The sequence below is a fragment of the Theropithecus gelada genome, chromosome 5 (genome assembly GCF_003255815.1).
Source record: "Theropithecus gelada isolate Dixy chromosome 5, Tgel_1.0, whole genome shotgun sequence".
Classification (NCBI taxonomy): domain Eukaryota; kingdom Metazoa; phylum Chordata; class Mammalia; order Primates; family Cercopithecidae; genus Theropithecus; species Theropithecus gelada.
The window spans coordinates 450423-504385 of NC_037672.1; the positions used below are offsets into that span (position 1 = coordinate 450423).

At 49.9% G+C, this 53963-nt stretch overlaps 1 protein-coding gene across 17 annotated transcripts; it reads left to right on the forward strand.

Moving 5' to 3' along the window:
• Window positions 1–6374: 6374 nt before the first annotated feature.
• On the forward strand, window positions 6375–51450 carry PIGG (phosphatidylinositol glycan anchor biosynthesis class G). 17 transcript variants are annotated; one of them, XR_003119444.1, is made up of 14 exons: window positions 6379–6903; window positions 7570–7775; window positions 15375–15584; window positions 17070–17258; window positions 18449–18590; window positions 26048–26260; window positions 31557–31774; window positions 32163–32444; window positions 33946–34400; window positions 37528–37719; window positions 41177–41486; window positions 44926–45089; window positions 47583–48214; window positions 51069–51448. XR_003119444.1 is itself a non-coding variant. In XM_025385442.1 (13 exons), the coding sequence occupies exons 1-13, from the start codon at window positions 6511–6513 to the stop codon at window positions 51283–51285; spliced, it is 2952 nt and encodes a 983-aa protein (XP_025241227.1). In that variant the 5' UTR covers window positions 6375–6510; the 3' UTR covers window positions 51286–51450. The 17 variants fall into 17 exon arrangements, 11 of the variants coding, with proteins under 11 accessions (XP_025241227.1, XP_025241228.1, XP_025241231.1 ...); XR_003119447.1 differs by lacking the exon at window positions 47583–48214 and having other exon boundaries at window positions 6375–6664; window positions 31557–31728; window positions 32163–32910; window positions 51069–51450; XR_003119446.1 differs by lacking the exon at window positions 47583–48214 and having other exon boundaries at window positions 6375–6664; window positions 31557–31728; window positions 51069–51450.
• The last annotated feature ends 2513 nt before the right edge of the window (window positions 51451–53963 follow it).

Consider the following 53963-nt stretch of genomic DNA (forward strand, 5'->3'; position numbering starts at 1 on the left):
AAAGAAGTAGACATAAGAGACTCCATTTTGTTCTGTATTTGAGATGCTGTTAATCTGTGACCCTACCCCCAACCTTGTCCTTGCAAGAGACATGTGCTGTGGTGACTCAAGGTTTAATGGATTTTGGGCTGTGCAGGATGTGTCTTTGTTAAACAAGTGCCTGAAGGCAGCTTGCTGGTTAAAAATCCTGCCCGTCCTGGGCAATGGAACATCTCTGTGTGAGACCCAATTGTATGCTCTGTTTACTGAGATAGGAGAAAACCGCCTTATGGCATAAGGTGGGACTTGCTGGCGGGACTTGCTGGCGCAATGCTGCTAAGAGGTTTGTGGAGATGTTTACATATGCATATCAAGGCACAGCATTTTCCTTTGAACTTATTTATGTCACAGAGATCTTTGTCCATATGTCTTACTGCTAATTTTCTCCCTTCGATGATCCTATTGTCCTGCCACTCCCTTATCTTTAAGATGGTAAAGATAATTATCAATAAATACTAAGGGAACTCAGAGACCGGGGCCGGCGTGGGTCCTCTGTAAGCTGAGCGCAAGTCCCCTGGGCCCACTTTTTCTTTCTCTATACTTTGTCTCTGTGTCTCATTTCTTTTCTCAAGTCTCATTCCACCTAATGAGAAACGCCCACAGGTGTGGAGGGGCAGGCCACCCCTTCACCCGGTGGTCCCAAACCCATATACCCTTTTATCCCGTATACCTCCCAAAACCTCTCACTTCACGGTCCTTGATTTAAAGGATGCATTCTTTTCCATTCCATTACACCCTGACTGCTATTTTCTGTTTGCCTTTACTTGGGAAGACCCCGAAACCCATATGTCTACTCAGTTAACCTGGACAGTCCTCCCCCAGGGCTTCCGGGACAGCCCCCATTTTTTTGGACAGGCATTGGCCAAAGATCTGGCCCAGTGCCCAATCAGTTCTAGCACAATTATCCAGTATGTTGATGATTTACTTCTGTGTAGCCCTTCACATATCTCCCTACAGGACACCGCCCTCCTCCTTAATTATTTAGGAGGGCTAGGTTACAGAGTCACCAAACAAAAGGCCCAACTTTGTCTCCCTGCGGTTATATACTTAGGTATAGAACTTACTCCTGTGTCCAAGTCCCTTACTATAGACAGATTAAGTCTTATTCAGGACCTCACCCCACCCCCCAACCAACGGAGAAGAAATCTTATCTTTTTTAGGATTGGTAGGATTCTTTCGACATTGGATCCCAAATTTTGGGGTCCTGGCCAAGCCCCTTTACCAGGCTGCAAAAGAGTCCCCAACAGGACCCCTGTCCAATCCAAAACTAATCACTACTCTTTTTATACGCCTTAAGTCGTGTCTGCTGTCAGCCCCCACTCTCTCATTGCCTAACCCCCAATACCCGTTTTATCTCTTCACCGATGAACACCAAAAAGTAGCCACAGGCCTCTTGGCTCAACTAATAGGAACAACCTTTAGACTAGTTGCTTATCTGTCCAAGCAGCTAGACACCACGGTGCAAGGGTGGCAACCCTGTCTACGAGCTCTAGCCCCGGCAGCAGAACTAACCAAAGAAGCCTTAAAACTTACCTTAAAAGGTCCCCTCACCGTCCATTCCACACATCGCCTCCAAGATCTAATTTCCCACAAGTGCATCAGTCATCTCACTCCTTCCCGTATACAATTATTTCATGTCCTATTTTTAGAAAGCCCTGACATTAAATTAGCCACCTGTTCCCCCCCTTAACCCGGCCACTCTCCTGCCTACCCCAAATACCCCCCATGCCCCAGAGCATTCCTGTCCTGAGGTCATTCCGTCAGTCCCCCCAATTCATCTCCACTTATGGGACCAACCCCTCCCAAATCCACAGCTAACATTCTTTGTGGATGGAAGCTCCTTTACTGATCCCCACGGAAACAAACACGCAGGATATGCGGTAGTCACTGACACCCAAGTAATAGGGGCTAAACCTCTACCATTAGGCACAACCTCACAAAAGGCAGAACTCACTGCCTTAACCAGAGCACTCCATCTATCTGAGGGAAAAACTGTTAATATATATACTGACTCTAAGTATGCACACATGATAGCACATACACACTCTGCACTCTGGCAGGAGCAGGGATTCTTAACCACCAAAGGAACTCCCATTATAAATGGCAGGCAAATCCAGCTGTTACTACAAGCTCTAACCTCCCCTAAGGAGGTGGCTATCATTCATTGCAAAGGACATCAAAGGCCTACCAATCCAATTGCCCAAGGTAACCACTTGGCCGATGCCACAGCAAAATCGATAGCACTCTCCACAAAAAATTCCCAATCTATCTGTTTCCTAAACCCCCAATACTCCCCTTCCTATTCCTCAGAAGAGAAAAGTAGACTTTTACAAAACCCACAAGCAACCGTAACGCCTGACCAATGGATCTTTATCCAGAACCGTGTTGTCCTCCCTGAAGCTCAAACGCAAAAAATCCTAAGAGACATCCACAACTCCCTACACATTGGGCACCAATCTCTATATAATTTTTTATATCCCATCATTGAGTGTCCATCCTTTCTCTCTCACCTCAAAAAAATCGGCCAACAGTGTCTAATCTGCCTAAAGGCAAACGCTCAAGGGGCAATACGCAACATACACCCAAGCCATCAGCTTAGAGGGCATCAATCCGGAGACGATTGGCAAATTGACTTCACCCATATGCCTAGACACAAAAGACTCCGCTACCTACTCACTTTAGTAGATACCTTCTCAGGGTGGATAGAGGCCTTCCCCACTACGGGGGAAAGTGCATCCATTGTGGCTACCATAATTATAGAACAAATCATACCACGCTTTGGGCTTCCCCAATCAATCCAATCTGATAACGGTCCGGCCTTCATTTCCAGAGTAATCCAACTGGTGGCGGATTCTCTCAGCATTACCTGGAAGCTACAGGTTCCATAACATCCCCAGTCATCTGGAAAGGTTGAGTGGGCCAATGGACTCATCAAGCAACAACTAACCAAACTCTCCATAGAGACACATCAATCGTGGGTAACCCTACTTCCCCTTGCCCTTACCAGACTATGGGTGACACCTAGAAGCCCTACAGGCCTCAGCCCATTTGAACTGGTTTACGAGCGCCCTCTTGCATTACAAGAACTTCCTATTCTTCCCACACCACTGGCACCCTACTTGCCCTATCTCTCTCTCTTAAGACAATTACTTAGAGAACACGCTGAAAGGTCACTTCCCCCACCTACACAAGGAAATCCAGACGCCCCCTCGGCCCTTTCTCCAGGTGACCGGGTTCTACTCAAGGATCTACATGCAAAGGGCCTTACTCCTAAGTGGAAGGGCCCATATACAGTAATTCTCACCACATCTACAGCAGCCAAGCTTTTAGGTCGCGGTTCCTGGGTCCATTTTACCCAGTTAAAGAGAGCCCAGCCCCCTCAGGCTAAGTGGCAGTCCACCCAACTGTCGCCCACCCGTCTAAAAATAACCAAGACAGAAACAAGTTAGATGAGCCACACCCTCCTCAAATTTTCCCGTTTCCTCACTATTCTTCATCTTAACTTAACTGACTTTCCCCTCATAAACCCCATAGATACCCTCCTTCCTGACCCATCCCCCAAACAGTGGGTCTCCCGACTTTTCACTCTCATAGAAGACCTAGTTTGGCAGGGTGCCCTTTGTGATTTCAGCAATGTCGAACTTACCCTCTACACCTTCGTTACCATTATTATGGTTTACTCTAATTCCCCTAGTTACTCCTACTAATCCTAAGTTTATATGGAGATTCTCTATAACTGAAACCTGGTCTACAAACAACCAGGTACACTCAGCCATGCAAGGCACTGCAGATTGCTCCCCCCAGGGCTGTCAAGCTGCCCTCTCCCTTAAATTTGACCTAGGTTCCGTCGGCAACTATGACCGCCCAGTCATATGTTTCTTGTACGACCAAACTGAATATAATTGTAAAAATTACTGGCAAGAAACCAACCTGGGGTGCCCATACAACTATTGCAACATGCATGAGTTGGCCCCACTGTGTGAGAATGGTTATTGTACCCCCAAAGATCGACCTTTTACAAGAAATTTAACATCAGGAAAATATATTCTTCATATTAAGGATCCCTGGGACCCCTGGTGGGCCCAGGGAGTTAAAGGTGGACTATATGCATCATCTGTTTCCTCATATCCCACCACAACCATTCAGGTAAAGAGAGTATACATACAGCAAGTACATCTCCCTAAAGGTGTACAGGCCCTACAAAATTTACAAAATTTAACCTCAGCCATAAAATCTCATGAACAAAACTACAAAAACAGTTAAGCCCCCTTAAAAATGAGGACCCATTACCCCCTAACAATGAGGACCCATTCTCATGGTTGACACTTATTCGCCACGGACTTAACTTGACACAGGCAGTTGGACTGAAAAACCTCTCCCACTGCTTCCTCTGCGCTGCACTCGGGAAACCTCCCTTAGTGGTGGTCCCTCTACCAGCCACTTTCAATATCACCACCAACCCTACCAGCTCCTCTCAAGCAACATCCTTGCCTCAAGTCTCATTATACCATGATCCAGAAAGTCAAACCCTTCCTTTCTATTACTCTACTCCCAACCCTTCATGGTGTAATCACACCCAAGCTCCCAGCGGGACCCAGATGGCTCCTGTTGGCGGCTACTTCTGGTGTGACCAAACTTTATCTAAAACTCTTAACCACACCTCCATCACCCAATCCCTTTGTGTTCCGGTGTCTTTAGTGCCTACTTTAACCCTATATGGCGAAGGAGAATTGTCCAAGCTAGCGTCCCAGCTTACCACTTCCAGCAATAAAATCCAAAAACGGGCCATTTTTCTTCCCTTAGTTATCGGGGTTTCCCTAGCATCGTCCCTAGTAGCCTCAGGACTTGGAACAGGGGCCCTCACCCACTCGATTCAATCCACACAGACCCTCTCCACTCAGGTCCAAGCAGCCATAGAGGCTTCAGCTGAAAGCCTAGCCTCTTTACAACGTCAAATCACCTCAGTAGCCCACGTAGCGGCACAAAATAGGGGGGCATTAGATCTTCTTACTGCTGAAAAAGGAGGAGCATGCCTCTCCCTAGGAAAGGAGTGTTGCTACTACATAAATGGATTAGGCCTGGTTGACACCAACGTCCAAACATTAAACAAAATCAAAAAGGAGCTTCAACAATTTAATGCCCCCTTAAATTGTTGGTATCACTGCTGCCTGTAGTACAGCAGATGCTTCCATTCCTAATTCCCATACTAATCCTCTGTCTTATATTATGCTTTGCTCCCATTCTAATAAAATTTCTCCGAGCCAGGGTCCAAGAAATCACCCGAGTCACCTTCAACCAAATGCTCCTGCATCCCTACACCCAACTGCCAACCTCAGACCCTAACTATGCCCCTTAACAGCAGGAAGCAGCCAGACAGACAATGGCGCCCCAAATTCTTATAATTAATAAGAGGTTAGACTGTTTGGGTGAGGGAGAAGGGACCAAAATGGAGGAAGGTGAACAACATGGCACAGTCCCGATTGCTTCCGGGTTGTTCATCACCAACTTTCCCGCGCCGGGAAAGTGCAGGGCAACGGAGCATCCGCCAGGTGACTTCAATCCCAAGAAATCAAACTTACCCGGCCACGCCTACTGAGATGCCCTTATCACGCCCTTATCCCGCCCACTGCCCTCCCCCTTCCAGTACCAATGCATAAAAGTTCCCGGGCAGAGGCCGGCGGGCTTCCCTGGCCCCATACCTGAGGACTGGAGAACCTCCCCCAAGAGTGTGTGCATATTTGCAATAAAAGGCTGCTGCTTTCTTATGTACGTCGGCCTATTTAATTATTTAGCTCTCCTAAATTAAATTAAGACAACAACATACATTTATCTGAACATCAAATCGTGTCCATTAAAAAATAAAATTTTCAAATAAACTTTTTTTTTTTTTTTTGTGAGGCGGAGTCTCGCTCTGTCGCCCAGGTTGGAGTGCAGTGGCCCGATGTGGGCTCACTGCAAGCTCCACCTCCTGGGTTCACGCCATTCTCCCGCCTCAGCCTCCTGAGTAGCTGGGACTACAGGCGCCTGCCATCACGCCCGGCTAATTTTTTGTAGTTTCACCATGTTAGCCAGGAAGGTCTCCATCTCTTGACCTCGTGAATCCGCCCGCATCGGGCCTCCCAAGGTGCTGGGATTACAGGCGTGAGCCACTGCGCTCGGCTTTCCAAATTGAAAAAATTCTAAAACCTTGTACCTCGCAGTGGGCTGCGCCCACCGCGGACTCGCCGGGAAGGCCGCCCCAGAAAGCCGGGATCACCGCCTGCCGGGCATATTTCCAGCGTGACGCCGCTTTGGCGCGCCGGCGGAAGTGACGCGCCACTGTGGCCCGCCGGCGGACGTGACGCCACTGTGGCTGCGACGGTAAGGCCTGGCGTTCTTGCTTAGAGGCGGCTACCTGGAGCCGGAAGCGCGGGTGCAGCAGGGCGAAGCTCCAGGTGGGGTCGGTTCCGCATCCCGCCTGGCGTGTCCACGATGCGGCTGGGCTCCGGGACTTTCGCTACCTGTTGCGTAGCGATCGAGGTGCTAGGGATCGCAGTCTTCCTTCGGGGATTCTTTCCGGCTCCCGTTCGTTCCTCTGCGAGGGCGGAACACGGAGCAGAGCCCCCAGCGCCCGAACCCTCGGCTGGTACGGACCCCTCCCCAGCATCTCCGCTCCCCTGACCCCACATCCCCTAGAAGACCCTTTTTCTGAGCGTCACTGCTCGGATTTCTTCTCGGCGCTCCCCGGTGGTCTCCCGTTATGGTCCCCACCCCAGAATTTTTTTTTTTTTTAACCGCTCCAGCGTCTCTGTTCTGTATTCTTACAACTTTGTGGCAACCACCTCTACTGGCCCCACTTCGACCTTCCTTCCTGATCACCACAAAGTAAGCTGTGTCCATACCTGGGATCCGGCCTCTCCAGCTCTACTCGTCCAGAGCCCCCGCCCCTCTCCTGAGGAGCCTTTGGGTCACTGCCTGTTCCAGGCGCCCTTTTTGCCCCCTAGCACACTACAGATAAGACCCCTGCCGATCCCTTCGCGTTTGGGTCTCTTACGTTCCTCCAAGGTGTTTTCCCTGCCTAGTGGCTAAGGCCTTTCTGCGTTAGGCCCCTTCCTAGTCTTCATCTACCCAGCCATATACAGCAAGTAAAGGCGCCCTGGTTCTGGACCAAGTGCACACACCAGCCGCTGACCGTGAAACGCAGTATATAAACACCCAGCCATCCCATTCTTGCAGCTCTGGGTTTTAGGTCAAGCTCCCTAAATGTCCCATCCCAGGACGCTTACGTAGGGATTCCCCTGCCCTGGTACTCCTCACTATACTAAGGATAATTAACTGCTTACTACTGTGGGTCCCTGAGATTACTCCTGTTAACCCCCGTCCGTTCCCCGCAGCACTACCTACCAAGTACAAGTCTCCTCCTTTTGGGTTGGGTTATATAGATATGGCAGGATACGTGCTGGAGAAGTAGGTAGAAGCTAGATTGTGGAGGTGCTTGAATGCTTAGGAAAGTTTAAAGTTCAATTTCCTTTTTTTCTTTCAAACACTTAGGAGCCAGTTCTAACTGGACCACGCTGCCATCACCTCTCTTCAGTAAAGTTGTTATTGTTCTGATAGATGCCTTGAGAGATGATTTTGTGTTTGGATCAAAGGGTGTGAAATTTATGCCCTACACAACTTATCTTGTGGAAAAAGGAGCATCTCACAGTTTTGTGGCTGCAGCAAAGCCACCTACAGTTACTATGCCTCGAATCAAGGTAAGTTGGCCCTAATGCTTTAATGAATCATGGTTTGGCTCTTTTGAAGATTTAAGGGGGGCCTCTGTAGTCTTTCGCTTGGAGTTGCAATTTTAAGAAAGTGGAAATTTTGTGCTATCAGTTGGCTGGGGCAATAGAATGCTGAAGGAGCCTCACACAGGACGGAACGGAGACCCATGATTTGTGCCTCTTGTCAAGTAGCCAAAACTCATGCTTCACGGGAAGTATAAAAGATTTACAGCAAGATCACCCAGGCTAACCTACCCCAAGATATACCATTCTTGGTAACCTGCTTTCTTCTTTAATCGCCACTGGGTCATTTGCAATCTTAGAAGGAGCCTTTAGAGCTGATCTAGTTCAGTCTCTAGATCTTATAGATAGGAAAGCAAACCCAGATAAGTTAAATGTGACTTATCCAAAAGTATCCACCAGTATACATAATGATCCCATTAGTATGATCTGCCTCAACAATTACCACTGTTTCCACCATATCCTTCAGGTGTCCAGCCTACTGACAGCAGCTTTGAAGTACATAGTGCGTTTCCCAAGAACCATGGGTAAAGAAAAAAGTAAGCCTTTATTGATTGGCTCGAAAACTTTTGAGCAACTACTATGTGGTGATATTTTAATGGGTATACAATCGGGGAAAAAATAGTATCTCTGCCTTCATGTAGCTTTTAGTCTTTTTTTTTTTTTTTTTTTTGAGACGGAGTCTCGCTCTGTCGCCCAGGTTGGAGTGCAGTGGCCGGATCTCAGCTCACTGCAAGCTCCGCCTCCCGGGTTCCCGCCATTCTCCTGCCTCAGCCTCCCGAGTAGCTGGGACTACAGGCGCCCGCCACCTCGCCCGGCTAGTTTTTTGTATTTTTTAGTAGAGACGGGGTTTCACCGTGTTAGCCAGGATGGTCTCGATCTCCTGACCTCGTGATCCACCCGTCTCGGCCTCCCAAAGTGCTGGGATTACAGGCTTGAGCCACCGCGCCCGGCGCTTTTAGTCTTTAGATATACAGTCACTCAACAAAGGAGCATATGAAAACAGGCAGTTGGGCCGGGCGCGGTGGCTCACGCCTGTAATCCCAGCACTTTGGGAGGCCGAGGCGGGTGGATCATGAGGTCAGAAGATCGAGACCATCCTGGCTAACACGGTGAAACCCCGTCTCTACTAAAAATACAAAAGAATTAGCTGGGCGAGGTGGCGGGCGCCTGTAGTCCCAGCTACTCAGGAGGCTGAGGCAGGAGAATGGCGTGAACCCGGGAGGCGGAGCTTGCATTGAGCCGAGGTTGCGCCACTACACTCCAGCCTTGGCGATGAGCAAGACTCCATCTCAAAAAAAAAAAAAGAAAGAAAACATGCAGTTGTAAAGTGTGGTTAGTGCATGATGGGAAAGAACAGGATGTGATGATTAGTGGGTGAGAAATCCCGGCTGAGGGAATTGCATTTAAACTGAGAGTGGAAGGATGAATAAAGGTGGGGACAGAAAGGAGCAGAGGGGTTGAATTGTGTTTGTGAGTGTATTGCGTGTGAGTGTGGCATAAAGTCTCTGATGGAGCCTTTGCTGTGTGATTGATGGTGTGACAGCTTGTTACTTGGTGAGAAGGAGCTGCTTACTGATTGAAGGCTTGGGGGCAGCCCCGGTTGTCGATGCTCAGCGAATGTTCGCTGGATGAAAGCAGTCTGAGACTGGAGGAAGCACAGTGCCATATCGCTCACTGACTTTTTCCTTGAATGTTTTACTCTCTCTGCCACATTTCAATGTGATGTGACCTTCATTCAGCAATATTTATTGAGCATGTACTATGTGACATGCTGTTCTAGACAGGAGGGATGCAGTGAAGAACAAGACAGCGTTGTCCTCATGGAGCCTACTTTCTATTTTTTTTTTTTTTTTTTGAGACGGAGTCTCGCTCTGTCGCCCAGGCTGGAGTACAGTAGCTGGATCTCAACTCACTGCAAGCTCCGCCTCCCGGGTTCCCGCCATTCTCCTGCCTCAGCCTCCTGAGTAGCTGGGACTACAGGCGCCACCACCGCGCCCGGCTAATTTTTTGTATTTTTAGTAGAGACGGGGTTTCACCGTGTTAGCCAGGATGGTCTCGATCTCCTGACCTTGTGATCCGCCTGCCTCGGCCTCCCAAAGTGCTGGGATTACAGGCGTGAGCCACCGCGCCCGGCCATGGAGCCTACTTTCTAATTGGAGGAATAGAAAATCGGTCGTTTCAGACAGTGACAACTGCTCTGGAAGGAATGGAGCGGGAGGTGAGGGAGAGTGAAGGAGAGGGGCAGGCACCTTTGATCACAGCACTCCGTTTCTGCCGTTCTGCTGAAACTAGCGGTGGGAATCTGAAAGAGACATCCAGGCCCCTGATCTTCAGAAACACCGATTTCTTTATCTGCTCTCTCAGAAGTGTGGAAGGAACCCTTTTCTCCCTTTTTTTTTTTTTTTTTTTAAGAAAGATTTAACAGGCAGATTTGAGAAAATGTGTAAGTGATTGTGCAGGCTCCAGGTTCTATTCAGACCAGCACGTTGGCACTGTGGTTCTTGGCGCCTCTGTCTCCAGCTTATTGGTTTCATTTCACCTTTGCTGGGGAGCCTCACCCCAGAGCTAGTGTTTTGTTTTGTTTTCAGTCCTTTGAGGATTCTTGCTCCTTATTTCTCCATCAGGGAGGAGCTAGAACAGAAAGCCCATACTGGAGTTAGGATTGTACAGCTCTGGAGGTTGGTAGGTTGGGCAGTGTTGGTTGAGGAAAGTGTCCCTGCCCTGCCTCTAGTCCGAGAAAGGGCTCAGAGCATCTCCTGGTATTGATACATTTGCAACCAGACGCCAACCCTGACATGTCCAGTGAGCTTTCACTTGCTAAGACCCTGTAGCAGCTTTGTTTTAAAGTCCTGTAACTCATTTTTGAATGCCTTCTCATCCTTCAAGCACTTTCTAGTCATAACAATAGCCGGCATTGATTGACAGACCTGAGCTTTCCCTTAGATTTCCTAGGACTGTGAGTGTGGCCCATTCGCTGCCTGCACACTTTCTGGGATGAGGGGATGCCAAATCCCCTCTGAGGTGGGGTGTGCCTGGATATACACATTTGTTAAATTCTGTATGTGCAAAAATGTAATTGTATAAAAATTATATTTCAATAGTTATTTTTTAAAATGTGAGCCTCTCTCACCCCAAAATCCCACTCTTTAAAAGGCAGCCAATTACTCTTGGTGAGTATCTTTTAGATTCTTTTCTGTGTGAGCTGCGTGTGACCTGTGTGGATGAAGGGCAAGGGAACACAAAAGAGGGCCTATATGAGGATGAAGAGGTAAATGGGAGTGAGGCTGCACAGAGCCTCGAGGCTCTGGGCGATGGCGTTCGGTGTTCAAACCCAGCAGAGGGAAAACTACGGAAGGGTTTTAAAGAGTGGTGTAGCAGGGTCTGATTTGTGTCCAGATGGGATTTGGGCAAGAAAAGGTGCTAGGGCATTTATAATAGTTCAGACTGGAGCCCACAGCAGCCTGGACGACGGTGGTGGCCATGGAGATACTGGCTCAGTCAACCTGTATTCACATCCACGGTATTTCAAGAGCACCTGTTCACCTAATTTCTTGTGCGGGGTAGAGATCATCCATCTTTAAATTTTCACAATATGATAAACAAAAACTGGCTTATGGGTTGTCCTGTTTACCCTGCTCTGATTACTAGTCCAGAATCTCTGCGTATGTTTATTGGCCATTCCGCTTTCTTGCTTTGTGGATTCTGTTATGTAGTCCGCCCAGCTTCCACAGGACTGTCGCTCCTTGATCCGAACCTCTTTATACATCATGGATGTAACATCTTGTATGTCATGTCCACAGTCAATAATTGTTTCAGTTTATTATGTTAGTTGACTTTGTTTACAACATCTTGACAATATAAAAGTTTTCTGTTTTCATCCCTTCTTTTGTGGCTTTTATAAGGCACCCCCTTTGTCCTCACACTAGCTTGGGTTCCCACTGATATTTTTTTTTTTTTTTTTTTGAGACGGAGTCTCGCTCTGTCGCCCAGGCTGGATTGCAGTGGCCCGATCTCGGCTCACTGCAAGCTCCGCCTCCCGGGTTCACGCCATTCTCCTGCCTCAGCCTCCGGAGTAGCTGGGACTACAGGCGCCCGCCACCACGCCCGGCTAGTTTTTTTTTTGTATCTTTTAGTAGAGACGGGGTTTCATCGTGTTAGCCAGGATGGTCTCGATCGCCTGACCTCGTGATCCGCCCGTCTCGGCCTCCCAAAGTGCTGGGATTACAGGCTTGAGCCACCGCGCCCGGCCCCCACTGATATTTTTAAAGAGGGTAGGGACCACTTTAAATTTTCCTTAGGTAAAAAGGTTCATGATATGTTATTAATTGAATAAGTTTGAGACTAATTTGTATAGTTTGCTACCATTTTGGTAAAAAATATGTACCTTCATATATTTGTGATTTTATACACATACACACACACACACACACACACACACACACACACACACACACAGAAAAGGGTCTAAAAGGATACTCACCAAGAGTAATTGGCTGCCTTTTAAAGAGTGGGATTGGCCAGGCGCAGTGGCTCACACTTGTAATCCCGGCACTTTGGGAGGCCAAGGTGGGTGGATCACGAATGAGGTCAGGAGATCGAGACCATCCTGGCTAACACGGTGAAACCCCATCTCTACTAAAAATACAAAAAGTAGCCGGTCGTGGTGGCAGGGGCCTGTAATCCCAGCTACTCAGGAGGCTGAGGCCGGAGAATGGCGTGAACCCGGGAGGCGGAGCTTGCAGTGAGCCCAGATCGCGCCACTGCACTCCAGCCTGGCTGACAGAGCGAGACTCCACCTCAAAAAAAAAAAAAAAAGAGTGAGATTTTGGGGTGAGAGAGGCTCACATTTAAAAAAATAACTGGCCGGGCGCGGTGGCTCAAGCCTGTAATCCCAGCACTTTGGGAGGCCGAGACGGGCGGATCACGAGGTCAGGAGATCGAGACCATCCTGGCTAACCCGGTGAAACCCCGTCTCTACTAAAAAATACAAAAAACTAGCCGGGCGAGGTGGCGGGCGCCTGTAGTCACAGCTACTCGGGAGGCTGAGGCAGGAGAATGGCGTAAACCCGGGAGGCGGAGCTTGCAGTGAGCTGAGATCCGGTCACTGCACTCCAGCCTGGGCGACAGAGCGAGACTCCGTCTCAAAAAAAAAAAAAATAAAAAAAAATAAAAAATAAAAATAAAAAAATAACTTTATTGAAATGTAATTTTTATACAATTACATTTTTGCACGTACAGAAGTTAACAAATGTGTATATCCAGGCACACCCCACCTCAGCTCTAACCCCACCCTAGGAATGTTGGTGGCTGTTAGGGTTATTTTGGTTGTTTGTATAGTGACTTCGTAAACGACTTCTGCAGTCTGTCTCCCCGGCAGCATGCGGCAACTGATGTCTTCACTTAGGTCTTTTGGTTCTTTTGGTATTTAATTTCTTTTTTTTTTTTTTTTTTTTGAGACGGAGTCTCCCTCTGTCGCCCAGGCTGGAGTGCCGTGGCCGGATCTCAGCTCACTGCAAGCTCCGCCTCCTGGGTGTACACCATTCTCCTGCCTCAGCCTCCCGTGTAGCTGGGAGTACAGGCGCCCGCCACCTCACTCGGCTAGTTTTTTTGTATTTTTTTAGTAGAGACGGGGTTTCACCGTGTTAGCCAGGCTGGTCTCCATCTCCTGACCTCGTGATCCGCCCATCTCGGCCTCCCAAGGTGCTGGGATTACAGGCTTGAGCCACCACGCCTGGCCTAAGTTCTTGTTTTTATTTTTAAGCCTGTCTTCCTGAGGCTCCGGAAGCCTCAGGAGCTAAGCCCGGGCTCTGCATAGCTTAGTGGTCAGCCAGTGATTGGTCAGAGGTTGTGCTTCAGCACCCCTGATGTGTTTTCCTAACCTCCCTGGGTGTGAGGCTTCTCCGTGGCTGCTGCAGCTTGTAGCTGGAAAGGAGGGAGGTGGGAGCCGCCCTGTGTGGAAACACCATGGCACTTGCTGTTCTTACTGAGATTCCGTTTTTTTCTTAAATAAGCTCTTCTCAATCTGTTCTATAATTTTGGTGAATTTCCAAAGTACTAAAATGGTTGCTTTTGACAGTTTCATCCAGTTTTATTATTGCTCCTGGGGGAGAGATTTTGCTGAGCTCCTCCCCGTGGCATTCCAGAAGTCTGGATAATTCATACTTGCATTTATTTACCGTTAAAGATGTCTTGGTAAAATTATTTCACCTGCTGGTGTTATCCAGGTTCCTGTTTATTTTCATTGCACAGGTTGCAGGATGCTAGTGCTGGCTGAGGTGTCTCTATAACCCTAAATCACAGAGATCTGTTACCCATTACGATGGCCTCTTAGGTTCTATGCTAAAAGCAGGGAAATTCTTGACTCAATTATATTATCAGAAGGGTATAAGGACACGTCACCCCCAACCCCTCCCAGAAAATATGGTGCGACATTGAGGGCGGGAGCAGAAGAGACTATCCCACTGGCCTCCCTGGCCCAGTTCACTCTGCAAATTGCTGAAAGTTGACGCTTTAGGACTGCTTTCATCCTGGTTTTCCACTCAAAGGTAGACGTTGGAATTGCTGGATTCTTAGGAGTCATATGGACTTTGCTTGTCACGTGGAGATTTGAATCTTTTTTTTTTTTTTTGAGATGGAGTCTCGCTCTGTCGCCCAGGCTGGAGTGCAGTGGCGCGATCTCGGCTCACTGCAAGCTCCGCCTCCCGGGCTTACGCCATTCTCCTGCCTCAGCCTCCCGAGTAGCTGGGACCACAGGCGCCCGCCACCTCGCCCGGCTAGTTTTTTTTTTGTATTTTTTAGTAGAGACGGGGTTTCACCGTGTTTGCCAGGATGGTCTCGATCTCCTGACCTCGTGATCCGCCCGTCTCGGCCTCCCAAAGTGCTGGGATTACAGGCTTGAGCCACCGCGCCCGGCCGAGATTTGAATCTTAATTGGGAACCTGGCAGAGGCTTTGAATACACAGGTTAATGTTTTTAATGTATACCTCACTTTGCCATTTGCTTCAGCTACATCACGAACCCATAGCTGCTTCTCTGGCTGCTGTTGTTGTCTCGCTATCCCTAGCCACCTCCTTTAACCTCTTATCAGCTGGAAAGATTATTATGAGCCATGAATGTCCTTTAATATGGTTATCTTTATTATTATTGAGTTTACAGTTTTTTACCAGAATCTATGTGCCACTTTCTCTTCTTTACCCTAATTACTGTCCTAACTTTGACCCAGCCACCAGTACTAGGGATACCCTAGCTTTATGCTCACCTATTTTGTCCATAAAATGATCTTCAGACCAGCCTGGGCAACACAGCGAGACCCTGTATCTACCCAAAAAAAAAAAAAAAAAGCCGGGTGTGGTGCTGCACACCTGTAGTCCCTGCTACTTGGGAGGCCAAGGTGGGAGGACCGCTTGAGCCCAGGAGTTCAAAGCTGCAGTGATCCATGATTGTGTGACTGCAACTCCATCCTGAACAGCAGAGAGAGACCCTGTCTCAAAAAAAAAATTCTTCAGTGCCCTTTTCATGCTCCGGTTTCGGATTCAGTGGTCTAATTCTTGCGTTTTCTTACTGAAGGCGTTGATGACGGGGAGCCTCCCTGGCTTTGTCGATGTCGTCAGGAACCTCAATTCTCCTGCGCTGCTGGAAGACAGTGTGATAAGACAAGCAAAAACAGCTGGAAAAAGAATAATCTTTTATGGAGATGAAACCTGGGTTAAATTATTCCCAAAACATTTTGTGGAATATGATGGAACAACCTCATTTTTCGTGTCAGATTACACAGAGGTCAGTTTTTAAAATAAGAAAATAAATCGTACTGGAATATCATACTAGATAGAGCCTGGCATCACCATTGCTTAGTGAGAGATGATACTATTTTGTATTTGGTTTTATTAATTTATGGGGAGTACTATGGACAGTTTTAAAAATTATTCACTCACGTAATCAGTTGACAACCCAGAAATACAAACCTGAAGCAGGTGTGAGCAGAGTTTTATGGAACCCAGAGCTTAGAACAGCTGAGTGCCATTGAGGGGCAGAGAGGATCAGGAAGGGTGACACAGCCAAGGGGCCGTCTGAGCCGAGTTGTGATGGGTGAGTGGGGACTCCCCAGGTGGGCAGAACAGGCTGGTATCCTCTGCGTATGGCAGAGCTATAGGACTCCACACCCTGTTGGTTCTGCTGCAAGCGGAGCCTCATCATGCCCTGAGGGCAGGTGGTGGACTGAGTGGGGCCTGGCCCCGAGGGGATTTTCCTGGAGCTTTTCCAACAAAGATTAGACCTGCATGTTAGAAAGCAGACCCTGGGGCTGAGGCAGGGGCACACCAGCACACCTTCCTGGCCTGGGGTCTAGCCACCTTCACCTCCTAGATGGCTGGGCCTTGTGGAACATCTGCAGTCCTATCCTGTTCCAAAGCGGGGCGCTTTCAACAGTTACTTTTCAGTAATGACTGAGTTTTCCTGACTGTACATGGCATCATTGAGAAACATTTCTCTTCATGGGAGATTTTTTTAGTGGGAGGGAGATGAGCGAGCTGAGGGGTCAGGGCTCACCAGGCTGACAGCTCTGTCTGGAGCTGATCAACTGCTAATCTCTCCTCCATGTTGTGTTTATTTCAGAAATAAATGTGATCACTGAGTGCTGTGTCTTTTTCCCTCCAAGAACAGCCTTCTTGTAGGACACATGTAGGTGCCCTCAGCTTCACTGTCCTGCTGGTTACTTCAACTCTGGGTACTATCCTGTCTTTAATTAACTGCCCGTTGCCCTTAGTTACCTCGTGACAACTTGGGATCTGTTTAACTTGCCCGTTTGCTAACCTTTAGTCATGCCCATCAAGCTTAGCAGTGATCCCACAGAAAAATATTTTTGTTAGAACAACCCTTGCTCATTTAAATTATCTGTATTATATCTTTGATCCATAGCCTAGAAACGTAAAAACAGTATTAGCAAAAGTTTAATCTAATGCTAATGTTCATTTATTTATTATAGACGTGGGGTCTTGCTATGTTGCCCAGGCTGGTCCTGAACTCTTGGCCTCAAGCAGTCTTCCCCCTTCAGCCTCCTCAAGTGTTGAGATGACAGGTGTGAGCTGCTGTGTCCTGCCTATTTATTTATTTTTAATGACATAGATTTTGTTGTCTTTCAACTCACCCAAATCCTGTTAACCTGAATAAACCCCTAGGTTTTAAGATGACTGTTGCCTTTTCCCCGGGGAGTGAAGATCCAGGGAAATTAGGTGAGCTGTTTATACGTGTGTTTCCCCTTCAAAGGTGGATAATAATGTCACGAGGCATTTGGATAAAGTATTAAAAAGAGGAGATTGGGACATGTTAATCCTCCACTACCTGGGGCTGGACCACATTGGCCACATTTCAGGGCCCAACAGCCCCCTGATTGGGCACAAGCTGAGCGAGATGGACAGCGTGCTGATGAAGATCCACACCTCGCTGAAGTCGAAGGTGAGGCTTGCCGTCGCGCACTGTGTGGTGATGTGGTTTCACGTGGATATTCCCTAGAATAAATACAACTGCCTGAGTCAATTCAGGGTGCCTGTGTGAATGTCCACCATCAGTCTGCCAGCCAGGGGCCACATGCCACGGGCAGCACTGTCTCAGTGTCCACTGCACTGACTGTCTTCCAGCAGCCCTGCAGAACAGCAGCTCTCACTCCTACCCATGTGTGCATTCATTCAACTGATACCTCCTGAAGGCCTGTGTCACTCTTTCTGTTCTGTGTCACTCTGTCCTGTGTCACTGTTTCTGTTCTGTGTCACTCTGTTCTGTGTCACTCTGTTCTGTGTCACTCTTTCTGTGTCACTCTGTTCTGTGTCACTCTTTCTGTTCTGTGTCACTCTGTTCTGTGTCACTCTTTCTGTCCATGCATTTGGTGCATCAGTGAAACAGTCAATAATCCCTCGTGAAGCTCGTGTTCTAGCTGGGAGAGACTAACAAGAAACATGAGTAAATAAGTATGTGAGGAAGTGATGGGTGCTGCAGAAACTCAGAGGGCAGGAGGAGGGGCTTTCAACAGATGTTGAGAGAAGCCTTCCCTGAAGATGTGTGCAGGGTGAGCAGAGACTTGAAGGGAGGGCGGGGCAGACGGTGTGGTCTGTGCACGAGTGTTCCAGGTGGAGGAGCAGCAGCGAGGGTCAGACACAGCCTGCCTGGCTTGTCCCGGAGCAGCAAAGGCTGTGTGGCTGCAACCCCAGGGGCAGAGAACCCTGATGGGTGCCCCCACGTGGTGGCTCAGAGCTCTTGCCTTGTGCTGTGTGTTGTGCTCTCACCGGAGTCCTGTGGGAGAGATTCCATTTGACAGATGAGGCAATGAAGGCACGGAGTAGAATGTGTCCAGAGTCTCACAGCTCGGCAGTGGCAAAGACAGAAACCAGATACAAATCCTCTGCCATCGGAGGGCAGAAATGCATCCTGCTGTGCTCCATGAACTGCGTACAATGCTGTGGACGTCATTTACAACGTTATTTGACTGTGACCCTGTGATCTGGCTATGAGCTCAGAGGGGAAAAAAAAATCTAATTCATTGAGAAAGAGCTAACTCTGTAAAGTAAAGCTAAAACCGAAACTTGTCTTCTTAAGACGATGTGCTCGCTTCAGTCTGAACGCAGCTGAAATAGTTTTCCTTTGCCTCATAGGAGAGAGAGACGCCTTTACCCAGTTTGCTGGTTCTCTGTGGTGACCACGGCATGTCTGAAACAGGAAGTCACGGGGCCTCCTCCATGGAGGAAGTGAATACACCTCTGATTTTAATCAGTTCTGCGTTTGAAAGGAAACCTGGTAAGAATTTAGGAATGTTAACATTTGGAAACTGTATTATATTTGTTTTTCTATAGTCTGGTTTTAATTTTGAAAACCTATTTTTTAGAAGCTCCGTAAGGTTGAAGTCCCCGAGCAATGTGAGAATGAAAAGTAATGGGGCACAGGGCCGGGCGCGGTGGCTCAAGCCTGTAATCCCAGCACTTTGGGAGGCCGAGACGGGCGGATCACGAGGTCAGGAGATCGAGACCATCCTGGCTAACACGGTGAAACCCCGTCTCTAGTAAATACAAAAAACTAGCCGGGTGAGGTGGCAGGCGCCTGTAGTCCCAGCTACTCGGGAGGCTGAGGCAGGAGAATGGCGTGAACCCGGGAGGCGGAGCTTGCAGTGAGCTGAGATCCGGCCACTGTACTCCTGCCTGGGTGATAGAGCGAGACTCCATCTCAAAAAAAAAAAAAAAGAAAAGTAATGGGGCAAAAGGCTTTCGGGATCTGAAGTTACATTCCTTCCTCTAATCCTTAACATACAAATATTCTTCGTCAGAATTTTCTTGTATGAGTGTTGCTGCCTGGATATCTGGAACTGTTGAGAAAAACTGCCAGTAGCTCAGACATCTGGACAGCACATGTGAACTGAAGGAAACGTGAATACCTCGGCTTTTTAAAAAGTTTGCGTTATTGAAAACCATCTATCGAACAGCAGTGTCAGCAAGAGTCATGGGACCCAACCAGAGCAGGACAGAGGCCCCGTCTGTCAATATTCAGACACGCCCCAAACACACACACACCCCACTTTGACCTGTGCCCTGACTCAGCTGCCAGCCTACCCACTCTGCCCTCGCGGCCGTTGGCCTTGCTGTCCCGTTGGCGGCCTGCCTTCTGCTTGCGCCTGGCTTCTGCTGCCACACTTCACGGACTCACTCGCGGTGAGCTCAGCGGTTATTTCTGCAGTGCCGTCAAGCACAGCAGACGCTTTCGGGCGCTGCTCTCACTGACCCTTCAGCACCCTTAGCGCTGCTGGTCCCATAGCTTCTGGGACCTCACATCTTTCTGGTTTTCCTCCTTTTCTCTCCTTTGCTAGCCTAGTTTCCTTTCCCTGGTCTTTTTTACCAGACTGCCTTCTTGTTTCGTTCTGCATTCGCCCTGGAGATATGGTCTCACCTGCCTTTGTGGTTGTAAATGCCATGGATAGGCCCCGCACTGGTCAGATTGATCTCTCTAGCTGTCCCCATTCATCATTCTTGGCATGGTTTATCATTGCAGACTAATTGATGGATTTTGTTTATTTATGGGATTCATAGAACATCTGCCTCCACATTACACTTTAAGCCAGATGAGGACAGGACCATGTCTGTTTTGCCCACCATGAGCCTGAAACATTGCCTGGCACGTGACAGTTGCCAGCAAATACCTGCTGAATGAACAGCCCTTTCACTGAAGTGAGAGTTAGTTGGGGAAGCATCTCCATCTGACCTCTTCTATCTTTTTATGAAGCTTCTTCATCTTGAATGTCTGACCTGGCAGAGCTGGGAATGGTGGGGGCGGCTGCATGTGTGCAGGCTGCCTGCACATGCCAAACTCATCACTAGCTTCAGTCCTGAGAGGTGGTTATGTTGTGTTTTCTTTATTCTCATCATGCCCGTTTCATGAGCCAGGACTGTACTCTGGTGTACTCACAGCGTTGGGCCACCATTATCACAGTCAATTTTACATAATTTTCCTCACCTCAGAAAGAAACCCCATACTGTTCTGCAGCCGCCTTCCTCTTCCCCAGCCCAGTCTTCTCTCCCTCCCCCAACCCTAGGTAATCATCATCTTTGTAGATTTGCCTCTTCTGCATGTTCTGGGTAAATGGAACCATGTGGTCTCATGTGCGTGGCCTCTTTCATGTAGGATAGTGTTTTTCATGTAGGATAGGTTCATAGTTATAGCATGTATCAAGACTTCATTTCTAGGCCGGGCGCGGTGGCTCTCGCCTGTAATCCCAGCACATTGGGAAGCCGAGGCGGGCGGATCACCTGAGGTCGGGAGTTGGAGACCAGCCTGACCAACATGGAGAAACCCTGTGTCTACTAAAAATACAAAATTAGTTGGGTGTGGTGGTGCATGCCTGTAATCCCAGCTATTCGGGAGGCTGAAGCAGGAGAATCACTTGAGCCCAGGAGGCGGAGGTTGCAGTGAGCTGAGATCGTGCCATTGCACTCTAGCCTGGGTGACAGGAGTGAAACTTCCCGTCTTAAAAAAAGAAAAAAAAGACTTCATTTCTTTTGTTATTAAATAGTCTTCCGTTGCATGGATTTAACACATTCATTGACCATTCGTGAGTTGGTGGACATTTGGGTTGTTTCCACTTTCTGCCCATGATGAATAATGATGCTGTGATCATGTGTGTATAGCTTTTTGTGTGGATGTATATTTTCCTATGTTGTCATTTTCTTACTCCAGTATAGCGTGTCCCCACCTGCCACCTCTGTGCTGTTGTTATCAAATATGTCGCTTTTCTGTATGTTATAAACTGATGGCATAATTATATAGATATGGTTTTATATAATTGCTTTTAAATCAGGAGAGGAAAGAAGACAATGCTTTTATAGTATCTTTCGTAATTATGTAATTACCTTTACTGATGCTCTTTGCTTTTTTATGTATCTGAAATTTGATCTGGAGTCACTGGCTTTCAGCCTGCAGAATTTCTTTTAGTATTTCTTGCTAGCAGATTTGCTAGCAAAGAATTTTTTGTTTTAGAAAAAATTTGGGATGTCTATTTTGTCTGCTTTTTGGAAAGATGGTTTTGCTGACTGTAAGACTGGGTTGGCTATTTTTTTCTTTCAGCATTTTGAATATGCTGTCGCACTGCCTTCTGGCCTCAATGGTTTCTGATGAAAAGTCAACTCTTAAATCTGATTGGGTTTCCCATTTTTTTGTCTTTTAGCATTTTTGCTATAATCTGTATTTTATATTTACTCAACTTGGAATTCATTGAGCTTCTTGCATGTGTAGGTTGATGTGTTTCATCAAATTTGGAAAATTTTCTCTCTATTCTTTAAGTTGCATAATCTCTATTGATCTGTCTTTAAATTGCTGGTTCTTTCTTCTGCCAGTTCAAGTCTATTGTTTTGTTCTGTTTTGTTTGTTTGTTTTGAGACGGAGTCTCGCTCTGTCCCCTGGCTGGAGTGCAGTGGTGCGATCTCAGGTCACTGCAAGCTCCGCCTCCCAGGATCATGCCATTCTCCTGCCTCAGCCTCCTGAGTAACTGGGACTACAGGCGCCCGCCACTGTGCCTGGCTAATTTTTTGTATTTTTAGTAGAGACGGGGTTTCACCGTGGTCTCCATCTCCTGACCTTGTGATCCACCCACCTCGGCCTCCCAAAGTGCTGGGATTACAGGCGTGAGCCACCGCGCCCGGCCTCAGGTCTGTTGTTAAACCCCTTTAGTGAATTTTCTGTTTCAGTTACTTTTTTTTTTTTTTTTTTGAGACGGAGTCTCGCTGTGTCACCCAGGCTGGAGTGCAGTGGCCCGATCTCGGCTCACTGCAAGCTCCGCCTCCCGGGTTTACGTCATTCTCCCGCCTCAGCCTCCCGAGTAGCTGGGACTACAGGCGCCCGCCACCGCGCCCGGCTAGTTTTTTGTATTTTTAGTAGAGACGGGGTTTCACTGTGTTAGCCAGGATTGTCTCGATCTCCTGACCTCGTGATCCACCCGCCTCGGCCTCCCAAAGTGCTGGGATTACAGGGTTGAGCCACCGCGCCCGGCTCAGTTACTTTTTTTGAGATGGAGTCTTGCTCTGTCACCCAGGCTGGAGTGCAGTGGCATGATCTCAGCTCACTGCAACCTCCGCCTCCTGGATTCGAGCTATTCTTCTGCCTCAGCCTCCCAAGTAGCTGGGATTACAGGTGCCCACCACCATGCCTGGTTAATTTTTGTATTTTTAGTAGAGACAGGGTTTCACAGTATTGGCCAGGCTGATCTCAAACTCCTGACCTTGTGATCTGCCCGCCTCAGCCTCCCAACAGTTATCATATTTTTTTAACTCCAGAGTTTCATTTGATGCTTTTTAAAGAATAATTTCTGGCCGGGTGCAGCGGCTCACTCTTGTAATCTCAGCACTTTGGGAGGCCAAGGCGGGTGGATCACGAGGTCAGAAGTTCGAGACTGCCTGACCGACATGATGAAACCCGTCTCTACTAAAAGTGCAAAAATTAGCCAGATGTGGTGGTGGGTGCCTGTAATCCCAGCTACTCAGGACACTGAGGCAGGAGAATCGCTTGTACCCAGGAGGCAGAGGTTGCAGTGAGCCGAGATTGTGCCACCGCACTCCAGCCTGGCGATAGAGTGAGACTCCATCTAAAAATAATAATAATAATTTCTATCTCTTTATTGATATTGTCTATTTGAAGAGGAAAGGAAGAGCAGGGGGAGATGGGAAGGAGATCGCATAATCCTCTATCGGGAACTGGGGGAGCTGGGGGAAAGGGAGCTCTGTGTTCTGGGCTGCACCCACCACAGGAGAGTTTCTGTCCCACTGGGCTAGCAGGGGAAGGGATGGAGCAGGACACGGTTCAAGGGCTACAGACTCTTATGCTTCTTACCAAGGCCTAGTGGATTTTCTTGAATAAAGATTTCTTCATTTGTTGTGTACTCCTAGACAATTTCCAGAGACTGTGAACGGTGATAGTGGTGGTTTTTAAAATTTTTACCATTCATGCTTGTTTCATTGATGAGCAAGTTCACGGAGCTACTCTTAACACTATTCCCTATAGTTCTGAAGGATTTTTATCTTAAAAATGCATGCAAATTTTCATTTTATGTTAATAAAAATAAATGTTAAGGTGTTTATTATTTTCAAAATAAGCAGTTTTGGATTGTGTAGTGAGTGACTTCAGAGACACTCAGCCCGCCACTGCCCATCCCCAGAGTGCTGACCTCGCCGTGTGGGCAGCACAGGTCTGGCTGCTCCAGAGTCAAGGGGTTTGGGAAGGAGAGGATGCCTGTTCGTGGACGTCCACAGAGGGCAGAGCAGGTCTGTTTTATTTTCGGCCTCTTGCTACTGGAATGTTTGACCCTATTTGTTGTTCTGTCCCCCAAGCCTGCAGTGGTGCCTGGCACCTAGTGGATGTTTTATCACTTGTGGATTGAATGTTGAAGACTCTGCAGGCGAGCCAGTGGAGGTAGAGACCGGTGGTGAAAGGATGCTGCTGGGCTGTGGGAATGGTTTTCTGAAGTGCTGGAACTTCTTTCATGGCCCCTCGTCATTGGTGGGGTGCAATCCACAGGCCTACCCTGTGTTTGTATTTCAGAATTACAGTTATTAAAATAGTTTGTGCAGGTAAGAACTGGTCACAAACCAGTCAAATATGCAAAATCAAGAGGCCAGAAATAGACGTCAGTGTATCTGGGGATTTGGTGATAACGGTGGCATCTCAGATTAGTGCAGAAAAGACATGGTGCTCGATAAATGATGCTGGTACTCCTAGCTGAGCTTTTGGAAAAAGGTAATGCAGACTGTCTGCCTTATTCTTTACAACAATATCAATCCAGATCAAAGCATGTTAATGTCTTTAAAAGCCTATAGTGTGGAAAATTTTAGACGTAGACCAGTAGCCTCAGTAGTATAATAGACCCCCTAGTCTAGCTTCACCAGTTATTGGCCAGTTATAGCCAATCTTCTTTCATCTGTGCTTACACTCATTTCCCTTCTCCTTTATTATTTGGAAGCAGACCTCTAAAAGATATGTGCTCTTTACCCCCATAATCTTCATGCCCTTATCACATTTTTAAGATAGTGTTAATTCCTTAATATCACCGAACAGTGTTCATCCCTCCAAGATCTGCCTCTCTCTCTCTCTCTCTCTCTAAGTGTTTCAGCTTGTTTGAATCAGGCTACAAGTAAGACCACACATTGTGATTTGTTTATGTGTCTCTTAAGTCTCTGTAAATCTCTAGGTCCCCAGCCCCAAAACTCTTTGGTTTACTACGGTTTACTCGTGTGCATTTCCTTCTTGAGACCTGCAGTCAGCAATTTCTCCAGGATGCCCTGCTTCTTTTTAGTGGAAAGTGGTATTTCAAGACCACTGTCTCAGAGCTACCAGTGCTAGCTCTGAGTGGTTGGTCATTGTTTCTAGACAGAAAGAAGAGATTGTTTTAAGATAAAATGATCTTGTGTTTGTATTGATTCACCTTCAAAACCGTAAAATTGACTTCTTAGGTCTTACATCTGTACTTTCTTCTCCCTAAGTTTAGAATCTTGGTTGTCAACAACTCCAGATACGGTAGAATTAGAATATCACATAATGACTCATTGGCTTTATCCCGCAATAGACACGTAACGGTCTCAGAATAACCATGCCAGCACTGCCACTACCAGTATGAGGGTCAAAAGCAATTTCAGGTGGGTTTGCTTTTGTTTTTGTGTTTTATTTTTTTGTATCAGCTCAAAGCACTTAATGTAATAAAATACTAGAAGAAAGAAGTACTGGAAGAAAACAGCCACACTGGAGTGGAAGGTTCTTTCTAAGCATGACCTAGAAGCCATCATTAGAGAGTTGGCCAAGGCCTGATTAATAAATCTGACCAAATTAAAAACTCCCTACAACAAAAAATTGCCACAATCAAAGTAAAACCTCCACAGACTCACACCTGAGTATCTAAAGACACCTCACGCACCACCTGTCCTAAATAGTGTCCCTGTGGCCTCTCAGCGCCCGGCAGGTGTGCATTGAACTTCCGGGGTATGGAGCTGTTTGCTGTCGTTACAGATGAAAACACTCCCACCAAGTTGAGTGTCTCCTTCGAAATCAGTGGATGGTGGCAGAGCAGTGGCCTAGGCCCATTGTGCTGACATCACAGCCATTCTTGCAAGGAGATGGGAGGATAACCACTCCCTGTTGGGGGCTGAGCTTTAGCCAACAGGCAGATGTCCAGCTTGTCCAAGTTGATTAGAGCACCTGGCCCAGCTGAACCTGCCTCATTCTGCGCTCCCCTGTAGAAGCACCCACAGCTGCTCCGGAGCCGTGAAGGGTTCATTTTCTCCATGAGCAACAGCATGTGTACTCATAGAGGGCAGAGCATGGGACGCTCCAAATCCAGAGGGGCCAGGCTGTCAGCGATCCCAGCCTCACTTCATTCTCGGTTGGCTGTTGACCTTGCCAAAGTGACGGTCCCTCCATGTCTGCTGGACCACCTGCTTCCTCTGTGTTCAGCCTGTGCTCCGTAGCCTCACTGTATGGAATTCCTCGTATGAGTCTCTCTCCCAGCCTTTTGCAGGCTACTGAAGGAAAGACACCGCCCCTGGCATAGAATGGGTTCTGTTACTGTATCGACACAGCAAGCAGTGAGGTGATTCCTGTAGGGTTCTGTGTTGAATGGTGTGAAGAGACGGATCATTTGGCTCATGTTAGTTGTAGAAGGTCTAATTCAAGAATGACTACCATCTTACACTTTCTAGAAGTCTGTTACTTAAAATGTTTTCTTTTTCTAGGTGATATCCGACATCCAAAGCATGTCCAACAGACGGATGTGGCCGCGACCCTGGCGATAGCGCTTGGTTTGCCGATTCCGAAAGACAGCGTAGGGAGCCTTCTATTCCCGGTGGTGGAAGGAAGACCAATGAGAGAGCAGTTGAGATTTTTACATTTGAATACAGTGCAGCTTAGTAAACTGTTGCAAGAGAATGTACCGTCATATGAAAAAGGTCAGTCAACTCATCTTTTCCGAACTCTGTCAGAGCTGTGTGTTTCCACTGAGGTCGTGTTTCTCCGACGTCTTTCTGTGGTATGCAGTTTGTCAGGAATATTTTTTCATCACTACTCTTTGATTATACAGACTGTGCTTCTGTTTTCTTAGAACTTTTAACAATCACCATTGGCAACACCCTCAGATGCAGTTATCTAATTAAAGTTCTTTCATAAATTTATTCATTCAACAGCTATTTACCAGGATCTTGTTAAGAATGAGATCTTTTTAAGAATGAGAGGCTATTACAGGCACTGGAGACAGATCATTGAGCGGTAAGAGGCTCTGCCCTCATGGAAACTTCCAGAGGGAGGAGAGAAAAGGAAGTGATCGATGGCCAGTGGTGATGAGTACCTTAGGAAAAGAATAAACAGGGCTGGGCCTGTGAGGGCTGGCTCACACTTGTGATCCCAGCACTCTGGGAGGCCGAGGCGGGCGGATCATGAGTTCAGGAGTTCAAGACCAGCCTGACCAACACAGTGAAACCCCATCTCTACTAAAAATACAAAAATTAGCATGATAGCGGGCACCTGTAATCCCAGCTCCTCGGGAGGCTGAGGCAGGAGAATCGCTTGAACCCCAGAGGCGGAGGTTGCAGTGAGCTGAGATCACGCCACTGCACTCCAGCCTGGGCGACAGCGAGACTCCATCTCAAAAAAAAAAAAAAAAAAAAAAGAATAAACAGGGTGGGAAGTGAAGCGGGTTGGGGAGCTGCTGGGGCAGGCTGCCCACTGGCCATCTGGGAGGGCACCTTACAGGCTGTGGGGGCAGCAGACAGGGTCCTCCACGGGGCGCACATTCAGGGGATGGTCAGAGCAGGGGCCAGAGTGGCAAGACAGGGCAGAGGAGATGGCGTTAAGGCATGAGGGCCGCTAGGCACTGCAGGGGCTTTCACTTTTATTCTGAGTTAAATGGGGAGCTACTGCAGGGTTTGGTGAGAGCTAGAGTCCTCCACTTGCATTTTCAAAGGCTGTCTCAGGTCCCCTTGTGAAGGATTCTGCTTTGTGCTGTGGGAGGAGACCAGTCAGGAGGCAGTGGCTGTACTTCTGTGAGAGGTGAGGGTGGCCAGTGCCCAGGCAGTGGCGGTGGAGAAGTGGTTGCGTTCTGGAAAAAGTTTGAGGATCATGAAGACAGGATTTGCTCATGTGCTGAGAGACTGGGTATGAGCAGAGCAGAGGCGTTAGGTACAACTCCGGGACTTTCAGCTGAAAGCGAAGGAGCAGGGTAATCATTTCCTCAGGAGGGCACGACTTAGGGGGAGCAGTTCTGCAAGGCAGGTGCTTGTGAGTGGGGTGTTGGTGTCCAGGAAGCCTTGTAAAGAAGTAATTTCAGGAAGCAGGGAGTGGGCTGCTGTGTCAAAGGTTGGTATCGAATAAAATCAGGAATTGAGAACTGAGTTTCGGATCTGGCTGCGGGAGATGATGAGTAACTTCGTCAGATGGAAAGTAGGGTAGGGCCTGGCTGGTACTGGGCAGGCGAGAGCCCTCGGCAGCAGACACAGCCACCCTAATGGGAGTAGGAGGTGAGGTTGCCTGAGGTGGGTGTGGGGCCAAGGGAGGTGCCAGGAGACAGCTGCAGGAAGGATCCAGGAGAGGAACGTTTGTCTCCCTGAGACATCTTCAGGCAATTGACTGTGACGTAGCCGCGTTCATCAGAGAATCATGTTTGACACTGGGGCTCCTTCGAGAGCCTGGAGGAAGTTGGCTCCTATTTGGGGGCAGCAGTTAATGTGGTGTTGGCGGATTTCCCTACTTGAAGTAGCGGGATACTATTACTACCAAATAGAGTGAACGTCCACAAGCTTGCGCTGAGATAGAAACCGGCCTCCTAGAGTCACTTGTGGAAGACAAACCCGGCCAGCCAAGGAGTGCTGGGAACTGGATGTGATGAGTGGCCGGAGGCCCCACTGAGCACCAGCTCTCACCCTGTGAGGTGGCCAGGTGGAGGCCTTTGGCCATGGAGACATTTAGTCAAGACCAGGGACAACCGTGACTTGTGCTTTTGGTTTTTTAAAAAATAGTCTGAGTTTGGTAGCTTTTGCATATTGCTTGTTTTGTTAATGTGCCCTTTTTTCTGTGCTAAGAACAATGAAAACACCAACAAAAGAAGTTTAATTTTTGGCCGGGCACAGTGGCTCACGCCTGTAATCCCAGCACTTTGGGAGGCCAAAGCTGGCGGATCACGAGGTCAGGAGATCGAGACCATCCTGGCTAACACGGTGGTGACACCCAGTCTCTACTAAAAATACAAAAAATTAGCCGGGTGTGGTGGCGGCGCCTGTAGTCCCAGCTACTCTGGAGGCTGAGGCAGGAGAATGGCGTGAACCTGGGAGGTGGAGCTTACAGTGAGCCGAGATCGTGCCACTGCACTCCAGCCTGGGCGACAGAGTGAGACTCCGTCTCCAAAACAAAACAAAAAAATACCAACAAAATCAAAAAAACAATGGAAGAGTTATTTGCCTGTTCCGGAAGCAGTGGCTGGGGGAAGTTGGGAACCACAGTGGATATGGGAGGAAACCAGCCTGTTAAATGAATGCAGGAGCCTCTCTTGACTGAAAACACAGCCCACAGCATCTGGGACACCCCCCCTTGGCGGCCCATTGTCTACACCGTCGGGGATCACATTTCCTAAAACAAAATAGGGTACGTATTCTGACACTGAAATATGTTTTAGAACCCACAGCCAGGCCCGTACAGTCCTTGGGTGGTGTCCAGTCTGTTGGAGGTGCCCGGCTCTCTCAGTGTAGTGGGACTGGCCTTTTCTCGCTGCTGGACTTTCGCACATGCTGTTCCCATCAACTTGATGCTGTTCCTCCAGTTTTTTGCCTGGTGAATTCCTGGGTACCGTTTACATTTCAGCGTAAACATCAGACCTTCCTGGTCCAGCGCCCACTCCCAGTCCAAAATCAGTTCCTCCCCATTACCAAAAATCCCTCATTGGTACCCTCTACTTTTCCTTCCTGGGAAACTTGTAATTACAACTGTAATGCAGTCACAGTTTGTAATTACACTTTGTATGTGTGTGTGTGTGCGCGTGTGCATGCGTGCCTGTGAGCCCTACTGGATCCAGGCCCCAGCAGGCAAGGATTGCACCTGCTTGCTCGCCATGTCATGTCTTTCCCCTGGCACAGCACCTGGCACAGCGCCTGGCATGTTGTCCACGCTCCATGGATATTTGTTTCGATGCATGCACAGATGCATCCTCATAGCTCGTGGGGTATAGGCACAGGTACCCATGTCTCTGTGACTCGGGGGTGGTGGGGTGTGGACACAGGCGTCCCCCACTCCAGGGTAGTGGGTGTAGCAATGAAGAATGCCAGCCCTGGAACCAGACTGCCTGAGTTTCGTTTGCAGCTTTTACCCACTGGCGCTGTGGCCTGGGTGTGTGACTCACCCCCTGTGTCTCAGTTGCCTCCTCTGGAGAAGTTCTGATGCTCATCCCTGCCTCATAGGGTTATTAGGGAGGTGAAACGAGCGAGCTGCGTAATGTTGCTGGCCACTGGCACTTAGTGCAGAGCACCTGGTGCCAGCAGCCGTGGGGTGGGCCTGCAGGCGTGTGGGTTCACGCTCAGGGACTTGGTGCCGGCAGCAGTAGGTTGGGCCTGCAGGCGTGTGGGTTCACGCTCAGGGACTCGTGCCACAGCGCCCTGGACCTCAGTGGCTCAAGTGCCCGTGGCAGCTCTTTCACTGCTGTGATGACAGCAGGCCTGGGGCATGCAGAGCCACAGAGTGGCGAGCCTGCCAAGAGGCACAACTGAGACCCTCCTTGGCGTGGCTCTTCTGGAGTAGGAAACGCATGTCAAAAACCGAGGGGGTCTCGGGAAGGAAGTTCTTGCTTTAAAGGCCAGTCTAGGCCAGGCGCGGTGGCTCACGCCTGTAATCCCAACACTTTGGGAGGCCGAGGTGGGCAGATCACGAGGTCAGGAGATCGAGACCATCCTGGCTAACACAGTGAAACCCCGTCTCTACTAAAAAATACAAAATCTGGCCGGGCGCGGTGGCTCAAGCCTGTAATCCCAGCACTTTGGGAGGCCGAGGCGGGTGGATCACGAGGTCAGGAGATCGAGACTATCCTGGCTAACATGGTGAAACCCCATCTCTACTAAAAATACAAAAAAAAACTAGCCGGGCGTGGTGGCGGGCGCCTGTAGTCCCAGCTACTTGGGAGGCTGAGGCGGGAGAATGGCGTGAACCCGGGAGGCGGAGCTTGCAGTGAGCCGAGATCACGCCACTGCACTCCAGCCTGGGAGACACAGCGAGACTCCGTCTCAAAAAAAAAAAAAAAAATACAAAATCTTAGCCGGGCGTGGTGGCAGGCACCTGTAGTTCCAGCTACTTGGGAGGCTGAGGCAGGAGAATGATGTCAACCCAGGAGGCAGAGCTTGCAGTGAGCCAAGATCACGCCACTGCACTCCAGCCTGGGCGACAGAGCGAGACTCTGTCTCAAAAAACAAAACAAAACAAAACAAAAAACCAGTCTAATCACAAGTGAGCGTGGTCCAGGCAGAGGCTCACGCATCAGCCAGCTCTGGAAAGAAAGGACATCAGCTGTGCCATGAGCAGCATGGCACTATGGTCTAAAAGAGGGTGCCATAGCAGAGGGGCAGGGCTTTATCCAGAGGCAGGGCATCCATGCTCCCAGCAGAGCTCACCCTTGTGAGCAGGGAGGGCTGGAAACTGCTCTCCCTTTCCAAAGAGGATGTGAGGAAGTCACCCAGGCTACAGAACGGGGGATGTTAGAGCTGGGAAGGGCCAGTCTGCACAGGGGAAGTGGGTGTGGTGGAGAAGGGTCAAGCCGCTGCCTGCCCAGTCCGCATACAGTGCTGTAAGGGTTAGAAAGACTGTAAAACCTGACTGTTGACAAAATGTATTTCAGGATTGTTTGTATATTGCACGTTGACAAGAAGGAGAGAGTAGAAAGAGACAGAACAGGGAGGAGGAAGTGAGAGTGATGAGGGAGGCAGAGAAAGAGATCAGGCAGCACAGGGGGCAGTCACTGCCGTCTGCAGGGTGCCGTCCAAGGACCAAGGCCCGTATCGCCGGAGGGCGGATGGATGCACATCGGCGGCTTTCCAGGCTTTACAGAAGGCGTTGCAGACCCCCACCCAAAGGAATGGTTCATCTTCATTAAGTGTCAGTTCTAAAAAGAGAAGGCTTTGCCATGTGCCACGCATAACTAAGTACTTTGAGATTATGTATATATATGTATGTTCACGGTGTGTGCGTGCGCATGTAACTTTTCTGTCTTCTTAATAGATCCTGGGTTTGAGCAGTTTAAAATGTCAGAAAGATTGCATGGGAACTGGATCAGACTGTACTTGGAGGAAAAGCATTCAGAAGTCCTGTTCAACCTGGGCTCCAAGGTTCTCAGGCAGTACCTGGCTGCTCTGAAGACGCTGAGCTTGTCCCTGAGCACACAAGTGGCCCAGTACGACATGTATTCGATGATGGTGGGGACTGTCGTGGTTTTGGAGGTACAGATGCTCACACAGTCGTGGCTCAGGTGTTGCACTGATTTGATAACTCAGCCAAATATTTATAGTTTTAAGTATATATCTTGATGTTATTAAAAATGGGAAAATATTAATTTTCTTGTTTAACTCTTTCGTGGTGTGTCCTGATTTGTGACAAGACCCAGAGTATTGTCAGGTGTCAATTGGCATCACTCAGTATTGCTACAGGTGATAAAAAAAAAATCACGCCATGCATTTTGGGGCAGTTAATTAAGAATCATCTTTTCCTGAGCTTTCTTTTCTGCTTTTACTGTGTGGACAGCTGACACGAGAGCGGGAGCTGGGCTTGTTTTTAAGTGCGTTTCTCCAAGCCCAGCAGTCTGTGAACGATGCTGTTTCTCTGTTCCAGGTTCTCACCCTGCTCCTGCTCAGCGTCCCACAGGCACTGCACAGAAAGGCTGAGCTGGAAGTCCCACTGTCATCTCCTGGGTTTTCTCTGCTCTTTTATTTGGTGATCTTGGTTCTTTCGGCCCTTCACGTCATTGTGTGCACCTCAGCTGAAAGTTCATGCTACTTCTGTGGCCTCTCGTGGCTGGCAGTAGGTGGGGTGATGGTGCTGGCCTCGGCGCTGCTGTGTATGGTCGTGTCTGTTCTGACCAACATGCTCGTGGGTGGAAGCGCCTCCAGGAAGGTACGTACGGCTGGTTCCCAGGAATGTGATGTGGTCCTTCTGCTCAGGCTGTTCTTGTTATTTCAGGCTGCCTTTCATTTACCAGACTTTCGTTGAACACCTGGTGTGTGCCAAGTGCTGGCAGTGCCCTGGACAGGGGGCCTCAGGGAAGGACTTGGAGCAGCCTTATCCGAGGCCTCAGGGTGTCCTGACACAGGTGTTCACATCTGTGCTGTCAGGTCACATGCCTTAGCTCTTGGAAAGCTAGGTTCCTGCGACTGTCACAAAGGCGATTGTAAAGAGCTGGTGGTCACAGAGGAATGAACCCCCCACTGAGGAGGTGCGTGAATCAGACAGCCTCCCAGCAGAGGCGTGGGAGCTGCAGCTGAGGGAAGAAGAGACAGTTGTCCTGGACACTCAGGAGGGTCAAAAGGAGACGGTCGCCTCACTCATCCTGCTGCCTCCAGAATGCATCCTGCCTCATCAGGTCCAGATTTCTTTCCAAGGCGGATGTTTTCTGTTGGAATTCTTAGTCTTTGGCCTCGGACACCTTCATTTGTTAGCTGGGGAGTGGTGGCGAGGCAGTGAGAAAGAGGCGGATGGTTGCACTCAGATCCAGAGTCCAGGATGAAGTGACTTAGTGCAGTGGCAGCAGGACTGTTGGCCCCCACCCTAGCCCTCGCAGCCCTTATCCGCTCTTGGCTTGAGCTGTCAGAGGCCCTGTGCTGAGTGTCTGACCGAGACACAGTGTTGTGATCAGGCCACAGGCTTCCTCGGAGCGTCTGTATCCACGTTCGCACCTCGGGCCTACCTGGGCTCATGCTCTCTCTCCCTCTATTGAATTAGTACCTAGCTGCACGCAATATATAGTTATCAAAAGAGTGAGTGGCAATAATTGAGTCCTCATCTTTGATTTTGACTGCTTTAAGTTCGTATATTTAAGGGACAGTACTGTGATGTCAACTTTGTCATTTCAACAGAATTAACCATTTTAGTGGAAACTTTCTGGATTTCTGGAATATTCATGAGAAATTCGAGGTCTGGTTTGGTGGGATGTATTGTTGGGGTTCTTTGGTTTCAAGAAGCAGGAACTGGCGATGCCCATCTGAAGACCAGAGCTCTTCAAGAGCCTGGACGCGGGAGCACGGAGGGCCAGGGCCAGGAGCCTCTGGGCGAGCTCTTTGGGCTCCATCACTGCCCAGAGGGTTCTGACCATATTCAGGCTTTGTCGCTCAGCTTGGGCCTTGCAGTCCAGTGGGAGGACATGCTGGCTGGCTGTGCTGTGTCCCGGCTCCCCTGCCTGGGCTGAGGGCGTCTCCACTTCTGCAGGCTGCGTCCCAAGAGGAGGGTTCCTGCCATTGGAGCAGAAGGGGGCTGTAACAGTGTAGGGGCCCAGGTGCTGGGTGCGAGGAACAACAGTGTGTGTCCAGGGCATTCTCTGCTGTGAGCAAGGACTTGACATGCCACAAGATGTGCGTAATTGTCAGACTGTCTCTTACAAAATGCGCTTTGCTTTTTACAGAACCCTGTGCATCCCAGCTCAAGGTGGTCAGAGCTAGACCTTCTTATTCTGCTAGGGACGGCGGGCCACGTCTTGAGCCTGGGTGCCAGCAGCTTCGTGGAGGAGGAACACCAGACCTGGTACTTCCTTGTGAACACCTTGTGTCTAGCTCTGAGCCAAGAAACCTACAGAAACTGCTTTCTGGGAGACGACAGTGAGCCTCCATGTGGCCTCCGTGTGGAACAAGGGCTTGACGGGGCCACAGCAGCGTGGCAGGACGGGCCTGCCTGTGATGCGCTGGAGCGAGACAAAGGCCACAGAAGCCCCTCTGCCTCCCAAGTGCTCAGAGGCCACGAGAAGTGGATGGTGCTGGCCAGTCCGTGGCTGATACTGGCCTGCTGCCGGCTGCTGCGCTCTCTAAACCAGACAGGTGTGCAGTGGGCTCACCGGCCTGACCTCGGCCACTGGCTCACCAGGTGAGAGCATGGGCCTGTGGTCACAGGCCAGACTTTCTACAGCCAGTTGGTCACCTGCCAAGCTCTTCTTTTTCTAAATTGAGATCATTTTTCATATTAGGAAGGGGTAGTATTTTGAGATCTGAAGAACTGGGAAAATATACTAAAACCAGTGTTTTTACTAGATACTAGAATTAGTGTTGAGAGGTGAATTTATTTGGGGGCTGGCCTAATAGGTTTGATTTATTAGTGCTGAACCACTGTAACTGTTCGTGATTGAAACCTTGTGTTTCAATGATCATGATATAGTAAAGATGTCATTTGGGGGTCAGGCTTGCTAATGGCTTGTTCTGGACGCCCCGTCCATGCCCAGGCTGTGTGCCCCCCGCCCATCACTCAGCGTCTCCCTGTGTCAGGCCATTCCTGCGTTGCTGTAAAGAAATACGTGAGGCCGGGTCACGTGTAAGGAAAGAGGTTCATCTTGGCTCTCAGCTCTGCAGGCTGCACAGGAGGCGTGGTGTTGGCATCTGCTCCTGGAGAGGCCTCAGGAAACTGGCAGTTATGGCGGAGGGCAAAGCAGGAGACAGCAGTTCATGTGGCGAGAGCAGGAGCAAGAGAGGGATGGGGGAGGTGTCTGGTGCTTTTAAACACCAACTCTCTTGTGAACAGCCAGAGGGAGAATGTGCTCATTACTGTGAAGATGGCACCAAGCCATTCATGAGGGATCTGCCCCCATGACCCAGACGTCTCCCACCAGGCTCACTTCCAACCCTGGAGGTCCAGGGTCTTTTTTTTTTGAAACGGAGTTTCAGTCTCACCCATGCTGGAGTGCAGTGGCACAATCTCGGCTCACTGCAACCTCTGCCCCCCGGTTCAAGAGATTCTCCTGTCTCGGCCCCTGAGTAGCTGGGATTACAGGTGCCGCCACCATGCCTGGCTAATTTTTGTGTTTTTAGTGGAGACGGGGTGTCACCATGTTGGCTGGGCTGGTCTCGAACTCCTGAACTCAAGTGATCCACCCATCTCGGCCTCCCAAAGTGCTAGGATTACAGGTGTGAGCCACTGTGCCCAGCCTGAATGTCCAAGTTCAATGTGAGATTTGCAGTGGACAAACATCTAAGCCATGTCATTCCCCCAGACCCATATCCCATTGCCAATGATCCCCAGGGCAGCAGCAAGGATGGGGTCAGCCAGGCAAAGTGGGTGCAGCGTCTGTGGGTCAGCTTTGTCCTTAGCTCCCCTCCTTTCTCCTCTCCATCCTCCCTTTTCTCTCTCCTCACCCTGAAGGGTAAGAGCCGTGTGGAGGAATTCAGCCACCTCCTGAGCCTTTCATTGGCAACTGGAAAACCGCCTAGAAAGTGTAGCAAATCATTTCAAGCAAGGCTCAAAATAAGTATAAGAAACTAGGACAGAAAAATAATTAAGATTTGTCTAGACTTTAAATTTTAATTATCTGGCAGTGAAGACTTAGGAAGCTAAAGTAAAAGAAGAACAGCAAAATGAAACAGTATCTGCGATGAGAGTAACAGGCACGGGCTGTGGTCTCATCGCTGCAGAGAACTCCTATAAGAAATGCCCAGTCCTAGTAATGAGGGTACTTCCAGTTAAATGACAGGGTGTGACTTCATACCTGCTGAGGCAGAGAAACAACTGAATGACGAGACTCAGTCTTGGTGAGCATGTGAGGTTCCTGGGGCCACGTTAGTGTCACGGTTCTTTTGGAAGATACTTGTAAATTTACATCAGAAGCTGCGAAATTACAGATTCTTCTGATTAAGTAATTCTTGTGGGAGGCTAAGCATTAACTAAATTACTAAAACCTTGGTAACCAAAGTCATCACAGATCGGGTCCTTCAGGTAATCTGCCTGCCGTGTGCCCACACGTTTCCTTTCCAGAGCAACCCCGGAGAGAGGACTTTGGTTGGTCCCCGCTCCGGAGGTGAGGAAGCGGAGGGGGAACGGGCTGACGGGAGGTTGTGCTGGGCACGCCAGCTTCGGGGTCGGATCCCAGGCATGTAGAGCAGGGTGTGTCACGGAGCTCCGTGTCCCGGAATAGCACTGTGACACCTTGTTCCTGACTTTCCTGGAAAGTTAAAGCATTAGGAGAGAACTGGCTGGCTTTCCACCCCACATGCAAGAGCCATCCCCCACCACATTATCCGCAGTTTTGCTTACCCGAGGTCAACCGTTGTCTGAAAATATTACAGTATTTTGAGACAGTGCACATTCATATAATTTCTGACAGTAACAATTACATTGTTATAATTGTTCTACTTTATTATTATAACAGTCCTGAAGATTGTGTAAAAACACATGCCATTTTAAAAGTAACAATACAAAAAAACCCAGGTGCCCCTTCCTGGGGTGAGGCCCAGGCCCCCGTGTGGCCCCAGTCTCCCCCTCCCATCCTGGGAGGCTTTGAAGTGAGAGCTGCCGTGAAAGAAACAGAAGGGAGCCCGGCCGTCGCCGCCTCACGCTCAGGCCAGGGCTGGCTGGTGCTGCACCACTGCAGTGCGGTCAGGACTTCGGGCTCTGCTCTCTGACGAGCTGTCAACCTCTGCACCATCTCCTCACCCAGGAGCAGGTGACGGCAGACCCTGTGAGAAGCCATGTGGGTCTAGGGACATATCGTGCGTTACCGAGTTAATGGGAGAGGGTGGGAGGAGGAGGTGAGCTGGTAGATGCAGGCCTGCTCCCGAGAGGGTACCAGGGGACAAGAGGACTCTTTATATATTTGTCACCACCTGGCCTCTGGGCATCCAGATCTGATGATGGGAAACCTATTTGTGAATGAGAAGTGAGAGTTCAAGTTGACTGTCTTTTTTTTTTTTTTTTTTAAATAAAATGAGGTCTCACCATGTGGCCCAGGCTGGTCTCAAACTCCTGGCCTCAAGCAATCCTTACGCCTCGGCATCCTAAAGTGCTGGATTGCAGGCGTGAGCCACCACACCCCACTGAGGTTGACCATCTTTTATTTGTTACACTTTAAGAACCTTCGTTTGAAAATAAAAACCAACAATTTCATGTAATCTTTGGTTTTTGGGAAAATCAGCTATTTTTTAATACAGTTCTTTGAAAGCCACTCGGTGTAGATTGATCTCATCGCTGTTTGTTTGCTGTAATGCTGGCATTCTCCATCTCATTTCAGCTCTGATCACAAAGCCGAGCTCTCTGTCCTGGCTGCCATCTCCCTCCTCGTAGTTTTTGTGCTGGTGCAGAGAGGGTGCTCCTCTGTGTCCAAGGCTGCCCTGGCGCTGGGGCTGCTGGGCGTCTACTGCTACCGGGCAGCCATCGGGAGTGTCCGGTTCCCGTGGCGGCCGGACAGCAAGGACATTTCCAAGTAAGTTAAGTGCGTGGCAGACATGGGGCGCATAGAACCACTTCACTCTTTGATGGACTGAGAAGACCCTGCCAGTCTTCACAGCACTGGAGTTTGGTGTTTGTGAATTGTGATTGTGTCAACAGCTGCTGGAGTGTAACAAAGAAAACCCCCCAGCCCCGTTGTTAGCACTTTTTGTGTTTTATGTGTTACTTTTAGAAGAGAAATCACTTGGAAGTAAGATTTTTTTAAATTTAAAATGAAACCTTCAGGGTGTGTGATGGGACAGACAGATGTGTATGAATCGGTTTCTAAGTGAGTGGCGGCACGTGATGACCAGGGTTCTGTTTTCCTGGTCAGGGTGTAATTGGCGACGAGGATGACAAGTGGATGTTTCCCAGCGGTTGGGAGATGAAGCTTGCTGGAAAATCACACTGTCCTCATAATTTATAACGAGCCCCCGTGAGGGGCCAGGAGCTCCTGCCGATCGGTGGGAGGGCTCAGTCAGGAGGACCGTTTTCTTCGTGTCAAGGCAGCCGTGTTTCTGATTTTAACGTTGTGGTGGTGAAGCAGGCTCCTTCTCATCCTCAGGAGTGGGATGAGCAGAGGCCGTTCTGGAGGGCAGCTTGTAACGTGTGGGTGACCCTCTATTTAAATTTATATAGCTGACTCTATTTCAATTTACCTCAAGAATATAAGCAGAGGCAGGAGCCTGGGATGGGACAGAGGCACGCCCACTGAAGTGTCCTTCACACTTGCAAAAGGGAACCACCAGGGTAATTATCCAGCAACAATAAATGATCCTCTCAGTGCGGTCAGTGCTCTGTAAAGGAGTCTTCTGGTTGTTAGGCAGCCTGTTTGCGCGGAACAGAGAAGCATGTTGTGGAACAGTGGGCTGTAAAACGGTGGTATGACCCCAGCTTACTAAGTGTGTACCTGTTTTTTTTTTTCATACTTAATATGAAAGACTACATACTTAAAATACTGATGATTATATTTAGGACCCAAAATCATAGATTGTGGTCTTGCTTTTTACTTATTTTTGTGTTTTAGCAATGTCTAGAGTTAACAAGTGTTGCTTTTCTAATCAGAGCAAAAGTCCAGGTGACTGCTAAGGGCTGTGGCCAGTCTGAGGAGTGGCCGTGGGGCTCCGGGGCACTCCTGGAAATACCTCCTGGCTGGGTGGGGAGTAAGGGGTGGGGGTTAGGGTGAGCTGAGGCCTGGCTGAGGCAGTGGCAGCGTAGCAGACCCTCAGTGTGGAGAGGATGCTGACGGGCAGGTACCAGCAGTGTTCTGTGGAGATGTCTCAAAGACTGTTGACTTTGGAATCTGAGACTTTGGGCTCATCCAAATGGATGTTACATTTGGGGGTGTGTGTTTAGGATGCAGTGCGTGAATAAATTTGTTTCCTCACAGATCTGTGCACTGAATTTCAGCATCACTCATCTGAAGACCTTGGCCCTCTTCCCTTCCCTGGCCTGCTTCCTGCAGCATGTAATTTGCTAGTGTCCAGAACTAGCCAGTGTGCCTTTTCTTTCCACACGCACTGCCTGGTTAACCTTCTTCCTGTAAAGTGCTTCCGTCCTTTGTCCCCATCTGTCCCGATTGTAAATAGGTCCTGGCCGCAGATGCATCCTGGCTCTAGATCATTGTAACAGCTGCCTCTCTCCTGTCAGTCCCTCAGGCGTTGCCATCCACTGATAGTCTGAAATCCTTTGCACTCAGTTCCTGACTCTCCTCCACTCAGAAGCCTAGGGATGGCTGGAGTGGAGGTGGAAGTGGGGTGGGCCTGGATGAGCAGCATCAGGTGCTGCCTGGCCAGGGGAGGAGGAGGACCCACCAAAGGCCCCAGATGATGCCTCCATCTGCTCACCACCCTCCTGCTCACCACCCTCCTGCTCACCACCCTCCTGCTCTGGCGTCCTTTCTTGACACAGAAACCAGTCCCTTCTATGAAACTTCTCCAGTGATTGTGACCTTTGCTGATTTCTCCCTTCTTTGAATGCAGATGGACCTACAATTCACTCTCAGCTTGGCACACACCTTGACCTGTGGGGGTTGCCAGGTGTCTGACCCCAGCTCCTCAGCCAGGATGTGGGCCCCTCGTGTCAGCCACACTGCCAGGCACATGGTATACAGCGCTCAGGCTGTTTGAACTAAACTGATCGAAGTTTAATTTCTTTTTTTTTTTTTTTTTTTTTTGAGACGGAGTCTCGCGCTGTGTCACCCAGGCTGGAGTGCAGTGGCGCGATCTCGGCTCACTGCAAGCTCCGCCTCCCAGGTTCAGGCCATTCTCCTGCCTCAGCCTCCAAGTAGCTGGGACTACAGGCGCCCGCCACCACGCCCGGCTAGTTTTTTGTATTTTTAGTAGAGACGGGGTTTCACCATGTTAGCCAGGATGGTCTCGATCTCCTGACCTCGTGATCCGCCCGCCTCGGCCTCCCAAAGTGCTGGGATTACAGGCTTGAGCCACCGCGCCCGGCCTGAAGTTTAATTTCTTAATGTACAAAACTTTCTAAGAAAATCTAATATAGGAAAATTCAGTTTTCACAATATTACGGTGATATAAAAAAACTATGATTATTTTAAATGATCACCTTTTGCAGGATATATGAAGTATTTCATTTACAAAATTTATTTAAAATACTATGTTTTAGGAACATACGTGTTTTGTAATATGAAATTTTTTGGTAATTGTATCCTTTACAGATAACTATCATAAGAGTACTTAGTATTTACTGAGCTTACTGTGTGCCAAACACTCTCTGCATTGCCTTGCTTAATTCCGAGGATGACTTTGTGAAGTGTAGAACCATTTTCTCTCCATTTTACAAATAGCAAAGCTGAGGGTCAGAAGTCTTCATTGACACGCCCCGAGTCGGAGAGCTGGTGAGCAGCAGGGCCTGGGCTGAGCAGAGCTCTGCCTTTGTCCAGAGCCCGCAGGTTGGACGACTGCACCATTGCATGCGTGTGCGCCTGTAAACGTGCAGGTGCTTGTGTCCCCATAACTGCATGTGTGTGTACCTGTAAATGTGCAAATGCTTCTTTAAGTCTGCCCAGTTGTACAGTTAACGTTTATGAACTTACGGCAGTTTCTTAGAGGTGAATCTTATACCAGTGCATTGGGTTTTTTTAATTGTCCAAAGCAGGCGGGCCACGAGGGCACCTTGGGTGGTGCCACCAGGTGATCCTTGGGCCAAATGAGCAAGATCTCCCTGAAGCCAACCCCAGCAGAAGAGTCTGCACGAGGACACACCTGTGGGCCTTTGGCAGCGGCTCCTCAGGGCTGCTGTGCGGAGACATGCCCTCTGCCGTGGCGGGACCTGGGGGGTAGGGAGGGTGCCGCGGCTCCTTTAGCCAGCAGTGCTGGGACATTTACTGGTTCCCTAGGCAGATAGGTGTGTTTTTCATGGGAAAATGTTTTTGAATTTTTCTCACTGGTGCTAATGAATCTAACTTGTTGTGCTTTTTTTTTTAGGGGTATTATTGAAGCTCGTTTTGTTTATGTCTTTGTCCTTGGCATTCTGTTCACGGGCACCAAAGACTTACTTAAATCTCAAGTCATTGCTGCAGACTTCCAACTCAAGACTGTAGGTTTATGGGAGATACATAGTGGATTAGTTCTTCTGGCAGCCTTGCTCTTTAGACCACATAATCTTCCGGTCTTAGCATTTAGTCTCTTGATTCAGACTCTCATGACTAAGTTCATCTGGAAGCCCCTGAGGCACGATGCAGCTGAGATTACTGTGATGCATTATTGGTTTGGGCAAGCCTTCTTCTATTTTCAGGTAGGTTTTCATTATTATCATGGGTAGAAGACTTCACTTTTTACATATTTATTTTGTATTTTTCTTTGAGAAAATTTTACCAGGCGTTGGAAAGTTACAATGTTTGTTTAGCGAAAGAACTGTCAGTATGGCATGGTGAATGATGCTGAACTCTCGGGTGTATTTTGTGAGATAAAGTACAGCCGATCGTTTAAGACAGACGTCCCAGGTGTGGATGTGTGGGTGCTTAAGACAGCGGATTGCTGCTCTGCCGGGCCAGGCCTGGGTTTATTTATTACAAGCAGTTCAGGAAGCACAGACATCCCGTTGTTCACTTGCTTCATTGATGGATGTAATAATTGTTCTCGTTCATGCCCTTTGCCCCTGGTGTCTGGGCTGTCCACACTGGGGGCCATTTGTTCCCCCCGATTGTTAGCTCCCTGAGGCCTAGTGGGTCACAAGGGCTTCTGTCCAGTGTAAAGACCCATCTCAGACAAGCCCAAACCACCTCAGTTATGAAGAGACATAGATGGACAGGTAGACGGGGCCTCAGAGGGATCCAGCCTCATCCAGCCTCCCGGCAACCTCAGGAGAGCGGGCACAGGCCTGCTGGTTCCCTTCCAGCCCCGACTCCCAGGCTGAGTCACTTTGCACCAGCTGAGCATCGTGGTTCCATTTTTGTCTTTACCGTGAGGTCTGTATTTTCTTGGTGTGCACCGCTGTCTGCCTCTCCGCTGTCTCATCCCAGGAGGCTGTGCAGTTCTTTGTGTCCCGACAGGGCCTCTCCTCCATCCTCTCCTCCTTTCCTGGTGTTCCCAGCCTTTCCCATGGAACAGCCCACAGTTGCAGGATTTTCTGTCTGTATGTCTGTCCCTCTGATCCTGAAGCCCAAAGGAGGGGTAGGCGTGACGTTACAGAAGTCTGTGTCTTCAGGTACAATGAGTAGGTGGCCGGTGGCTAGTGGCCAGCTTCTTAGCCCCGTCCTAGTGCTTCCCCGACCCTTCTGACCCACTCAGGCCCCTGCAGGTTTCCCTGCCATGTCCACACAAGGCACAAGGGTGTCCCCAGCAGAACTGCAGGCCTGGATGCTGGTGTCCAGCACGTTCAAGCCAGGTGGCCTCCAGCAGGCTCTTGTCACACCTTCGTTTCCTTATCTGTAAACCGGGGATAGTGGTCTCCCGGCCTCCCCAGGAGCCAGCCCTCCCTGGTCTCCCCCCTCTCCCCACGGCTCCTGTTTTGAGGCTGAGTCCGCTGCCCCTTAATGTTAGATCTCCTTCGGGAGGAACCTGTGGCTTTGCTGCCCATCCCTGATTCCTGCCCTCAACTGGGCAGTTCCTTAACAGACCAGGGATCAGGAATGTGACTGCCCTTGCTCATCTGCTGGCCCTCCACGTTCACCCAGTCCCCGGGTCTCTCTGCCTCCGTTTCCTCCCTGTTTGATGAGGATAATTACGAAGCACGTCAGGACTGTTGGCTTAAATGAAGTCATGCAGGTAAAGCTGCTGTGCAGCTACGGACATGTCAGCATGGCTGGCAGTCTCTGTGCCTGGCTGAGCCTGCTCAGAGCCACAGTGGCCTCCCAGGTGTCCTCCTCCCCTGCTCCCATCGTGGCATCTGGGACTCTGTCCCTCTGCCGCCCTCCAGGGTCTCCTGCTGCTTCTGCCTATTTGCTGTCTCCTCAGTCTCCCTGCAGAAGGGCTTCCAAGCAGAGGAGTCACATGACTGGGGAGGTGCCTTCCAAGAGAGGCGGTAGCCGCGAGTCCAGTGGGTCTCAGGGGAAGCCAAATCGAAGGGCTGGGGCCTATGACAGCAGGGATAGGAGTCAACGCACATCTGTGAGATACTGAGGAAGCAGCATCAACATGACGTGGGGACCCCCTGGGCCCACAGTTGTCTGCATGGAAAGGGAGGAAGGAGTCAAGCTGGTAAACACCCAGCCAGTGTTTTGTGGACATGAACAGTTCTGATTCTGGAGAGGGATCTTTGTTGGGCTTGGGGTCATTGGGCTTGATAGAGATATGTGCTGTCAGACTGTAGATGTCATGAGTTTCTGAGGAAAGGTCAGCATGACAGGCAAGTGACAGACATCAGAGTCAGTAAAGATGGAGCGTGGAGAGGCGGGGCCTGGGAGCAGAGAAGCAGGGCCTAGGAATGGAGAGGTGGGGCCTAGGAGTGAGTGGAGAGGCGGGGCCTGGGAGCAGAGAAGCAGGGCCTAGGAATGGAGAGGTGGGGCCTAGGAGTGAGTGGAGAGGCGGGGCCTGGGAGTGGAGAGGAGGGGCCTAGGAATGGATAGGTGGGGCCTAGGAGGGAAGGGTGTGGATTGGAATGGAGAGGCGGGGCCTGGGAGTGGAGAGGCGGGGCCTGGGAGTGGAGAGGTGGGGCCTAGGAGTGGAGAGGTGGGGCCTAGGAGTGGAAGGGTATGGTCTTGGAGTGAAGAGGCAGGGCCTAGGAGTGGAGAGGCGGGGCCTAGGAGTGGAGAGGTGGGGCCTAGGAGCGGAAGGCTGTGGTCTTAGAGTGGAGAGGCAGGGCCTGGGAGTGGAGAGGAGGGGCCTAGGAGTGGAAGGATGTGGTCTTGGAGTGGAGAGGAGGGGCCTAGGAGTGGAGAGGTGGGGCCTAGGAGTGGAAGGGTGTGGTCTTAGAGTGGAGAGGCAGGGCCTGGGAGCGGAGAGGAGGGGCCTAGGAATGGAGAGGCCCTACCTGGGAGTGGAGAGGCGGGGCCTAGGAGTGGAGAGGTGGAGCCTAGGAGTGGAGGCGGGTTCTTGGAGTGGAGAGGCGGGGCCTGGGACCAGAGAGGCAGGGTCTCTCAGAAGACCTCTTTTTGGGATCCAGAATCACTAGGAGCAGGGTAAGCTGTGTGGCATCAGCCCTTGCATCCTGCAGAGAGTTACCTACCAGGGCTGGGCCGGGACTGGCCAGAATCTTGACAGATGAAGTTTGACGAGACCAAGTGAGTCCTCATGGTCTGATACGTAAACCAGATGTGAGTTACCAATTTGTACCAGGGGCTGTGCTCCCCTGGCGACTGGCCTGCCCTCCTCCATGTAACCCACTCGCAGTGCCTCACCGTAGATGGCACCTGGCTGGGTGCCCATTCTAGTCTTCAGCCCAATTCCCCCCTTGGCTGGGCCCAGCATCTGTACCTCTCAGGGCCATATGCGCCCCCTCGGATGGGGGTCCTTGAGGGGAGGTCCATGTGCTTAAGAAAAGTCGATAGGTCTGGACAAAGGTCTGAGATGTGCCGCAGTCAGCCAGCCAGTGTCTGTGTGTGTGTCCTTCCTCAGAGGGGGCCACAGCTTCTGCACGGACAGCTCATGTGCCCCTCCATAGCCTGGGCAGCCACCTCTGACCACACGTGTGTCTGTGCTGGCATGGTTATCTGGGCTGTGTACACGTTTCACGCTAACATCATGGCTGTTGATGCCACGTGTTGTGAGGCCTTAGCTCTTCTCCTGTATTCCAGGGCAACTCCAACAACATTGCCACCGTGGACATCTCCGCAGGCTTCGTGGGTTTAGACACCTACGTGGAAATCCCAGCCGTGCTCCTGACAGCGTTTGGGACGTATGCAGGGCCTGTGCTCTGGGCCAGCCACTTGGTGCACTTCCTGAGCTCAGAAACATGCAGGTGAGGTGCCCCTCTGCCGTTCAGCACAGTTCTGGGGGCCGGCTCCCTGGTTTTAAGGGTCATACTTTGTTCCATATGCAAGGGAGTCTGAGCTCCATGGATCCAACAGTCTTTTCAACAGTTTTCTTTTCCTTAAATAAGCAACAGTCCAAAGGTCAAGGGCCAGAGGCCAGCCTGGGCAGTCCGTGTAGGGCCAGGGTCGGGTCCGACGGGGTCTCGCTGGGCTCCCCGGGGTCGGGTCTGACGGGGTCTCTCTGGGCTCCCCACGGTCGGGTCTGATGGGGTCTCGCTGGGCTCCCCAGGGTCAGGTCTGATGGGGTCTCGCTGGGCTCCCCAGGGTCAGGTCTGACGGGGTCTCGCTGGGCTCCCCACGGTCGGGTCTGACGGGGTCTCTCTGGGCTCCCCACGGTCGGGTCTGACGGGGTCTCGCTGGGCTCCGCAGGGTCAGGTCTGACAGGGTCTCGCTGGGCTCCCCAGGGTCGGGTCTGACGGGGTCTCGCTGGGCTCCCCACGGTCAGGTCTGACAGGGTCTCGCTGGGCTCTCCAGGTCACACCAGCACATGGTTTCTAGAGACACCAGAAGGAAAATTCCTTTCCTGCCACCCCGGGTTTATCTGCTTGCTGGTGGCCAGATGGAGGGTGGGTAGTCCTCCCCTTTGGGGACATGAAGATAAAAGACTGCTCTCGGCCCCCAGAGACCCTGGTGGAGCACGCAGGACCCTGGGGAAGGCTCGTGGCTGGGGCCGTGCCTGTTTCAAGTCATCCTTGAGTAGCTGGGGGCATGTGTCTTCTACACATAGGCTGATGAATTGGGTTGGAGAAACGAGCGGGGGGCGCACAGGGAAGTTCAGAGACCTGAGTCCCGTCCCCTGTTGCTGAGAAATCCCTTCAAGCTGTGTCTGGCCTGCCCTCTATGCTCTCCTGCCTGGTCCGCCTCCTTCCCTCCAGTGAGCCTGAGGTCTCCTCACTGACACCCACACGTCTCCTGGCAGCTGTGTGCAGAAGTTCCTCCAGGGGACCCCAGATCAAGGGTGCAGCCCCCCCAATCCACACGCCTGTCTCCTGGCAGCTTTGTGCAGATGTCCCCTCCCCTGGGGGACCCCTGATCAAGGGTGCAGCCCCCCCATCCACACGCCCGTCTTCTCTGCAGCATTCCCACCGCCGCACGCATTCTGCTTCCTCATGATGTTTCTCTCTTGCTCCCCCAAGAAAGGCGGCTTCGTGAGGCAGGGGCTTCACCAGCTCTTCACCACAGCAGCCTCCGTGCCTGGCCTGGCGGAGTCAGGCGCTGGGTGGAGTGCAGGGAGGTTGGTTCTGTACCTCCCAGCTTGGTCTGGCAGAGACCCCAGGGCCTGCAAAGTTACCTGACTCACGTGTGCCTGGTTTTCTCGTCTGTAAAATGGGAGTTGCTGGGGGCTCAATGGGGGGCACTTAGAAGTGTTCACAGCCTTGGAGAGGCTAGTGGCCCCTGCAGCATCTGCCAGAGTGCCCTGTGCTCCACGCTTGTCCTTGCTGCCAGCCACGGTCACGAATCCCCGCAGCACCTGTGTGTTTCTCCGTGTGCTGAAATCGCGTCCCATGCCACGGCCTCCTCCACAGCAGGCGAGCGTCTGAGGCACATGCTGGGTGGCTTTCGGCGCGTCAGCCAGAGCTTTGCGCGTGTCCTGTGGTGACCAGAGGCCCCAGTCCTGCCGGGAGCCCCAGGGAGCACGCTGTGGCCTCTGCTGAGCAGTGAGGCTGGAGGGCTCCTACGTCCTCCCATGACTGAACAGTCTCTCGCGGTGCTGACTGCTGAGCCCCCATGCCAGCCCTCCCAGGACACTTAGAGGCTTCTCCTTCGGAGCTCCCGGTGACTCCACAGAGCACTCTGCACGTTTCTGTGGCCCCGCTCCGCCCTCTGACTCTGCTCCACAGCCTCCTTCACCAGGTCATCCTCTCAGCTCCACCCAGGCCCTCTCCCTACCTTACTCCCCTCCCCAGACCAGCTCCTGAGACCCAGGCCACAGGGACCCTTGCCCTTGCCTCCAGACCCAGATGCCCAGCCCCGTGTCGACATTCCACAGAGGTGTCCTCGGGCTAACAGGACTGAGGAGCCCTTTACAGGACATGTGGGCAGGGCCCACGCACCTGGGCACACACACCTGTGCCCTGCCTTTGAGCTTTTCCCACCCTAAAAGAAGCTCCTGGCTGCTCACCTCCTGTGTTGAGGCTCTCACAGCATGAATGCTTCTGAGCCAAAGGAACCGTCCAATCCACCGTGGTGGAAGCGCTCACGCCCAGCCGACTTGGCGGGCCTGGGCTGGACCCCTCAGTTACTCACAGGTTTCCGTAAGGGGTCGGGGAGCATTGGCCTTGCTTTAGCAGTGGTAGGCATGTGCTTCCCACAGCTGACATGGGAGCCTTTCCAAGGTGAGAATCGCTTCCTGGCCAGACTGCCAGACTGCAAGCTTCCCAAGGACAGGAATACCTGAGATTCACCTGTGTTTTCTTCAGGTGCTTGTGGACGCTTGACACGCCCACTTTGGGGCAGTCTGTGGACAGACCCCTGTAATTTACAGTCACCGCTGAGCTTGTCATCACAGCAGAAAGCTGAGGTTCTGGGGGCGGAAGCCACCAACAGACCAGCCTGGGAGACACGCCCCGTGGCGGGGCTGTGTGGAGACGTCCGTCCCGACTTAGGTTCTGTGTAGAAACAAACGTCTGCCATGAGACCCCTGCTCAGCGCCCGCCAGTCTCTCAGCAGCTGACCTGGGATGTCTTTCTCTCATTGTCTGAGGCCAGCTGCGCGCTCACACTGGGCTTATAGAAACAGGAGGCCCCGTCCTCGGCCGTTCGGCGTGGGCTGTCAGCACGTCATGTGGTCAGGTGTCAGGACAAGCGGGCGTGAGCGCGTGGAGGTGCACCCACCTCCACCCTGGAGAACGGATGTGCTGCAGCTGTGCACGGCATGATCAAGCACTTGCTGTGTGGACGGCACACCTGCCAGTGGCCAGCTGGGGACTGAGGGCTGGAAGCACTTGCCCGGCTCCTCTCTCTGTAGGTTTGGTCATTGGCCTTGCAGCTGCCCTGGGGCTTGCAGATTACAGTTTGATGGACCAGGCACTTTTCATGTCTTACATAGCCAGGCAGTTTGTATTTGGGAGGGAAAAAGACAAATGAAAGCATTTTTTTAAAGTGAGCTGAAGGCATTTTGATCAATTGGAGAGTATCATATGATACTTTTCCTAGTCAAGGAGCATTTCTCCTTCATTTTATAGGGTTTTCTCCTTCCCTTTTAAAAGCTTAAAGCATCAAGTTTTACTCGTGGTTTCTATTTTGTTTCAGTAGAGTAGAAAAACTGTAACTAGGTCTAAATGGTAGACAGAAAATACATTTCCAGCAGGTCAAAAACGTGGCCCTGAGTGGTTGGCAACCCTCTGTTCCAGGGGCTGGCGTCGGGCTGGCACCCTGGGCTGTCTGCTCCCCTGCAGTGCACATGGCTCTTTGCTGAGGTGGTGGGAACTGCAAGCCGCCATCTTCTAGATGGGTAACGCTAAAAACTGTTAAACTGAAGTCAAGGTGGTACCATGTCTAAGCCACAGCTTCTTGCGCGCTATCTGGGTAGGATGGGGCCACGGCCTACTTAGCCATGAAGCTTCCTGCAGAGTCTCTTCAGCTTTTCCCAGGTGTTGCTGTCACCAGGGGGTGTGTCGAGGATAACTTGGGGTCCACCTCCCTGTGGGTTCCCCGCCCGTGGGACTAGATGCCAAGTGGTGACCAGCGGTACGGGATTGGGGGACCCGCCTAAGGAGCCTGGGCCTGGCAAGGAAACAGAGGCACCAGGCCCGCCCACAGGGAGATCCCAGGGTCTGAGTGTTTGACTGGAGTGCATGGCAGACTGAGGTGAAGGAGTGTTTGGAGAAGCCAGGAGGAAGAAGGGGCCCTCCAAGGCCTGAGATGGCGAGCCAGTGAGGGGCTGAGGTGAGGCTGTGGAGGGGTCGGCCTGAGCTCCCTGCCAGAGACAGTCGCTGGGAGCACGAGGTACCAGGCACCTCCGGCCAGAGACAGCCCCGTCCTTGGCCCTTCGTGGCTGTTGACGCCCTTTCCTGAGCAGTGAGCACTGAAGCAGGATCCGCTTACAGGACACCCTCAAGTAGCACCTGGCGGAGCTGCTGGGCTGACAGGACTGAGGAGCCCTTTACAAGACATGCGGTGGGGCCCACACACCCAGGACACACGCCTGTGCCCTGCCTTTGAGCTTTTCCCCACCCTAAAAGGAGCCCCTCGCCGCTCACCTCCTGTGTTGAGGCTCTCAACAGCATGAATGCCTCTGAGCCAAAGGAACTGTCCACCATGGTGGAAGCGCCCACACCCCACCCACAGTGGATTTTAGAGGCGCCTGGCTTTGTGTCAGCAGTGCCCTAAACGTCTGCACACTGGCATGCTTGCACGAGCGTCTGCGCAGTCAGCACAAGCTGCCCCGTGAGTGCTGGAGGTCATGCTTAGGGAGACCAGGCAGCCGCGAAGTGGGACTTGCGGAACAGAGAGCACAGACAGGTCAGCTCAGCACTCGATGCTGCTTTTGCGGTGAGGCCACAAAGCCAGAACTTAGATTTGGATCCTGGAAGGCCCGGCCTCTGAGGGTCTGAGGGCTGCCCCCTGGGCCCTTTCTAACAGGACTTGATCAGAGGTCATGGATGAGGCATGGAAAGTGCCCAAATAATGGAATTTATCATTTTTCAATAATCACAGACTCACGGGAAGTTGCTTTGAGGAAGAGATTTATGTAATGTGTTGGTGGGTTGAAAACTAGGGGAGTACATTAACGTACTTCGAGGGGTGGCTCTTCCGAGAATGCTGTCTTTCCCTGTGGATTTGCTCAGCAAACCCCGCTGGGCCAGTGTCCCCAGACCAGACGGACTGACGTGGTCCTCCACACAACAGCAGGGAGAAAAGCTCAGAACTTGTATTTATATTTGTTTGTATCTCGCCCTTTTGTGATTTTCTGTTCATTGTTTGTATTTTATAATGCATGTGATATGGTAGCACATGGATATGTAATTTTTAAATACCTGTGCAAAGTCTGGGGGTGCGTTTTTCAGAGTTGTTTTACAGACAACGGTGGCAGACGGTGGCACTGCTGAGCAGTTGGGGCTGCAGCTCATGTCCCCTCGGGCGCCTCCATGCCTTGTGGAGACGCAGACCTCTGCCCATCCCAGACCAACCACATCCAGATTTCTGTGGGGAGGGACTCCAGAGTGGCACTTCCAGCACACACTGTAGGTGATTTTTATATACAGTCAAATTTTAGAAGCATTTCTGGAGAGCTCAAGGTGCGTGTATGGGACGTGGTGGCCCTCACCCATCCTTCTTCTGTTTACTCTGCTTCATTTTTCTTTTTTTTTTTTTTTTTTTGAGACGGAGTCTGGCTCTGTCGTCCAGGCTGGAGTGCAGTGGCCGGATCTCAGTTCACTGCAAGCTCCGCCTCCCGGGTTTACGCCATTCTCCTGCCTCAGCCTCCCGAGTAGCTGGGACTACAGGCGCCCACCACCTCGCCCGGCTAGTTTTTTGTATTTTTAAGTAGAGACGGGGTTTCACCGTGTTAGCCAGGATGGTCTCGATCTCCTGACCTCGTGATCCGCCCGTCTCGGCCTCTCAAAGTGCTGGGATTACAGGCTTGAGCCACCGCTCCCGGCCTACTCTGCTTCATTTTTCTTCATGAATTTGTCTCTTCTTGACATGTTATGTATCTGGTGTCTCCTGCCTCCTTCACTAGAACACAGCCTCCAAGGGGGCAGGATGGGTTTTCCCGTCTCCCGGGCATCTGGAGAGGCACCTGTCCCAGCACCATAGTGACTGGATGTGTGTGCGGAAGAAGGAACGCGGTGCCCTCTAGTCCAAGGGCAAGAGCTACTGGAGTCTCTTTGAAAGTAAAAGTGTTGTTACATGCGTGGTATGTAAGTGGCATGTGCTAATACACATTTTCTTTCTTATTAACAGCAGTTCAGCACTGAGTCATGCTTGCTTCTGCTACGCGCTGATTTGTTCTATTCCAGTTTCCACATATATTGTTTTGGTGACATCTCTGCGTTATCATTTATTTATATGGAGCGTATTTTCTCCAAAACTTCTCTACGAGGGAATGCATCTACTCATTACAGCTGCTGTCTGTGTATTCTTCACGGCAATGGATCAAACCAGACTCACACAGTCTTAGACTAAGCTGAACACTGGAAAAATAATACATGCTTAAAGTCTGCTGTTATTCTAAAATGAAAGATGTGAATTCAACAAAGTTGATGAATAACTAATTTCTTTGACTACTGTACTTGAATTTAGACTAAGTAGTAAATAGTCTAATAAAATGTCACTTTAATATACAGTTTGTATCATATTTCCCTATTGACAATCACTCTGGAAGCTTCTGAACTTTTAATTTCCTCTGAATAAGCTATGGTATGACCCAAATATGTGTGTTTAAATCAATGAATGAAAAGGTTCTGGCCTTTTTTAGAGAGTCCAGGAGCTCTGTGGGAGGAGGCACCTGGATTACCTTACGGAGCACTGAGCTCTTAGAATCCTGCAAACCACTGAGGGCCCCAGGGAGCTTTGGTTTATGAGGGTTACAGGTATCAGTGTTGATGGCATTTGAGATGAAAACTAAGATAAAAAAATGACTCATTTATAAATAATCTTATTGCATATTAATATAATACTTGAAGGAAAAATAACTATATTTTCCAAAACAAAAAAGTTCAGCGAAACCCAGCACTTTGGGAGGCCAGAGTGGGGGGATCACTTGAGCCCAGGTGTTTGAGATCAGCCTGGGCAACATAGTGAGACCCTCGTGTCTCCAAAAACTTCAAAAATTAGCTGGGCGTGATGGGACACACCTGTGGTCCCAGCTGCTCAGGTGGCTGAGGAAAGAGTATTGTTTCAGCCCAGAAGTTCAAGGCTGCAGTGAGCCACGATTGCACCGCTGTATTCCAGCCAGGACAACAGAGTGAGACTCTGTCTTTAAAATTAAAAATGTTTAATGAGAAAAATGATACTGGTTTACATTTTTACAAACCTCTTTCATGCCTGGCCTAATTGAAGCTAGTTGGATTCTATGTTTGACCTGTTGTGATATGTGTGTTTGGTTAAAATATAAGAAAATTGGCTGGGCACAGTGGCTCATGCCTATAATCTCAGCACTTTGGGAGGCTGAGGCGGGCAGATCACCTGAGATCAGGAGTTCAAGACCAACCTGGCCAACATGGTGAAACCCCATCTCTACAAAAATACAAAAATTAGCCAGGCATGATGGCAGGTGCCTGTAATCCCGGCTACTTGGGAGGCGGAGATTGCAGTGAGAGAAGATTGTGCCATCGCACTCCAGCCTGGGTGACAGAGTGAGACTCTGTCTCAAAATAATAATAATAATAATATATGAAGAAAATACTGCCTCACACAGATCAGTAGTTGGAAAGAGGAGGAATATTTTAATGTCCTTTTTCTGATCATTGTGGATGTTCTTTTTTGATACCAACACCAAACCTCAACAAATGGTAGTTTTCTGAAGGTTAGTTGGACAAAAAGAAAAGAAACAAGTGCATATGAAAACTAGTGAAATGCTACTGAGGGCTGTATTTGAATTAATAGAATTGTGCCCACATTGTTTTCCTGGTTTTGATCTGGTTGTGTAAGATACCGTCATTGTGGGGAGCTGGGTGAAGGATACATAGAACTCTCTATGCTATTTTTGCAACTTCTTGTGAGTCTTCAACTATCTCAAAATAAAAGTTATTTTGAAAAAGAAAAGGTTAGCTGCCATGTGGAATCTGAAATCATATCAATGAGCTTTCATGTCCTGATGCATTATAACACATTGACCTGTCTTGCACCCTGAATGAAACTTTTACCCAGGAGTGATTCTTAACATTTGCATTGTTGTTTGGAAAATAACAATTCACTGAATGATAGAGGTTTACAAATGTTCATCATTCCTTACAAAAATCACTTATTTATATCACTACCGATCTCATCAGAAAAGTCTTTAAAGATTAAATGGTGGCTCACACTTGTAATCCCAGGACTTTGGGAGGTTGGGGAAGCAGGAGGATCGCTTGAAGCCTGGAGTTTGCGACCAGCCTAGGCAACGTAGTGAGACCCCATCTCTAAAAAAAACTTTGAAAATTAGCCAGGTGCGTGGTATGCACCTGTAGTCCCAACTACTCAGGAGGCTGAGGCAGGAGGACCACTTGAGCCCAGGAGTTCAAGGCTGCAATGAGTTAGGATTGCACCATTGCACTCCAGCCTGGGCAACAGAATCTAAAAAACCTGTGAGGAAAAAAAATCTCACTATCCAAAACAGTCACTAACAGTTAGTGAATACAGTTCACTAAATGGAAGAAGCAGAGAGGATACACAGATGCATACATGAAAATCATATATATTTATAAATTATATATATACAAATATATTACTATTTTATGTATAAATATATATAATTTTAAAATCCAAAGTAGTTATATAATTTTTAAATTTAACAGAAAAAGTGAAACCAAAGGAAAGGCTGCATTTTGGATGTTTCTTTTACAAGAAACATTCACAAAATATTCTTATAAAATTAAGAAAATTAATTTCTTATAACATCTATTAAGAGAGCTGGTAGCGGCCGGGCGCGGTGGCTCAAGCCTGTAATCCCAGCACTTTGGGAGGCCGAGACGGGCGGATCACGAGGTCAGGAGATCGAGACCATCCTGGCGAACACGGTGAAACCCCGTCTCTACTAAAAAATACAAAAAACTAGCCGGGCGAGGTGGCGGGCGCCTGTAGTCCCAGCTACTCGGGAGGCTGAGGCAGGAGAATGGCGTAAACCCGGGGAGGCGGAGCTTGCAGTGAGCTGAGATC

What these genes read in the sequence shown, in the direction of transcription:
- PIGG (XM_025385442.1), top strand. Translation starts at nt 6,511, where the DNA reads ATGCGGCTGGGCTCCGGGACTTTCGCTACCTGTTGCGTAGCGATCGAG. An exon ending in CTCGGCCACTGGCTCACCAG is followed by an intron (nt 34,401 to 37,527) that starts GTGAGAGCATGG and finishes ATCTCATTTCAG; the next exon opens with CTCTGATCACAAAGCCGAGC. An exon ending in AAGCCTTCTTCTATTTTCAG is followed by an intron (nt 41,487 to 44,925) that starts GTAGGTTTTCAT and finishes CCTGTATTCCAG; the next exon opens with GGCAACTCCAACAACATTGC.